General features: G+C 40.4%; 2 protein-coding genes across 2 annotated transcripts; one reads left to right on the top strand and one right to left on the bottom strand.

The window, feature by feature from the left end:
• The first annotated feature begins 806 nt into the window (after nt 1-806).
• Nucleotides 807-1,415, top strand: LOC138903909 (uncharacterized). Its single transcript, XM_070192482.1, has one exon. It carries the CDS (start codon nt 807-809, stop codon nt 1,413-1,415), a length of 609 nt encoding a protein of 202 aa, XP_070048583.1.
• Nucleotides 1,416-36,496: 35,081 nt separating this feature from the next.
• Nucleotides 36,497-49,639, bottom strand: LOC138903908 (uncharacterized). The gene is made up of 5 exons (XM_070192481.1): nt 49,377-49,639; nt 48,892-49,040; nt 40,141-40,334; nt 39,295-39,368; nt 36,497-36,911 (listed from the first exon to the last, which is right to left on the bottom strand). Exons 1-5 carry the CDS (start codon nt 49,637-49,639, stop codon nt 36,497-36,499), a joined length of 1,095 nt encoding a protein of 364 aa, XP_070048582.1.
• Nucleotides 49,640-72,089: the final 22,450 nt, after the last annotated feature.

Below are 72,089 nucleotides of genomic sequence, written 5' to 3'. Positions count from 1 at the left end.
AACTCACACGAGGCCCCCGATACCTTAACCAATTATACCAATATTTTCTAAAATACAATACGAACTTAGTCGAGGTTTCAAACCACGTCAAACAATGCTGAAATTGCGATTCATGCATCGAATCTAATTATGTGTTTTCAAATCTTCCAACTTCTATATTTTGCGCTGAAACGTATCAAATCAATCCGGAATGACTTTAAATTTTTCACACAAGTCATAATTTACGTAATGGAGCTATTCTCATTTCCGGAATCAAAATCTGACCTCGTTGTCAAAAATTCAACCTTCGGTCGAACTTTGCAAAAATCTTCTATTTTCCAACTTTCGCCAAAATATGTCGAATTGTCCTACAGATTTCCAAATCGAAATCCGAACATACACCTAAGTTCGAAATCATCATACGAAGCTATTGCCATCATCGAAATTCCATTCCGGGGTCGTTTTCTCAAAAGTCAACTCTCCAGTCAACTCTTTCCAATTAAGTTTCTAATTAAGAATTGTTCTTTTCATTTAATCCTGAATCTTCCGAAAATTAGACTCGACCACACCCGTGGGTCATAATACATATTACGAAGCTGCTTGAGACTTTTTGTCACTGAACGGGGCGTAAATTCTTAAAACGACAAGTCAGGTCGTTATAGTTATCATGGTATCAGAGCTTGTGACGCTAATCAGTGGCACTCAATAACTCAGTTGTCTTCGTTGGTTTCTCTAATTCACTCAATTAAGTGAGTGAATTATCATGAGGGAACTCTAATTGAAGCTAGGGCTTGTTTTTTGTTGTTCAATCATTAATTCAGCTAGAGATGGCAATTGAAGATGTAATTCATGGCACTACTTCTACAAATGCTACTGGAACTTCAAATCCAGTGTATGCTACAACTGGAGGAAGTGTCTTCCCTACAATCGGTCATAATCACCCCTTGTACTTACAACCAACCGACACACCAGGTAGTTCTTTGATCTCTCTTGAACTTGTTGGAGCTGAAAACTATGCATTGTGGAGTCGTGCTATGCGAATTGGTCTGCTAGGTAAAAGCAAGCTAGGGTTTGTAGATGGTCGATATCTTAAATCTAGATTTGCACCTGAACTACATGATCTATTGGAAAAGGTGAATATTGTTGTCCTTTCATGGATTATGAATGTTGTTAGACCTGTTTTACTAAGTATTGTGTTGTATGCATCGAGTGCGTACAAGGTCTTGGAGGATTTGAGAGAGATGTTTGATAAGGTGAATGGCTCGAGGGTGCAATTGCTTCATAAGGAAATTCACTCATTTAGCCAAGGCACTATGACAGTGCAACAAAACATCTCACCTAGAAGCTACTCTCAGAGTGGTGAAATAGGTCAAGGCAGAACTTGGTCGACTCTTAATGCCTGCAGAGAATACAAGCAAGCTAACAGCCTACTGTGACTCATATTGGGGAGCCTGTGTGGAGACATGAAGGTCGGTTACAGGCTATCTAGTAAAGTTTGGTGGTGCTCTTATCTCTTAGAAATCAAAGAAGCAAGATATTGTCTCTAGAAGCTCAGCTGAAGGTGAATTTAGAACTATGGCCTCATGTACTACAGAGGTTATCTTCTTCTCCTTCGTCGTCTCTGTAGCTGCAAACTCCATTTCCATGGAAGTTATCAGTTTGTTAATGGTTATTTCCTCTATATAAAAAATGGGAACCTGATTTCATAGCAAGTGAAGCAACACAAGATAGATCAACAATTTGGACACGCCTCCAACAATTACCCACTAAGTTCTACGATGCCTTAATACTAAGGAAAATAGGTAACACCATTGGGTGCCTGTTAAAAGTAGACGCATGCACCAGTGCAACTATGCATGGAAGATATGCACGACTGTGTATTAAGCTGCCTCTTGATGAACCGGTCCAATCCTACATCTTCATAGGCAAATATAAGTAGAAAATCATCTACAAAGGGGGAACAGATCCTCTGCAAGTTATGTGGGAGGCTAGGCCACACCTTCCGTCATTTCACCCATCAAACTCCATCCTCACCAACCAACAAACCAGAGCCCATAGCAGCGCCTAACAATAACCAGTAGAGGGAAAAATGGCAAACAGTTTCATTCACCAAGAGAAAGAGAGCTCCAACAAGAGCTATGATACAAAACCAAGGCAAACAAATGGTACAACAACACAGTACCACAAAATTGCAAAGTGTAGAGCCAGGTATAAATGTTAAAATCTTTGACGCCCCCATAGGTAAATATCTTGGTACCCAAAAACTTGATTTCAAATCTAAAGAGTCTGAATATTCCAACAATCCTAATACTAACTTACTCAAAAAAGACAACTACATGCCAATCCCATAGACAACATGTTGGTGAAGAATCCAATAATTAATATCCAGTACCCCACCACTTCTAATAAATTTTCTCTCTCCAAGAAGAGCATAAAGAAGGCGTTAATTCTTCAAACGCTCCAAATGACCTGCAAAATGCTTCCCTTACCGCACGCTCTATCCCTTCGAAACAACAAAAGAAATCAACCAGTAATGAAGAGGCACATATCCCAGATGTGGCTCAAAATGATCATAACCCTATACCCTTGCATTTTGATTTGCTGCCAAATCCTAATGATAGCTCAAGTTTAACTAAGCCTCCCCTATTACATGCAGACAAAATACACTCCACAAATGACAAGTCACCAAAAATACAAAACAATGCTCAACACTTGTCAACAGACATCATCCAAATTGACATAGCTATGGAGTTAGCTGGTCAAGCTGCCTCTATTTATCCGCACACCCCAAACTCACCCAATAACATGCAAATGGAATCTTCCAAATCAAATTTCCTCTAATACTTTAAAACACACCACATGAGAGAATAATGCCAAACTGGCTACTTCCTTTGAACAGGACAAATCAGCTAATACTGCTAACTCACAAAATTCCCATACCGTCTTTCCAACTTCCCACCATGAACAATCAGAATAACCATATGCAAATCACACACCTGGTGTACGCAACACACCCGCTACACCCAGACCACTAATCAACCTTGTGGATCAAGCAAGACCTCCATGGCCAAGCTCTGTTCTTCACAATGATGCTCGAGGGACAGGAGATTATGGTGACCATTCAAAATCCAAACTTTCTAGCCCAAGTAGTGACAAAAGGGATAAAATTGGCAATGGACAACTACATGAACCACATATGGATGACCAATATCCTCAATCTACTAGCACATGCAGTAGCTCCAGCATTGTACCATGGCATGCACAATCATTAGAACCTACCTCAACACTTTAATCCACTACTGAACATGAAGCAAATGTTCGATCTCCCTTTTTTCCAACCTCGTGAGATGATAGACATGAATCCACTACTATTTCCATGGCAATCACAGCCAACGCAACAACAACCACAAATGGCGGCCTCTATGCAACAACCACTAAGCCTAGATTAAGAAGGACAAGAAATGGAAGAGGTGGAAGACCTGGTGATACTTCCCCCTCTGGGAAGAAGGTCGTTCATAGAAATCTCAACAATAAGATATATAGCCCTTATGTTATTCCCGGAGAGGGATGACAAGAAAAACATATTCTGATGCCTGATAGGTCTTAAAAAATACTCGATTGAGATAACACCACCAATCACCAGAGGTTCAGCAAAACATATTATCATACTGACCCCAATTTGAGAGAGAGTTAATTCAGGACGAGGAGAACCAACCCTAATGGAAATACACACCTTAACTTCTCTTAAATCATGAACACACCCACTTGCATAATCATTTGGAATGTTAGAGGTGCAAACAACATAGGTTTAAGACTTAACTTTAGAGAATTGGTTAATAATTACAACCCCTGTATGGTAGTCCTATTGGAAACAAAAATGGAAAGTCATGCAACCCTTAAGAAGGAGTTCCACTTTTCCGACCTGATAGAAGTTCCAGCCCATGGGATAGCTGGTGGCTTGGTAATTATGTGGATGGACACTATGGTAGTTGTTGAACGAATTAGGAAAACTGGACAAGAGCTGCATGCCCTAGTTCAGGTACTCCCTAACCACACTCTTTGGCAATTTAGTCCCATTTATGCAAGCACATATCTAGTTAATAGAAATACTCTTTGGGAAAACCTTAAGTCAATATTTAATAATTATAAAGGGCCTTGGTTCATAGGCGAACAGTTTAACGATGTTCAAATGCCTGATGAAAAGTGGGGAGGCAGACAAATTAGCAACAATAGGACATCTAGATTCTTGTCATGCATTAACTACCATAAATTAATAGATTTAGGGTTCAAGGGATGTCATTACACTTGGTCAAACCATATAAATAAGAGGCATGGGCTTATCCTAGAAAGACCTGATCGATGTCTTGCTAACGAAGCTTGGTTAGATTCATACCCATCAGTAAGCATAACACACCTGCCCAAAACATACTCTTACCACAACCCTCTTTTAATTAGTCTAACCAATCCTAGTGCTGCTAATACCACCAAACCTTTTAGGCTGGAAAAGTATTGGTGTAATCACCCCGAGTTCACAAACATAGTCAAAGATAGCTGGCATAATAGAAAATTCAGTGACGCCATCATTAACTTTCAAACCAATAGTAAAAGTTGGAGTACAAAAATATTTGGTGAGATTTTCGCTAATAAAAAAAATGACTTTCTAGGCTAAAAGGGATCCAAAATTCACCGGACTATGCCCAAACTTCATTATTTTCAAAACATTGATCACACACTTCGTTATTTCAAAACATGTTCGCTATAAACCATACCCAAACAGATTGGAGAACCATTAAAAATACCACCACTAATTTTAACGTTGATCTTTCTCCACTAGATAGGCCCCTAGATACTCAAGAAATCATTTCTGTTGTCTATTCCTTCAAGCCTTATAAGGCCCCATGCCCCGATGGTATTCACCCCTTTTTTACCAAAGACATTGGGATATAGTAGGTGCCTAAATTATCCAACTATGCCATGAAATCTTTGAGAGCACAAAAATTCCTGATAAAATGAATCATACATTACTGTGCCTCATGCCTAAATTCAAACATGCGAACAACCTCAAAAATTACCGACCCATAGGTCTTTGTAATATTATCTACAAAACTATTACAAAAATCATTGTTAATCGCATTAAACATGTAGCAACCCGATCGATCGTTTTGAGCCCTAGCGCGTCGTTCGGCGGTTTAAGGCCCTGAGCAGCTTCACTTCAGGTATTATGACTTGTACGCGTGGTCAAAATTTCATTTCGGGAAGTTCGGAGTTGATTTGGAAAGAAAATTCTTATTTTGAAAGCTTTAAGTTGGAAGAATTGACTAAGGTTGAATTTTTGAGTAAACGACCTCAGAATCGGGATTTGAAGTTTCCAGCAGGTTCGTATGTTAATAATTGTATGAGTCATATTATAAGTGATGTGGGGTATAAAGAGAGCCCTAAGTCTAAGTCGGGTTGGAAATTACATGATAGACTAAAGTTTCAAATGAGTACACACAAAACCTAACATTGGATGAGCATGCCTGTATTTATATATATATATATATATATATAAGGAGTTATATGGTGGACAACCTATCAACTGAAAGATCTTCGAGTCTAGTTTCTAATGCTTTAAACCATTTGTCATTTGAATATTTCTACAAGGAGTTATAGACGTATTAGTAAAAGGTGTCCATAGCAGGGGAAAACTTGCAATACGAGGTACAACTTGCACAGCTCAAGGTTGACTCGCTGAAGCACCTATGCCTATATAAGGCAGTCACGGACATCAGCCATTTTTGGGATTTTCTTGAGCTAGGGATTGGTTCTTTCATGGTGGATTCGATCTTGGGGACTACTAAAGAATACAAGGTGAGAGTTTTTGGATATTTTAAGTTAATAACATCCTATTAACACTAACATTAACATCCTTTAATCTTTAAAATCCCTAGAAATTTTTCAAGTTGTTCAAGAACACCAAATTTCCCAAACATTGGAATTTTAAGGAAAACCTTCAAGAAGGTAATACTAATTCTTCAAGCTCATTTCTTATGAGTCGGTGAGAGTAATTCTAATATTTGTTTCAAATTGTTATGGTTGGATAATTGATTTAATAAACCCTAGTTCATGGCATGAATAGTGTTCTTGAAAAATGAGGGAAAGATAAATAGTGTTCTAAAAAATAAAATTAAAGGATGCAATGAACCTATCGAATCATTTTCTAGCTTAGTTAGAAGTGTTCAACTAAGTAATCACCAAATTGAATGTTTTGGAAATGTTGGTTACGAAAGTTGATGAATAGTAATTTGGCGGTGTTGGAGAATTAATGTAGTATCATTGATGACTTCAAATGGGTATTAGATGATAAGATTGAATGTGCTAGTAAGTGAACCTATTAGACGATTTGAGCTGGAGGCTTGTAGCCAACTTGTGAGTCATAAATGGATATTGATAAATATTTTTGAGTAATATTTTGATTGTAATTGGGATTGTAATTGTAGATGTCAATTTGTTGGTGGCGTACGAGCATTTTAATCAATGTTCCGATGTTGGAGGAGGATTAAAACCTTGTGAATGTTAATTAAGGGACTTTTGAAGAGTTGGGCATCAGTCGAGTTGTTTGAAAGGCTTGGGAGCCAGCTATGGAACTTCGGAGCGAGATAAGTCTCTTGTATAACCTTGTAAGAGGGTATTTACCCCTGTGTGATTTAAATTAATAATTGTTACTAATTGTGGGGGCTATGTATGCACGAGGTGACGAGAGTCCGTGCGTAGCTACTAATATTGCTAAGTCCGGGTAGTTTAGGACTCAAATCATGAATTACTTCTGATAATTGCATCTTTCAGTTAATTGAAATATTGGAATTTTTGTTGTAAATAGTTAGAGGAAATAATAAGAGACTGAAATTTCACATATTTGAATTTTTTCTCAAATTATTTAACTGTTGCTATAAACTGTACATCTTGTTGTGTAAATATTAATAAATATAAATATATTCTCATTCTGGATGTACATAAGAATATGTCCTCCTTTCTCTTGGAGCAGGCCGAACGCCTCGGCAGTATAGATGCATCTATGGATCGCGCCGCACAACCTTCAGCAGTGTACACGACACTCTGGATCGGACCGAACGACCTCGACAGACATCGTGCCTAATAATAATAATTACACGATACTTTGCTATTTATTGCAGCTTGTGAAATTAATTAATAAATTGGAAATGGTCGCATTTGAAGGAATTTAATTATTTTTACCAGTTAAAGAAAATTATTGTTAATCCTATAAATCATGTTGATTTAATATTTCTATTTTTAATATTATTGACCCTTAGTGATTGTCAAAGTCGACCTCTCGTCACCACTTCTTCGAGATTAGGCTTGATACTTACAAGGTACACGTTTTTTACGTACTCATGCTACATTTGCTGCATATTTTTGTGCATGTACGTATATGTCTAGCGGCCTTGTGGGCGCAGAGGTGTGGTTAATGCGGAGACTTAGGTGACTTGCATTCTATATTACGATCCGCAGCCAGTAGAGTCTCCTTCAGAGTTATTTATATTTTACCTGTCTAATTTGTATTCCAGACAGTTGCTATATTTTATTTTATATTCCTAGTAAAAGCTCATGCACTTGTGACACAAGGTTTTGGGAGGATTATGGGTTGATCTGTATTGAATTTGTTAAAAATATTATTATTTTCTCTGTAAATTCCCATTCTTTTCTATGTATATTAAAGGAAAATATGATTTTAAAAGTAATAAAAATGAGAACCCAATTCGGTATTTATTGTTGGCTTGCCTAACAGTGGTGTCCGGCGCCATCACGACCTTAATGGATTTTGGGTCGTGACAATATGGTATCAGAGCACCAGGTTCACTTAAGTCTCACGAGTCATGAGGAAGTCTAGTAGAGTCTTGCGGATTGGTACAGAGTCATCTGCATCTATCTTCGAGAGGTCACAAGACTGTTAGGAGCACTTCCCTTCTTGATTCCTCATCATGCGATTTAATCCCTTTGAGGATTATGCCTTTGTTTCTTTCCTATTGAACCTTATGTGACGTGAAACGCTTGTAATAAATCAGGAATTGAGGAATTGTAATGGTACTACAGATGTGGTGCAGGATGTTTCTCCCTGCATAATTGATTGGGCTATTGTCGTCGCCTTACAGAACAATATTTTGTCATTTTAGCTCAGTAGCTATATTTCAGATGGTTTTGAGGTTATGCACAGGTTTCTATGATGTTCATGACTTATTATCTTGCGGAATTGATGTAATAGCGGGGGTGCTCATTTATGTGCCGACGCAGTGAACGACTTGAAAGAAGGCTTTTCTCAGTACATGATGTAGAGGTTCAGCGTTTAATCCCAACAAAGGAAAGGTAATCCTACTATGAATGTTCAGGTTTGGGGTTGATGAATAATGAGGCTTGATAATTTAGAGCGTGGTAGAGTTCTCGATTGTGACGTGGTTTCAACGCCTTGTTAAATGCGTTAAGGTTCGCCGGTGTTATAGTTTTCTTTAACTCGCCTTTACGGCGGGGTGTTAGAAATTGGTGTCGGGGAATCAGTTTTCAGATATCGCGGTGTGCAGTGGTTCAGGATCGAATCGGTGTTCCTAGTGTTGATCGCTCAAGAAATATGATCTTCGGAGAGGTTTAAAGTTGGTAGCGATCTATTGGTTCGAGTGCTACAAAGATGGATTTTGACTTAAGGCAACAACTAGGCAGCGGGGGATGAGGAAGGACATGTGGGAGGTGTCTTGTGGTGGTTAAGTTCGTAGAAGACCAAGTATGAGAAACAGAAGTCGAGTAGTTACTTAAAGGAGAGGGTTTGACCAAAATGGAAGAGTGACAAGGTAGCATATGGGTTAAAGGGTAGGATAACTACACGTCTTGAGGAATGTTTGGAGTGATTTGGAATGTTGGCTGTTATACTGGGGGAAGATTGGATGCGATAGAAATGAGTTTGCCTGATATGAAGAGGAATGCAACATGACTTCGAATTGGGATGTACTCATCGCACCTATAGTTGATGTCAACGGGGAGTGAACGGACTTGTATAGCCGGTTAACGAGCACGAGCTCAGGATGGCTTAGTGGTTTTGTGGTAATAGTACTCGGTGCAGCATTGTTGGAGGATGTTGGCATGGAATTTCCACAGGTGGGATATCTCCGTAAGCAGATTAGCGGTTGCGGGGTGTTGATGGAGCTTCTACAAAGAAGTTTACTAACTATCCAGTAATAGGTCAAGTATGTGAATGTGGCTAGTGATTTAGAATGTTCATGAAATGTTTAACATAAGGATATTGAGGAATTTGGTGGGTCGATTATGCAAGATTGTGTCAATGGGGGTTAAGAGAGTCTTGGTAGGTTCCAGAGTTATGTAATTGTAGTTTAAAGCTAAGTAGGAGAGCCCCACCATCTACAATTGGATTGCATGGTTGTCTATTTGTGATGTTTCTGGTTATCGGTGTATTGGTGTGTCATTACAACTAAGGAAAGAAACATCAATAATAATTTGAGCAAAGGATTTGGGGAATGTGTGCCATATTTGGCCTTATCGATTCATGTTAAGGCTTTGGGAACACTCAGAGTCTATGCTTTGTGTTGATGTGATGTACAAGGAAGGTGATTCGACTGAGTGCTTCTTTAAGAGAGTGTTCAATTGCTAGCAGAGCCATGGAGTTGATTATATTCGGGACCAGGTCGGAATGGGTGACTCTCAACAATGGTCCTAGTGGATTCAAAATGTTAAAGTGCGGTGCCTAAGTATTTCGAGCCTGTAGTATGGTTAAGTATCGAGCTTTTGCAGAAGATTATTAAAAGGGTTTGGGGTGCTCTATGTTATCTTCGGTCTGCGTTATGGCATTGGAGTAATGGGATAAAATGACTTTAGATTCATGAAGATGCGAATGTGCGCACAAGGAGGGTATGAGATGGATTGTGGATTTTAAGATAATGTGGTCTCGTGACATGGGGTCACTCAGGACGAGTGCAAATTTGGTTCGTTACATTGGAATGGAGCTATTGTTACTATTTCTAAGGCAAATAGAGAATAAATTGGAAGAAGCGGGGTCGTTTAGTAATGATTGAATCAGCATGGTTATGGCAGTGATCAGTTTCTTTAGCGCGAAGTTATACGTGTAGTTTGTGTTTATACACTTAGGCTTGAGCGCCACCACCACTTGGTTGATTTGGGAGGTATCTGATTCGAATGGCTTTATTGTATAAATGGATCCTAGAAGAGTAGGTTTGTATTTTCTGCAGTTTGAGAATTCAGTTACGTGTTGCAATAGTTCTCCTGAAACGAGGAAAGTGAAAGGTTTCTATATGATGAAGTTATGTATCCTATTAGTGGTTCAAGAGTTATGATGAAATTCTTGGGTTTTCGCGTGTTGGTAAGGTGGGTGAGGTGAGCGGCACAAAATTTGAAAATTGAGGATCAATGTTGTAGGTCGGTGTTGACAGGGATGTCACGAGCTTGGACGATCAAGGAAGGATTCAAATGTTTATAGTAAGCTGGTATTTTTTTTAGCGTCCCTTGAGATCTGTGTCCTGTGTTAGAGGATTTGTGTATTGATTTGCAGATTTTCAATTTTTCTCTACAACATTTGTGTGGCCGGCGGTATGGATGTGCAGACTTGTTGCCTGGTACAGAAGGTCGTGGGCGCATATCTCACGGGAAGATTGTATAAGTGTGACATGTAGTCACCTGATTGAATAAAGATTTTAAAACAAGTATGGAGATTGTGGTACTATCGTTCATGTGAGAATTTATGCCTGACGGGCACTCGATTCATTTGGTTGTGAGTTGTAGAAGTTTGTTCCGGATTCGACGGTTGTTATTATGTGTCATGGAAAAGGGGTCATTGTGGATCCTTGAGAGATTATTTAACCAAGCATGGTATGATCATTTAACGACCCGACCGGTCATTTTGAGTATTACAACTTCCTTTCCTCATTTACTGCTCAACTTATGCTTTACAGTTATTTTTAGACTTACTGGGCTAATTGGTTCGGGTCCGGAGAGATTTCAGAATAAATTCAGATGCTTAGTCTCTTAATGGAAAGCTTGAGTTGGAAAAGTCGACTGGACGTCAACTTATGTGTAAACGACCTCAAATTCAAATTTTGATGATTCTAGTAGCTCCGTATGGTAATTTTGGACTTAGGAACGTGTCCGAAAAATTGCTTAGAGGTCCGTAGTGGAATTAGGTTTGACATGGCGAAAGTTGAATTTTGGGAAAGTTTGACCGAGGGGTTGACTTTTTGGTTTCGGGGTCAGAATCCGATTCTAGAAATTGGAATAGGCATGTAATGTGAAATGTGACTTGTGTGCAAAGTTTGAAGTCATTCCGGATTGATTTGATGTGGTTCGGCACAAGATATAGAATTTGAAAGTTCAAAGTTCATAGATTTTGATTTGAGGTGTGACTCATCGATTTGATTTTGTTTGATGTGATTTGAGGCGTCGAGTAGGTCCGTCTTATGTTATGGGACTTATCGGTATATTTGGGCGGGGTCCCGAGTGGCTTGGGTAAGATTAAGATAGTTAACGGATCAAATTCAACTTGAAACATTGCTGGAAGTGCTTCCTACTGGTTTGATCGCACCAGCGAAGCTTTTGATCGCAGGTGCGAAGCTGCATGTGCGCAAAATCAGTCGCAAAAGCACCCAAGAATGAAACTCGGCAGTGGTCGTGGGTGCGAGAAATTTGCCCGCATCTACGAGGCCGCAAATGCGAAGGGTTGGGCGCAGAAGCGGAAAATGGTGGGAAGCCGGGCAGGGCAAGTGCGACATTTTTCACAGAAGCGAGGGTCGCAGGTGCGACCTCTTGTCCGCAAATGCAGAAGTCGCTAGGGCAAAACCCTTTCAGTTCGAGGTTTCGCTATTTTTTACCATTTTCGGATTTTGGAGCTCGGTTTGGATTATTTTGGAGAGGAAATTTTCCACGCAACTTGAGGTAAATGTTCTTGACTCTCTTGTGATTATATTTCATTAATTAATCTTCATTTTTGGTGTAAGATTATCGAATCTTCAAGAGAAATCGAAGGAAATTCCTATAATTTCATAAATGAATTTTTGAGTGTTGAACATCGATTTGGAGTCGGTATTGAGTGAAATTAGTATGGTTCAACTTGCAATTGGATGGGTTGTCATATTTTGTGATTTTCGTCGGATTCCAAGACGCGGTCCCCATGGGCAATTTTTGAAGTATAATTTCGGATTTTGCGGAAAAATATTAGTATTTTGATATGGAATTAATTACTATAATTTTGTGGACTTAATCAAATTAATTGTGGCTAGATTCGAGCCGTTCGAAAGTTGTTACGCGCATAATGGAATTTATGGAGCATTGTTTAGCTTGTTCAACATTGGATTCGGCTTTTTCGAGGTAAGTAACTCTTCTAATCTTGGAGCTGAGGGTATGAACCCTGAATATATGTATTATGTGAATTATTGGGAGGTGACGCACATGCTAGGTGATGGGTGTGTGGGCGTGCACCATAGAAATTGTGACGTAATTTTTTTGTTTAATTTTGTAGTCAAATAAGCTTGGCGTTTTCCGTGCAGTTTTATGTGTTAGAGAAATTGAGCTGAGAATCATAATAAAAATCATGTTGAGGCTATGTGTTAGTATTATTTGGACCCACAGAGGTCATATTGGTATAAATTATTTGTTTTAAATTGAAGATTCATACTCAGTCATATTCATTTCATAGCATATCATATCTCAGTCTCTATTGTTATTTATTGATACATCATATCGTTATTTTTGAGCTATTTTCATGGCATTGTGAGCCTGAGAGACTGGAGAGATTGATGACTGAGTGAGGCCGAGGGCCTGATTGTGAGGATAAATATGGGATTGGGATGCACGCCCCAGCAGGACAGATTGACTTATTATCGCACGCGACTTATCCATGCGGATACAGATATTGATACTATAGCACGTGAGTTGTCTGTGCAGATTATAGCGCTTGGGCTGAAGGAGCCACTCCAGAGTCTGAACAACCCCAGTGAGCACATGTAGCTACTGAGTGCGAGTGCCGAGTGTCGAGCGATTAGGAGGACTGAGTGACTGTGAGGACTGAGTGATTGGGAGGACTGAGTGAAATGATACTCTAAGAGTATCTATATGATGTTATCACTAAGTTGCATCGCATTTACATGCACACTTGACATATATGTATAGAGATGTATTTTCCTCATGTTATACAGTATCACATCATTCATGATTTCTCACACATCTTGACATACGGGCATAGTGATGCATTTGTTTTACACGGGTTATCCGGAAAGAAAATGAAACATCTCATTTATTATTGAAAGGATTTGTGGGAAAATTATTATTTTCAAACTTATTCATATTTTTGGCAACTTCAGTAAACGATTTGTGTTTTTACTGATGTACTTGAAAGGGAGAACTATTTTTAGAAATCATGATTTAGCTGAGCATTTTATTTTTGAGTTACTTCTTGTATTATTTGCTTTACGTTGTTATCGACTTACTCAGTACATGAGGTCGGTTGTATTGATACTACGCTTCTGCACATTGCGTGCAGATGTTGGTTGTTGTTGTTCGTATTGTAGCTTCCTCTTGTTCATGGTATCCTTAGATTTATAAAACTCTGTTTATGTACTTTTCAAACTGATGATGTATTTATTTCATACAAACTTTTTAAACTCTATTCTTAGAAGCTCATGATTTTTACTTTCAGTTCTTGGAGAATGTACAAGATTTAAATATTTTATGTTACTTAATTGTCTTGATAAATTACATTGAAATTGGATAGTGAATAGTTGGCTTACCTAACGGGTTGGGTTAGGTGCCATCATGACTAGTTGGATTTTGAGTCGTGACAAGGTGGTATCAGAGCTCTAGGTTCATAGGTTCTACAAGTCATTAGCAAATGTCTAGTGGAGTCTTGCGGATCGGTATGATGGCGTTCATAATTATCTTCGAGAGGCTATAGGTCACTTAGGATAATTTTTCATCTTTATTTCCTTATCGTGCGAAATTGGTTCGGCTTGAGACATAACTCTTTAAATTCCTTCCACGTATCTGTATGCGCACATAAGTGCTCGGTATCAGTTGTGCATTGTCGGCTTATGATTCTATGAACGAGGTATGAGATGTGTATTCTGTGTTTTGGTGATAGGCCAGTCTGGAGGACTTGAGGCCATGTTTGGACCGTAGCTTAGGCTCGGTAGCTTTAATTGTAACTTGTACAATTGGACTCATATGTCCGGTAATGCCCTTATGAGTGGAATTTATGGCTCGATGAGCGATGGAATGACTTTGTGATGAGTATAATATGACTGTGGGATGTGTTAAAATGACGTGAATGTGGCTAAAAGTGTGTTCTTGAAGTGTAAAGGAAGGCCATTGGGTGCTTGAATTTTGTTTTGATGTGACGTACAATCTCGAGTGTGAATTAAATTGGGATAAATTAAATTCTCATGTCTGGTTAATGAGTTTGGACTCAGAAAGATTAAGTGATTTCATAGTAATTGTGGCTGCGAAATGGTATAACAAGATGCAAATTTGAGGCTAAGCATGTGGGTTATCTCCTGCTGAGTAATCTACGTAGGTGTGTTTTTTATAATGTTGATTGGAGAGTTTCTTTTCTACCAGCAGGTTATATGTGTTGTGATTTGAATTTAAATCTGGTTGAGGAAGTTGACGTGACTGTCAAGAGAATAAATGCGAGCTTAGAGAATGATCGAGGTATTTTATGGTTGGTAATACATGAGCTTGAGAAGAAATTTCATTGAACTGGCTGCAGCATTATGGGAGTAAAAGAGTATGGGTATTGTGAGCTATCGAATGTTTTGATTTATTGATTTGAGCTAAGTGGGGGGGTCTACTATTAATAATTTAATTCATGGCTATGTGTCAAATTTTTATTTTGGTTTGAGGTTTACTTGGGAATCAGTGATGACTTTTAGAGGTGGAGTTTGAGAATGACTCAAGTAAGGAAATTTCTAGATACGGGTTATATTGCGTTTTATGAATATATGAAAATGGTGGGATGAGTAAGTTGTTATTTGTGAATGATATAGTGCCCACGGCGTATTAAATTGATTGGTGGTATTAAAGTAGAGTTAATTCTTTGAGTGTTGTTGTGCTAATGTGGCACGTGTCTCTTGGCCCATTTGGGCGGTGTAATTTGGGTTTGAACAGGAGGGGGAGACTCTCGAGAAAGTTCCAGTAGGTTCGAGGTTTATATATAGCAATTGAGAATTTCTCCGGACTTATGTATGGATAAAATTTGAAATTTGCATTTAATGGCGACTGGACTTGCATAAATTATGTATGACTAGGGACTCTATATTTTAGTATAATAAAGAAAAGGGGGACAATTTTAAATTTATATAAGGTCTTTCAGAGTGGATGTCTCGTTTGTTGTGCTTTTGGGGTACTTAAGAAGAATACATTAACTTAGGGGCCTTAGGGTGGTGTAGTTTTATGTTTGGATGTATTATAGTGAGTTGTGGTTAAAGATCGCGGTGTTTTAGCAAGGAGAAGTATCAATCTGAATACAAATTCGGAAGGGACTCGGAGAAATAGGACAACTAGTAGTAGACTGGACTAGTATGGTAATAGTGGAAGTCCTTTGGGTAATTACGATGTGGTAAGACTTTACAGATGTTTTGGTGGAAATATTCTTGGGTTTGGTGACCTGCGTGGCTTGGTTGAGTTAGAGAGATTCAATTCTGATGGCTTGATTATGTGCAAATGGATTCCAAAGTATTCTTGATGGTTTCTACCATGGTTTGAGCCGGATACTTTTCTACCGATGTGGGGAACGTGTTGGGTATTGTGATTTCCTCCTGGAAAGAAGCAAGATAAATGTTTCTAACTAATAGGGTATGTAAATTGTTGGTGACTCAAAGTTGATAATAAGATTCTTGTGCTTTTCTCATGATGGCAAGATAGGTGTTATGTGTTGTGCGAAAGTTAGATTTACATGTACAAGGTGGCAGTACAGTCTTGAAGAGGAGGTAACGAAGGTCGGACAACATGGATGGTTCCAAATAACTAGATGAATACTATTACTACTTGGTGTTGTATAAGAAGGGGGAGGATTTCAGAAGGCGCATTGTATTTTGACTTCCGGATGTATAATTAGTATTGCGGTACTCACATGGTTGATAGACTGTTTGATATTCAATTTATTGCTATGTGGCACGAAAGAATTATGGGAGTATTTATTGTGTAATGCTCGTGCATGAAAGATGTGTTAGTCATTCGAAGACTAGAATTGGGATCAGTTATGATGATTCACGTGTCCTATAATTTGGAATTGGGGAGTTTTAGGAGCAGATTATTTCATGGTTGCGGACTGTGAAGTCGTGGCCGAAGCTAGTCAGATGATAGGATGTATTATGATTCAGTCATGGTGAATTTTCGGAGTCTTATTTATCTATTTTTGGGTAACCAGAGTTGATTTTGGAGTCCATTGGTAGGCTCAATTAGGATGTGTATTCTACACCGTGTCAGATTGGTTGGCTCCATACTGCTATTTTTTAGGGAGATGCCATTCGGTTGATGTTGAGCTTATTCGTGTTCTGGAATAATCGATGAGTTACCCTTTTATGCTATAATGAGTTGTGATTCATTGGTTATATGCACACATGGTGCGGTTCTATTGGGGGCCTTATGGTGGAATTTGAACGAGATGAGAATTTGGGTATTGCATGATTGATTACATATTGGTTATGATCTTTCAGGTTTTGTGTGGCATTTTATCATTTGCCTCTCCGTGGTTATTGATTTTGAGCAGGGTGGCTCGGGGTATATAATATGGACAAACGTTTGGATGGGGTAACGCATTGCAGCAGAGTTATGTTAAGGTATGAACCTTTTGTTAGAATCGGGTGATGGTTCTATGGTGTGTGATCAATTTTCAACATTTTGTTGTGGCGGTACTTGTTAATCTTGCGGTGTAGTTCTCTCATTTGATTCATTTTACATGACTGAGTACATTTGAATTGTTGCGTATTCGCGCACGGATGGAACGAGTTGTGGCTCTAAGTTATATTGATGTGGAATGTTTGTGGGATAGTTGGGTTTAATAATGTAAGGTCATTGGACCTAGAATGTGTACTATCAGGTTCGATTACGGTATATTCAGGAGGATAATATTGAAAGTCGACTTAGAAAGTGATTATGGTTCTGGTTGGGGCGAGAGAGCTCCATGACTTGTGGATCTGATAAGGTTACGAGATTCTACGTGTTTCTTTTATTATAAACAGTGTACGAAGGTTTTGGGATGAGGTTTGCTTGCTATGGAGTTTAAAATACTAGTACTTGTTTGGTTTGAAGTAGTTACCGCGATCAGGAATGGTGCTACGGGAATTTCAAGTTGTGTAATATGTTAGGTGATTATATATATGGTTATAGTTATAGCTCGATGTAGCTTGTTTAGACTTATACAGTGTGTAACTGTGAGATTCGGATCTTGTAAGAAATTCTGAAGGTTGGGAATTGAATATTAAGGTTTTTGGGCTAAGGTTAAATTAAGGATTTTCAGTTGTATTGTTTGTCAGGCCTATATGGAATAGGGTGGCATGGGATAACCCCCAGGTACGTGCGTGGTAGGATGTAATAGTGATTTGATGGCTCCAAAACAACTCTTGGCACGTTCGAGGGCAAAGGTATATTTAAGTGGGGGAGAATGTAACGACCCGACCGGTCATTTTGAGTATTACAACCTTGTTTCCTCATTTACTGCTCAACTTATGCTTTATAATTGTTTTAAGACTTACCGGGTTAATTGGTTCGGGTCTGGAGAGATTTCGGAATGAATTGAGACGCTTAGTCTCTTAATGGAAAGCTTAAGTTGGATAAGTCGACCGGATGTCAACTTATGTGTAAACGACCTCAAATTCAAATTTTGATGATTCTAGTAGCTCCGTATGGTAATTTTGGACTTAGGAACGTGTCCGAAAAATTGCTTGGAGGTCCGTAGTGGAATTAGGCTTGAAATGGCGAAAGTTGAATTTTGGGAAGTATGGCCAAGGGGTTGACTTTCTGATATCTGGGTCAGAATCCAATTCTGGAAATTAGAATAGGTCTGTAATGTGAAATGTGACTTGTGTGAAAACATTGAAGTCATTCCGAATCGATTTAATGTGTTTCGGCACAAGATATAGAATTTGAAAGTTCATAGTTCATAGATTTTGATTTGAGGCGTGATTCGTCAATTTTGATATTGTTTGATGTGATTCAAGTAGGTCCGTGTTATATTATGGGACTTGTTGGAATATTTGGACGGGGTCCTGAGTGGCTCGGGTGAGTTTCAGATGTTTAACGGATCAAATTCAACTTGAAACATTTCTTGAACTGCTGCCTACTAGTGTGATCGCACCTGCGAAGCTTTGGATCGCAGGTGCGAAGACGCATGTGCACGAAATCAGTCACAGAAGGGGCCAAGAGTGGAACTGGGCAGTGCTCGCAGGCGCAAGAAATTTGCCTGCATCTGCGAGGACGCAAGTGCGAAGGGGTGGGCGCAGAAGCGAAAAATGGTGAGGAATCTGGGTTGTGCAGGTGCAACATTTTCTGCAGAAGTGAGGGTCGCAGGTGCGACCTTTCGTCTGCAGATGCGGAAGTCGCTAGGGCAAAACCCTTTAAGCTAGGGGTTTCTTTATTTTTCACCAATTTCGGATTTTGGAGCTAGGTTAGGGTGATTTTGGAGAGGAATTTTCCATGCACGTTGGGGTAAGTGTTCTTGACTCCCTAGTGATTATATTTTATTAATTAATCTTCATATTTGGTGTAAGATTATTGAATCTTCAAGAGAAATCGAAGGAAATTCCTATAATTTCATAAACACATTTTTGAGTGTTGAACATCGATTTGGAGTCGAAATTGAGTGAAATTAGTATGGTTGAACTTGCAATTGGATGGGTTGTCAAATTTTGTAAGTTTCGTTGGATTCTGAGATGCGAGCCCCATATGTGATTTTTGAAGTATAATTTCGGATATTTGCGGGAAAATAGTAGTATTTTGATATGGAATGAATTCCTATAATTTTGTGGACTGAATCAAATTAATTGTGGCTAGATTCGAGCCGTTCGGAAGATGTTACGCGCAGAATGGACTTTATGGAGCATTGTTTAGCTTGTTCGACATTAGATTCGGCTTGTTCTAGGTAAGTAACTATTCTAATCTTAGAGTGGAGGGTATGAACCCTTAATATATGTATTATGTGAATTGATGGAGGTGACGCACATGCTAGGTGACGGGCGTATGGGCGTGCACCATAGAAATTGTGACGTAATTTTTTCGTGGAATTTTGTAGTCAAATAATCTTGGCTTTTACCATGCAGTTTTATGTGTTAGAGAAATTGAGCTCAGAATCATATTAAAAATCGTGTTGAGGTTATGTGCTAGTATTATTGGGACCCGTAGAGGTTATATTGCTGTGAATTATTTATTTTAAATTGAAAATTCATACTGAGTCATATTTATTTCATTGCATATCATATCTCAGTCTCTGTTATTATTTATTGATACATCATATCATCATTTTCGGGCTATTTTCATGGCATTGTGATCCCGAGAGACTAGAGAGATTGATGACTGAGTGAGGCCGAGGGCCAGATTGTGAAGATAAGTATGGGATCGGGTTGCACGCCGCAGTAGGCCAGATTGGCTAATTATAGCACGTGAGTTGTCCATGCGGATACAAATATTGATACTATAGCACGTGAGTTGTCCGTGCAGCACCTGAGTTGTATGTGCAGATTATAGCGCTTGGGCTGAAGGAGCCCCTACTGAGTCTAAACTCCCCAGTGAGCGCAGGTACTTACTGAGTGCGAGTGCCGAATGTCGAGCGATTGAGAGGACTGAGTGACTGTGAGGACTGAGTGAAATGATACTTTAAGAGTATGCATATGATTTTATCACTAAGTTGCATCGCAATGACATGCACACATGACATACATGTATAGAGATGTATTTTCCTCATGTTGTACAGTATCACATCATTCATGATTTCTCACACATGTTGCTAGATGGGCATAAGGATGCATTTTTTTACACGGGTTATCTGGGAAGAAAATGAAACATCTCATTTATTATTGAAAGGATTTTTGGGAAAATTATTATTTTCAAACTTATTCATATTTTTGGCAACTTCGGTAAACGATTTTGGTTTTTGCTGATGTAATTGAAAGGGAGAACTATTTTTAGAAATAATGATTTAGATGAGCATTTTATTTCTGAGTTACTTCTTGTATTTTTTGCTTTACGTTGTTATGGACTATTGTGGACTTTTGGTTTTGGACCCGACCTTGGCAAAGGCTCGTCACAACTTTCAACCTAAGGTTAGGTTTTTTATTTACAGAGTACATGGGGTTTGTTGTACTGATACTACAATTCGTGATGGCGCCCACCACTACAGCTAGGCAAGCCAACTAATAAATCAAACGTATATTGGTTAAACTTTTATTCCAAGAAAAAATAAACCCAAACTCTACCAATGTGTGTGCTAAGACCTGGTGTCATAAGTGAATGAGCATCTAGTAGATTATACAAAACTCCAAATACTGTCTGAAATAAAATAGACAGAATATAAATATCAGAAGAGACACTAGTAGCTGCAGAACGGCTCAGAAAGGCAGCTCACCACTATGCCTCTGGATGACGTGGGTTTGTGATGATAGGTCCTCCACTAGTACCTGTCTCGGATCCTACACAAAAAGTGCAGCAAGTGTAGTATGATTACGTAAACAACGTGTACCCAGTAAGTATCTAGCCTAATCTCAAAGTGGTAGAGACGAGATGGCCGAATTTGACACTCACTATAGGTCAATAACAATTGAAATAAAACTAGGATATTTAAATCAAGGTGATTTACATAATTTATTTAATCAGCGAAAATAATCAAATTCCTTCAATATGTATCAATTTTCAATATATTAATTAAATTCCTTTAATTCAAATAAATTCCAATTTATCAATTAAATCTCATTTACAGGAGTAAAAATTAATTCCTTAACAAGCAACAATGATAATTCATTAAATTCCAAATATTTTCCAATTTACTAATTAGCTTTACAAGCTAAAATAAATTATTAAAGCATCGTGTAATTATTATTATTATTAAACATGATTTCTACCGAGGACGTACGGTCCGATCCAGAGTGTCGTGTACACTATCGAGGGACGTGCGGCGCGACCCATAGATGCATCTATGCTGCCGAGGTGTTTGGCCTGCTCCACAAGAAAGGAGAACATTTTTATGTACCTCCGGAAGAAGAGTATATTTATTATGAGATAAGTTTGGGAGGAAGACTAATTTATTTAACAATTAATAATTTAAACAAAGAATCAAGTATATGAGGTTTTCATCCTTTAATATCTTTATCTAACAATCCACAATATATATTCATATATATCAATTAATATTAATTAATCAAAGAATACAATTTACACAAGTAATGCATGCTTTGAGTCTTAAACTACCCAGACTTTAGCATTTATAGTAGCTACGCACGGACTCTCGTCACCTCGTGCGTACGTAGCCCCCACAATTAGCAACAATTATTTATTTTTTTAAATCACCTATGAAGTAATTTCCCCCTCACAAGATTAGACAAGAGACTTACCTCGTCTTGCTCCAATTTAATCCAAGATTTTGCCTTTTCCACGATTATCCAACTCTATCTGGCTCAAATCTAGCCAAAATAATTCAATACAATCACTAAAAATTGTAGGAAATAAATTCTATAAGGAAATACTACATTTTTAATAAAAATCCCAAAATTAATTAAAACTTCGCCCGCGGGGCCCATATCTCGGAATCCGACGAAAGTTAAGAAATCTGATAACCCATTCAATTACGAGTCCAACCATACTAGTTTCACTCAAATCTGACTCCGAATCAATACCGAAATCTCAAAATTTCGTTTCTATGAGATTTCTAAACTTCTCCAAATTTCAATCTCAAAACACTAATTAAATTGTGAAAACAATGATATATTCTTGTATATTGATCAAATCCGAGTTAGAATCACTTATCCCAATGTTTTTCCCTTGAAAATCTGCCAAAAGTCGTCTATGCTCAAGCTCAAGTTCGTCAAAAATGGATAATGGGACGAATGTCCACTCTTTATAACACTGCCCAGCACTTCGGAACTGGGCCTCGATCGCGGCATCGAACATGTGCCTTCGATCAGGGCATCGAGGGTTGGGCCTCGATCCTAGCCCTCGAGCCATACCTTCGATCATGCCATCGAGCCTTACCTTTGATCGCGACTTCGATCACATGCTCGAGTCTGGACCTCGGTCATGGCCTAGATCAGGGTATCGAGGTTAGGCCTTCGATCATAGCCTCAATCATTGCATCAAGCTTGAGCCTTCGAGCCTTACCCTCGATCATGCCCTCGAGCCTTGCCTTTGATCGAGGCTTCGATACTGAGCCTCGTCCCTGACTTCGACTCAGGCCTCGATCGTGGGCTCGATATCTGGGGCTCGGTCTGAGGCTCGATCACATCCCAGAATATGCAGCGGAAGAGAAAATTGCAGCAGCTTTTTCAGTCAAACTTTTGATCCGTTAACCATCCGAAACTCACCCGAGGCCCTCGGTACCTCAACCAAATATACCAACAAGTCCTAAAACATCATATGAACTTATTCGAACCTCTAAATCACATCAAACAATGCTAAAACCATGAATCATACCCCAATTCAAGCTTAATGAAACTAAGAGTTTCCAACTTCTACATTTAATGTCGGAACCTATCAAATCAACTCCGATTGACCTCAAAATTTACACACAAGTCATAAATTACATAACGGAGCTATGAAAATTTTCGGAACTGAATTCTGACTCCGGTCAAACTTTCAAACTTTAAATTCCTATTTTAGCCATTTCAAGCCTAATTTCACTACGGACTTCCAAAAACAATTCCGATCACGGTCCTAAGTCCAAAATCACCACACGGAATTGTTGGCTTCCTCGGCCTCCCAAGTCGCTTCTTCGACTGGTTGGCCCCTCCACTGGACTTTTACTGCATAAATCCTCTTGGATCTCAACTGGCGAACCTGTTTATCAACAATGGCAATTGGCTCCTCTTCATACCCCAAGTTATTATCTAGCTGAACTGTGCTGAAGTCTAACATATGTGATAGGTCGGCATGATACTTCCGGAGCATATATACGTGAAAAAATGGATGAACTCCCGATAGGCTGGGAGGCAAGGCAAGCTCATAAGCAACCTCCCCAACTCGTTTCAACACCTCAAATGGGCCTATAAACCTTTGGCTCAACTTGCCCTTCTTCCCGAATCTCATAATTCCCTTCATCGGCAAAACCTTCAAGAGAACTTTTTCACCTACTATAAATGATATATCACGCGCTTTCTGATCCGCGTAACTCTTTTGTCTGGACTGTGCTGTACGAAGTCGCTCCTGAATCAACTTTTCCTTTTCTAAGGCATCCCTTACCAAATCAGTACCATATAACTTAGCCTCACTTGGCTCAAACCATCCGATAGGTGAACGACATCGCCGCCCATATAAAGACTCAAACGGAGCTATCTAGATGCTGGATTGGTAACTATTATTATAAGAAAACTCGGCCCAAGGCAGGAAACTATACCACTAACCACCAAAGTCAATCACACATGCTTTGAGCATATCCTCCAAAATCTGAATTATCCTCTATGACTGTCCATCGGTCTACAGATGAAAGGTTGTGCTGAGCTCTACATGGGTCCCTAACTTACTCTGTACTGCTCTCCGAAAATGTGAAGTAAACTGAGGGCGTCTATCTGATATGATGGAAATTGGCACACCGTGCAACTGAACTATCTCCTGAATATAAATCTAGGCCAACCTCTCTAAAGTATACGTAGTCACAACAGGAATAAAATGTGCCGACTTGGTCAACCTGTCAACAATCACCCAAACTGCATCAAACTTCCTAAAGGTCCGCGGCAACCCAACTACAAAATCCATAGTAATGCGTTCCCATTTCCACTCTGGTATGGTAATCTGTTGGAGTAGGGAACCTGGCCTCTGGTGCTCATATTTAACTTGCTGACAATTTAGACACCGAGCTACATACTCAACTATGTCCTTTTTCATTCGTCGCCACCAATAATGTTGCCTCAATTCACGATACATCTTAGTAGCACCTGGATGAATACAATATCGAGAACTGTGTGCCTCTTCTAGGACCTTTTTCCTCAGTTCTTCCACATTAGGAACACACAGACGATCCTGGAGTCGCAGAACACGATCCGCTCTAATAGTAACTTCCTTTGCACCACCTCGTAGTACCGTTTCATGAAGAACCACCAGGTGTGGGTCATCATACTAGCGAGCCTTGATCTGTTCAAATAGTGAAGACCGGGCCACAACACATGTAAGAACTCGGTTGGGCTCTTAAATATCCAGCCTCACAAGTCTGTTAGCCAAAGACTGAACTTTTTAGGCTAATGGTCTTTCCTCTGCTGCAATGAAAGCCAAACTACCCATACTCTCCGCCTTTCTGCTCAAGGCATCTGCAACCGCATTTGCTTTGCCCGGATGTCACAAGATAGTAATATCATAATCTTTTAGTAACTCCAGCCATCTGCGCTGCCTCAAATTTAGATCCCTTTGCTTGAACAAATGCTGCAAACTGCGATGATCAGTGTAAACTTCACAAAACACCCCATAAAGATAATGCCTCTAAATCTTAAGAGCGTGAACAATCGCAGCTAACTCCAAATCATGTACCGGATAATTCTTTTCGTGGGGATTCAGCTGACGTGAAGCATATGCAATAACTTGCCCTTCCTTCATCAATACACAACCCAGGCCAACGCGCGAAGCGTCACAATACACTCTATACATGACCGAACCAGAAGGCAACACTAATACTGGTGTTGTAGTCAATGATGTCTTGAGCTTCTGAAAGCTCACTTCACAATCATCGGACCATCGGAATGGAGCACCCTTCTGGGTTAATTTGGTCAAAGGTGCTGCAATAGATGAAAAACCTTCCACGAACCGATGATAATAACCTGCCAAACCCAGAAAACTCCTGATCTTCGTCGCCGAAGTGGAACGATGCCAATTTTGAATTGCCTAAATCTTTTTGGGATCAACTTTAATACCTTCGCCCGATACGATATGTCCCAAAAATGCTATAGACTCTAGCCAAAACTCACATTTAGAGAACTTAGCATATAGCTTTTGTTCCCGCAATGTCTGAAGCACTACTCTCATATGCTGCTCATGCTCCTCCTTACTACGAGAGTAGATCAAAATGTTATCAATGAAGACAATGACAAATGAGTCAATATATGGCCTAAATACCCTGTTCATCAGATCCATAAATGCTGCCGGTGCATTAGTTAAACCAAAAGACATTACCAGAAACTCATAATGACCATATCTAGTACGGAAAGCAGTCTTCGGAACATCCGAATCCCGAATCTTCAATTGATGGTACCCCGACCTCAAGTCGATCTTAGAGAATACCCTAGCACCCTGCAACTGGACAAATATATCATCAATACGCGGCAACGGGTACTTGTTCTTAATGGTGACTTTGTTCAATTGGCGATAATCAATACACATCCGCATTGTTCCACCCTTCTTTTTCACAAATAATACCGGTGCACCCCAAGGAGATACACTCGGTCTGACAAACCCTTTGGCTAGTAACTCTTCAAGCTATTCTTTCAATTATTTCAATTCTTTCGGAGCCATACGATACGGTGGGATAGATATAGGCTGGGTATCTGAAGCCAAGCCAATACAGAAAATCAATATCACGATCAGGTGGCATACCTGGAAGATCTGACGGGAATACATCGGAGAACTCCCGAAGTACATGCACTGAATCAATAGCCGGAGTCTCTACAGTAGTATCCCGAACATAGGCTAGATAAGCCAAACAACCCTTCTCAACCATGTGTTGAGCCTTTATAAAAGAAATAACTCGATTAAATGAACTAACAGGAAAACCTTTCCACTCCAGCTCAGGAAATGCTGGATTAGCCAAGCTAACAGTCTTGGCATGATAATCTAGAATAGCATGATATGGAGATAACCAGTGCATACCCAGAATAATTTCAAAATCGGTCATCTCAAGCAATAGGAGATCTACTCTAGTTTCATAACCACAGAATGTAATAATACAGGACCGGTAGATCCGGTTCACCACAACAGAATCGCCTACAGGAGTGGACACATAAACAGGAGTACTCAAGGTCTCACGAGAAATACCCAGGAATAGAGAAAATAGAGATGACACATATGAATACATAGATCCTGGATCAAATAATACTGAGGCATCTTTTCCACAAACAGAAATAATACCTATAATCACGGCATCTGAGGCCTCTGCATCTGGTCTAGCCGGAAAAGCATAGAACCGAGCTGGAGCGCCAACTGGCTGGCCTCCGCCTGGCTGATCTCCACCTCTACGACGGCCCCTACCCACATGTCCTCCACCTCTGGGTGGTTGGACTACTGGTGGAGCAACTGGTCTGGTAAGCATAGGCTGCTGACCCTGCTGTACTGGTCTACCTCGAAACCTGGGGCAAAACCTCTGCATGTGACTGGGATCCCCGCACTCATAACAACTCTTTGGTGCGATGCGCTATTGACTAAGTGTCTGGCCCTGTGGACCTGAATACCCACTGGGAGGACCCTGAATAGCTGGTGGGCGGTAAGAACTCTCTAGGATAACAGTAAGATAAGGTCGCACTGGAGCACCTCAAGGAGGTGGTGGTGCTGGATATGGGGGTCTGCTGGACTGTCCCCTCACGAACTGACCTCTACCCCCGGACGGAGCACCTCTAAACTCTCCAGAGTACCTGAACCGCTTATCTCTCATAATTTGCTCTCGGCTCTGCTGACGTACACCCTCAATCCTCCGGGCTAGCTCCATAACTCGCTCATAAGAAGTACCCATCTCAACCTCTCGAGCCATAGTAGCCTGAATACCAGTATGTAAACCAGCTACAAACCTTCGCACTCTCTCCGCCTCAGTAGGGAGTATCATTAGTGCATGGCGAGATAATTCATAAAACCTCGCTTCATAATCGGTCAATGACATCTGACCGTGCTGGACCTGCTCAAACTGAAACTGTAACTCTTCCCTCTGGGAGGGTGGAATATACTTGTCCAAGAAGATGCGGGTGAACCTGTCCCAAGTCATGGGAGGAGAATCTGCTGGTCTGCCAAGAGCATAAGACTGCCACCATCTACGGGCTCTACCCTATAGCTGAAAAGTAGCGAAATCAACCTCATGGGATTCTAATATCCTCATGTTGTACAGTCTATCCTTGCAATGATTAATGAAATCCTGTGGATCCTTATGTCGCTCACCCCCAAAGATAGGAGGATGTAGTCTAGTCCATCTGTCCAATAGTTTTTGAGGATCGGCGGCTACAGCCGGCCTGGGATCAGGTGTAGCTGCTGCCATTGGCTGGACTCCACATACGGGTAATGCACCCTGGGTATGATATACAGCAGCTGCATGTCCATGAGCCTGCGCAGTAGGGGTCTGTGCTCCCCCGCCCGCCTGAAAATTGCAGCAGCTTTTTCAGTCCAACTTTTGATCTGTTAACCATCCGAAACTCACCCGAGGCCCTCGGGACCTCAACCAAATATACCAACAAGTCCTAAAACATCGTACGAACTTAGTCGAACCTCTAAATCACATCAAATAATGCTAAAACCATGAATCATACCCCAATTCAAGCTTAATGAAACTAAAAGTTTTCAACTTCTACATTGAATGTCGGAACCTATCAAATCAACTCCGATTGACCTCAAATTTTACACACAAGTTATAAATTACATAATGGATCTATGAAAATTTTCGGAACTGAATTCCGACTCCGGTATCAAAAAGTCAACTCCCCGGTCAAACTTTCAAACTTTAAATTCCTATTTTAGCCATTTCAAGCCTAATTTCACTACGGACTTACAAAAACAATTCCGATCACGCTCCTAAGTCCAAAATCACCATACGGACAAAAACTTGCCGGGTCCAAACACACTCACGCAAGTATACGTGATCGTCAAGTAATAAAGTAGTGAATAAAGTATCGTTCCCACGAAGACTTATGATTAACTTTTGACTAATTCAAACTCGAATAGCTTATTGATTCAAGATATTTCTAACAAAAGATATAATTTTCTAAATTACTACCTAAAGAATATCAAATAATGAATTGCTAAGAAATAAACACAACACTTAAATAGTTTTGAAAACCAATCAATAGGATATAATATTCCAGGGTCACGGGTCATCTAACATTCATGTTGCATTCTTGGTTTAAAATAACTAAATGATTTATCTGAATTGTTGATTCACAGAGTTAATTTCACTTGTAAGAATATGTCGAGTTCTTACAAACCTATTCAAGTTAACTTAATACCTATATGTCTATGGAATTAAGTTTAACAAGAATGCATTTACAATTCATGTATTGAAACCGAGTAAGGCAATTAGGTATATGTCTATCCTAATCGCGAATCCGTTCCCCGATGCCCGGGTATGAGAACTTACTCTATTTACTTCTATATGCAATCTAGGGTTCCCACTTTCAAGTTCAACTCTAGATTCGTAGATAGTATTTCACTGTTAGCCACTCAGCAAAATAATTAAAAGCAGAATTAAATAAACAACCCAATATGATAAACCCAACGTCGTCAAATTAAACTTCAAACATCAACATTCATGTATACCCATGACCCTAGAACAATAGTGTTCTTAGCCACTCATATTCAGGCAATCATCCAAAATTTCATAAGAGTGCATAAGAATCAATAAAAGAAAGAGAGAATAAGAACTCAAGACGAATTTCATGGTTTTTGAACTTGGTTGTAGCTTCTTTCTTCTCCAATCTGTCGCCTCCAAAAAAAGCGTTTTTAAGCTTTATATATAGCGTCTAAAAGTCGTGGGCTAGAGTTCTCCTAACCCTAGTCCAAATCGGCTTCAGGGGTTGATGCTAAGGTGGATGCGACGCATCCACCTCGTCCTCCATTTCTTAACTTTGCATGTGAGGGTGGACGCGACGCATCCACCTTCTCTTCTACTTCCCAATTTTGCATGCGAGGGTGGATGCAACGCATCCACCCTTCTCTTCTACTTCCTAGTATCGGATGCTATGGCGGACGCTATGGGCTGACTTCACTGCTAAGGGTGCACGAAAGATGATGTTTTTCTAGGTTGGATGCGACGCATCCAACCCTTCTTCCTCTGGCTAGACCACCTTTTCTTCATATTTTGCACTCCAAACACCTTAAATCTTCACACATAACTTAATTAGTCATAAAACCAATAATTAAACCATGTTGGGAATTTTAAAGATCAAATAACATCAAGAAGTGGTTAAAACATGGGTAAAGTAACATCAACACATATCGAAATATGCCAAACATCACTACCCAACACTTAAACCTTTGTTCTTTCTCGAACAAACCATCCTATAGTAGACGAAACAAAATTAAGCTCTTATCATTCAAAGCACACTGCACCTATGACCGTGGTGATTTGCAACAATTAGGCTCTAGGCTATGCATCACATACCCTTCCCTTTACTTATGCCTTTCTTCAAAAATATTCAAACAAGTCAACATGCTCATAACAATCCTAGCCTCAAAAACTGACTCAATGTCACAATGCACTCATGGCTTGAACACCCAACATCATAGAGAAGTCTAATAACGTTACCTATCCCTTGTGAAACCATGTGCCCTCACAACAAGAACAAGAGAGCGAGTTCAATCCACACATTCAAATCTCATGATCAAATATATTTTAATGACTCACATATATCAAAGAAAATCGCTCACTCTCACAAAGAAGTCACATGCATGCAATTGGTACCATAGGCTTGCCCTTAATGAAAATCTTTACTAATGTAAGCTTGCTCGATCTAAAATCAATTAGGACTTTTTCATGGTTGTAATGTGTGCTAAGGGACGGGTAGGATATATGTTTGGAATAGTGACTCAACCTCCTAGGCACTTTAACACATCACTAAATAACTTAAGCGCAAATTCTTCAACACCACTTCAATCTCACAAATAATATCACCTCCAATAATATTTCCTCTTTCTTTAAGCACTACTTTAATTCATACCCACTAGCAAGAACAAAACAACAATTTATTCATCTATATTTATTCCTTTTTTTTTTAACTATTATTTTTTTTTCAATTTCCGCTAGTGATGTATTATTTTACAAAACAAGTGCACCTTTCTTCCTTTCATTGGTTCCACTCAAAAGCCACCTCACACTTAGTTCCTTCTTACTTCTTTTAGCGCTCATCTATAAATTAAAGTGCTTTAAGAGGGAAAAGGATCAAAACAATGTCTATTAAGAATAAAAAGGGTATAGGCTTGTAATGTGGGTACCAAATAATAGGTCTACAGGCTCAAAAGGGTTAACTAGGGATAGATTTTATTTGTGATAAGCAATAAGCTCAAAAAGATCAAAGAAAGCCTAAAATCATTTTTCAAACCGAGCATCACCTAAAATTTCGCTTCAACTCACATACCGGGCAAGTTCTAGACACAAGTACAATACATGGACTACACAAAAAATCTCACCACACATGGCACATGACTCATTAAGGACAGTCACATTCCGACTTTCAAACAATGCAAGTATTCACGAAGCCACGAGATATTAAACATTAAGCGCAAAGTGAACATAAGTCATGTAAACGAGACATAAGTATCACAAACATACTATCCAATACATGAAGGCTTCATGATAAATTTCAAAACATAGGAGAGGCCCTACATATGCCAAAGCCTGACTATGCTACTATCAAACAAGTCAGTAGCCCCCTCGGAATCTCATATTTCTTCCTCCATTTATTTTCTAACTCTAATCTATTCTAAAAGAAAAGGTTTCTACCCGGTTCAAAATACATCCCATGGAAAAGAACCGATGCACAAAGAAAAACCACAGGGGATTATTACTACCTACAAAGATACTATATATATAATTTTTTTTTTATTTCGAGAATAAACAGAGAGTTACTCCATATAGATGAATTTACTGCTATTATATGCCATTAATCCAGTGAATGTTTTAGTACATTCATCCATACAACAAAATATGAATAGCCCCCACCCCACACTTAGGACTGTGCGTTGTCCCCAATGCACACAAACAAGGTAAAGTAGGGTGAGAAGAACTCCCTCAAGTCAAGGTGGAGGGCTCATCCGCAGTCTGTGGAAGAGCATTTGCATCCATAGCATTCATCAGGACCCCCTCCGGCCTTTCAACATCATCCTCGCGCATAGGGAGAGCTGTCATTGTCCTATCATCAACAACTGGAGTTGATTCTGTAGCAGGTGTTACAACGACCTCAGTAGGCCTGTTGTGTGGAGCCTCAGTGACTATAGGAGGAACAAGAGTGGATTTGGGCCGCCTGCTGCCCTTCCGGTAGGCTTTTTGGGCGGTTGCTTGTTACCATCTTTGTCTTGTTGCTTGGACGGTTTACTTGTTGCTGTCATTTTACGAATCTAATTACCTGCAATGCAAAGAAATCAACAATTAGCATATGAAACAGTGAAGTTCAACTTTAAAGCCGTTGCAACAGCTTGCACCTCCAATTATTCGTAACGTCATGCCATTCAATACTTCATGGAATTATAGCTCATGGCTTTCAGCAAGTATGTGATAACTCTCTTCAATTTTACACATAAGCATTGCGCTATATAGATATCGTTATGCTCAACATGAGGTCTATCCTAGCGACGCTCACTAACCACGGTCAATTTCACATTGCACCTCACTCGACCCCACACCTATTCTCAAGCATATACCAATGTTGCTCGGTTACTCAGACTTCACCGACGCCTAAATTCTCCTCATGGACAATTCGTCGAACATGTGACATGCAACAAGTGTGCCTAGTTCATTCTATCAGTTGGGTAATGTGACTACCCTCCCAAAATTTGACGAGATGAAGGGAATTATAGTTTATCATCTCGCAACCAGTACAACTACCAAGAACGACAGCCCTAAACCCCAGGCTTTTACATGTGTGACATTTGAAATTGCAAAACCTACTTGTTGATACCATTGAGAGAGGGAAGAGAGAAGAATTAGGAGAGAAGCCAAAGAAAGAACGAAGAAGATGATGCGTACCTGTTGCGTTTGTATGCTTGCAAGTTGAATTAAAGAGATGTGTATGCGTTTGTATGCGTCGCAAGTTCGATTAACGAATTTGTATGCGTTTGTATGCCTCGGTTTATTCTTAAAATGTGTTAAAATATATAGTACTTACCTGTGCGTGCGAGCTTAGACGCGACGCATCCCCTCTTTTTCCTTCAAATTTTTTGGACGCGACACGGACGCGATAGGCAGACTTCACTGCCTTGAGCAATTGGCCCGTCAATTTTTTTCATGCTGAGGGGATGCGATGCATCCGCCTCGTTTTCCCATATCTGGAATTTACAAGATCTAATTCCTACAAAACAATGAACTAACTAACTTGGGTGGCCTCCCAACAAGCGCCTGATTTAACATCGCGGCACGACGTGAACCGCTTTTTTCCTCCACCTCGAACTTATGAATTGAGCACCTAACATGGCATCTAGTCTGCGGCTATGCTCCAGTGGTGGGGCTACAACGATAACCAGGCTAAGTAATAAATTTTTCACTCTACACTTCTTGGCCTTTAGATGAGGAATGTAATTTTTTCTTTTTGGCACAATAAATTCAAGAATATAGGCACTCTCATCCTCACCCGTTGACCCCCTCATTGTCACAGATGGCTCAATTACTATCTTACTATCTAAATACAATGTGGAAAAATGATTGGAATGAGGTCTAATGCGCCTTAACTCATGAATTGTACTACTATTTACATCCCCAAATATACACACACTCAAGTTTTCCAAAGTTATGTTATCTATTCCCTCATATGACTCTAGAGCATTCTTCTCAACATTGGCATCCTCAAGAAAAATATGGTCTAATGATTGGTATTCTCGTTTTAGCTCCTCAATTTGGTCTAGAAGATTTTTTTCAGTTTCACACAACTCATCATTAAATTGTTGGCCATTACATGCATCAACATTTTCATTCAAATTTGCATCGAAGTTATGCACAACCAAGCCAAAATTATAAATTTTATGTGCAGGATCATCTCTCTCCTTAGACCAATGATTCACCAACGTTGTTAGAAGACAACGTCGTTCCGCATATTCCCTTAATTGAGAATATTCGTTCCAATACCAACCCTTACTCCCATATTCAAATTCAGCTTTCCAAGAGTTCAGGTCATGACAAGCCCAAAATGATGGGCCATATAAGTCTTCCGTCAACCAAGAGTCTTCATCAATAACCTTACCTCCATATATTTCATCCCCAGATGTCATGGTGAAAGAACTAGAAACACACTAAGAGAAAAATCAAATAGTTATAAAAATAAAATATTTACAAAAAGAGCAGGAAAAAAAAAACTTGTAAAGATAAAAGTAAAAGCCTAATGTAGAAAAATAGTTAATTTCTAAGTTCCCGGCAACGGCGCCAAAAACTTGTCGGGTCCAAACACACTCACGCAAGTATACGTGATCGTCAAGTAATAAAGTAGTGAATAAAGTATCGTTCCCACGAAGACTTATGATTAACTTTTGACTAATTCAAACTCGAATAGCTTATTGATTCAAGATATTTCTAACAAAATATATAATTTTCTAAATTACTACCTAAAGAATATCAAATAATGAATTGCTAAGAAATAAACACAACACTTAAATAGTTTTGAATAACAATCAATAGGATATAATATTCCAGGGTCACGGGTCATCTAACATTCATGTTGCATTCTTGGTTTAAAATAACTAAATAATTTATCTGAATTGTTGATTCACAGAGTTAATTTCACTTGTAAGAATATGTCGAGTTCTTACAAACCTATTCAAGTTAACTTAATACCTATATGTCTATGGAATTAAGTTTAACAAGAATGCATTTACAATTCATGTATTGAAACCGAGTAAGGCAATTAGGTATATGTCTATCCTAATCGCGAATCCGTTCCCCGATGCCCGGGTATGAGAACTTACTCTATTTACTTCTATATGCAATCTAGGGTTCCCACTTTCAAGTTCAACTCTAGATTCGTAGATAGTATTTCACTGTTAGCCACTCAGCAAAATAATTAAAAGCAGAATTAAATAAACAACCCAATATGATAAACCCAACGTCGTCAAATTAAACTTCAAACATCAACATTCATGTATACCCATGACCCTAGAACAATAGTGTTCTTAGCCACTCATATTCAGGCAATCATCCAAAATTTCATAAGAGTGCATAAGAATCAATAAAAGAAAGAGAGAATAAGAACTCAAGACGAATTTCATGGTTTTTGAACTTGGTTGTAGCTTCTTTCTTCTCCAATCTGTCGCCTCCAAAAAAAGCGTTTTTAAGCTTTATATATAGCGTCTAAAAGTCGTGGGCTAGAGTTCTCCTAACCCTAGTCCAAATCGGCTTCAGGGGTTGATGCTAAGGTGGATGCGACGCATCCACCTCGTCCTCCATTTCTTAACTTTGCATGTGAGGGTGGACGCGATGCATCCACCTTCTCTTCTACTTCCCAGTTTTGCATGCGAGGGTGGATGCGACGCATCCACCCTTATCTTCTACTTCCTAGTATCGGATGCTATGGCGGACGCTATGGGCCGACTTCACTGCTAAGGGTGCACGAAAGATGATGTTTTTCTAGGTTGGATGCGACGCATCCAACCCTTCTTCCTCTGGCTAGACCACCTTTTCTTCATATTTTGCACTCCAAACACCTTAAATCGTCACACATAACTTAATTAGTCATAAAACCAATAATTAAACCATGTTGGGAATTTTAAAGATCAAATAACATCAAGAAGTGGTTAAAACATGGGTAAAGTAACATCAACACATATCGAAATATGCCAAACATCACTGTTGGAATCATCAAAATTCTCATCCCGGGTCGTTTTCTCAAAATGTTGACCGAAGTCAAACTTAGAACTTTAAGGCCAACTTAAGGAATCAAGTGTTCCGGCTTCAACTCAAACACTTCCAAATCTCGAACCAACCATCCCCGCAAGTCATAAATCATTACAAGCACCTACGAAAAGTTTTATTTTAGGGAACGGGGTTCTAAAACTTAAAATGACCGGTTGGGTCATTAGATTCTCCACCTCTTAAACAAACGTTCATCCTCGAACGGGTTTAGAATTGTACCTGGAGTGATGAATAAGTGTGGATATCTGCTCCGCATGTCTTCCTCAGTCTCCCAAGTCGCTTCTTCGACTGGTTGGCCCATCCACTGAACCTTTACTGTAGAAATTCTCTTGGATCTCAACTGGCGAACCTGTTTATCAACAATGGCAATTGGCTCCTCTTCATAACCCAAGCTATTATCTAGCTGAACTGTGCTGAAGTCTAACACATGTGATAGGTCGGCATGATACTTCCGGAGCATAGATACGTGAAAAATCGGATGAACTCCCGATAGGCTGGGAGGCAAGGCAAGCTCATAAGCAACCTCCCCAACTTGTTTCAACACCTCAAATGGGCCTATAAACCTTTGGCTCAACTTTCCCTTCTTCCCGAATCTCATAATTCCCTTCATCGGCGAAACCTTCAAGAGAACATTTTCACCTACCATAAATGATATATCACGCTCTTTCTGATCCGCGTAACTCTTTTGTCTGGACTGTGCTGTACGAAGTCGCTCCAGAATCAACTTTACCTTTTCCAAGGCATCTCTTACCAAATCAGTACCATATAACTTAGCCTCACTTGGCTCAAACCAACCGATAGGTGAACGACAACGCTGACCATATAAAGCCTCAAACGGAGCCATCTCGATGCTAGATTGGTAACTGTTATTATAAGCAAACTCGGCCAAAGGCAGGAAACGATCTCACTGACCTCCAAAGTCAATCACACATGCTCTGAGCATATCCTCCAAAATCTGAATTGTCCTCTCTGACTGTCCATCGGTTTGCGGATGAAAGGCTGTGCTGAGCTATATAAGGGTCCCTAACTCACTCTGTACTGCTCTCCAAAAATATGAAGTAAACTGAGGGCCTCTATCTAATATGATGGAAATTGGGACACAGTGCAACCGAACTATCTCCTGAATATAAACCTGGGCCAACCTCTCTAAAGTATACTTAGTCACAACAAGAATAAAATGTGCCAACTTGGTCAACCTGTCAACAATCACCCAAACTGCATCAAACGTCCTCAAGGTCCGCGGCAAACCAACTACAAAATCCATAGTAATTCATTCCCATTTCCACTCTGGTATGGTCATCTGTTGGAGTAGGCCACCTTGCCTATGTGCTCATATTTAACTTGCTGACAATTTAGACACCGATCTACATACTCAACTATGTCCTTTTTCATTCGTCGCCACCAATAATGTTGCCTCAAGTCACGATACATCTTAGTAGCACCTGGATGAATAGAATATCGAGAATTGTGTGCCTCTTCTAGGATCTTTTTCCTCAGTTCTTATACATTAGGAACACACAGACAATCCTGGAGTCACAGAACACCATCCGCTCTAATAGTAACTTCCTTGGCACCACCTCGTAGTACCGTTTCACAAAGAACCAACAGGTGTGGGTCATCATACTGGCAAGCCTTTATCTGTTCAAATAGTGAAGACCGGGCCACAACACATGCAAGAAATCGGCTGGGCTTTGAAATATCCATCCTCACAAGTCTGTTAGCCAAAGACTGAACATCTGAGGCTAATGGTCTTTCTTCTACTGAAATGCAAGCCAAACTATCCATACTCTCCGCCTTTCTGCTCAAGGCATCTGCAACCATATTTGCTTTGCCCGGATGATACAAGATAGTAATATCATAATCGTTTAGTAACTCCAGCAAATTTAGATCCCTTTGCCTGAACAAATGCTGCAAACTACGATGATCAGTGTAAACTTCATAAGACACCCTATAAAGATGATGCCTCCAAATCTTAAGAGCGTGAACAATCGCAGCTAACTCCAAAATCATGTACCGGATAATTCTTTTCGTGGGGCTTCAGCTGACGTGAAGCATATGCAATAAATTGCCCTTCCTTCATCAATACACAACCCATGCCAACGCGCGAAGCGTCACAATACACTGTATACATGCCCGAACCAGAATGATGTCTTGAGCTTCTGAAAACTCACCTTACAATCATCGGACCATCGGAATGGAGCACCATTCTGGGTTAATTTGGTCAAAGGTGCTGCAATAGATGAAAAACCTTCCACGAACCGACGATAAAAACCTGCCAAATCCAGAAAACTCCTGATCTCCGTCACCGAAGTGGGATGATGCCAATTTTGAATTGCCTAAATATTTTTGGGATCAACTTTAATACCTTCGCCCGATACGATATGTCCCAAAAATGCTACAGACTCTAGCCAAAACTCACATTTAGAGAACTTAGCATATAGCTTTTGTTCCCCCAATGTCTGAAGCACTACACTCATATGCTTCTCATGCTCCTCCTTACTACGAGAGTAGATCAAAATGTCATCAATGAAGACAATGACAAATGAGTCAATATATGGCCTGAATACACTGTTCATCAGATGCATAAATGTTGCCGGTGCATTAGTTAAACCAAAAGACATTACCAGAAACTCATAATGACCATATCTAGTACGGAAAGCAGTCTTCAGAACATCCGAATCCCGAATCTTCAACTGATGGTACCCCGACCTCAAGTCGATCTTAGAGAATAACCTAGCACCCTGCAACTGGACAAATAGATCACCAATACGCGGCAACGGGTAGTTGTTCTTAATGGTGACTTTGTTCAATTGGCGATAATCAATACACATCCGCATTGTTCCATCCTTCTTTTTCACAAATAATACCGGTGCACCCCAAGGCGATACACACGGTCTGAAAAACCCTTTGGCTAGTAACTCTTCAAGTTGTTCTTTCAATTCTTTCGGAGCCATACGATACGATGAGATAGATATAGGCTGGGTATTTGAAGCCAAGTCAATACAGAAATCAATATCACTGAATCAATTGCCGGAGTCTCTGCAGTAGTATCCCGAACATAGGGTAGATAAGCCAAACAACCCTTCTCAACCATGTGTTCAGCTTTTATAAAAGAAATAACTCGATTAAATGAACTAAAAGGAAAACCCTTCCACTCCAGCTCAGGAAATGCTGGAATAGCCAAGGTAACAGTCTTGGCATGATAATATAGAATAGCATGATATGGAGATAACCAGTCCATACCCAGAATAATTTCAAAATCGGTCATCTCAAGCAATAGGAGATCTGCTCTAGTTTCATAACCACAGAATGTAATAATACAGGACCGGTACATCCGATTCACCACAACAGAATCGCCTACAGGAGTGGACACATAAATAGGAGTACTCAAGTTCTCACGAGAAACACCCAGGAATAGAGCAAATAGAGATGACACATATGAATACGTAGATCCTGGATCAAATAATACTGAGGCATCTTTTCCACAAACAGAAATAATACCTGTAATCACGGCATCTGAGGCCTCTGCATCTGGTCTAGCCGGAAAAGCATAGAACCGAGCTGGAGCGCCAACTGGCTGGCCTCCGCCTGGATGACCTCCACCTCTAGGACGGCCCTTACCCACCTGTCCTCCACCTCTGGGTGGTCGGACTACTGGTGGAGCAACTGGTCCGGTAAGCATAGGCTGCTGTCCCTGCTATACTGGTCTACCTCGAAGCCTGGGGCAAAACCTCTGCATGTGACTGGGATCCCCGCACTCGTAACAACTCTTCGGTGCGATGGGCTGTTGACTAAGTGTCTTGCCCTGGGGACCTGAATACCCACTGGGAGGACCCTGAATAGCTGGTGGGCGGTAAGAAATCTCTAGGATAACACTGAGATAAGGTCGCACTGGAGCACCTCACGGAGGTGGTGGTGCTGGATATGGGGGTCTGCTGGACTGTCCCCTCACGAACTGACCTCTGCCCTCGGACGGAGCACCTCTGAACTCTCCAGAGTACCTGAACCGCTTATCTCTCATTATTTGCTCTCGGCTCTGTTGACGTACACCCTCAATCCTCCGGGCTAGCTCCACAACTCGCTCATAAGAAGTACCCATCTCAACCTCTCGAGCCATAGTAGCCTGAATACCAGTATGTAAACCGGCTACAAACCTCCGCACTCTCTCCGCCTCAGTAGGGAGTATCATTAGTACATGGTGAGATAATTCATAAAACCTCGCCTCATAATCGGTCACTGACATCTGACCCTGCTGGAGCTGCTCAAACTGAAACCGCAACTCTTCCCTCCGGGAGGGTGGAATATACCTGTCCAAGAAGATGCGGGTGAACCTGTCCCAAGTCATGGGAGGAGAATCTGCTGGTCTGCCAAGAGCATAAGACTGCCACCATCTACGGGTTCTACCCTTTAGCAGAAAAGTAGCGAAATAAACCTCATGGGATTCTAATATCCTCATGTTGTATAGTCTATCCTTGCAACGATTAATGAAATCCTGTGGATCCTTATGTCGCTCACCCCCGAAGATAGGAGGATGTAGTCTAGTCCATCTATCCAATAGTTTTTGAGGATCGGCGGCTACAGCCGGCCTGGGCTCAGGTGTAGCTGCTTCCATTGGCTGGCCTCCACCCACGGGTAATGCACATTGGGTCTGATATACAGCAGCTGCCTGTCCATGAGCCTGCGCAGTAGGGGTCTGTGCTCCCCCGTCCGCCTGAACATTGCAGTAGCTTTTTCAGTCCAACTTTTGATCCGTTAACCATCCGAAACTCACCCGAGGCCCTCGGGACCTCAACCTAATATACCAACAAGTCCTAAAACATCGTACGAACGTAGTCGAACCTCTAAATCACATCAAACAATGCTAAAACCATGAATCATACCCCAATTCAAGCTTAATGAAACTAAGAGTTTTCAACTTCTACATTCAATGTCGGAACCTATCAAATAAACTCCGATTGACCTCAAATTTTACACACAAGTCATAAATTACATAACGGATCGATGAAAATTTTGGGAACTGAATTCCGACTCCGGTATCAAAAAGTCAACTCCCCGGTCAAACTTTCAAACTTTAAATTCCTATTTTAGCCATTTGAAGCCTAATTTCACTACGGACTTCCAAAAACAATTCCGATCACGCTCCTAAGTCATGAATCATCGGGGAACTCCCGAAGTACAGGCACTGAATCAATAGCCGGAGTCTCTGCAGTAGTATCCCGAACATATTGTAGATATGCCAAACAACCCTTCTCAACCATGTGTTGAGCCTTTATAAAAGAAATAACTCGATTAAATGAACTAACAGGAAAACCCTTCCACTCCAGCTCAGGAAATGCTGGAATAACCAAGGTAACAGTCTTGGCATGATAATCTAGAATAATTTGGAGATAACCAGTCCATACCCAGAATAATTTCAAAATCGGTCATCTCAAGCAATAGGAGATCTGCTCTAGTTTCATAACCACATAATGTAATAATACATGACCGGTAGATCAGGTTCACCACAACAGAATCGCCTACAGGAGTGGACACATAAATAGGAGTACTTAAGGTCTCACGAGAAACACCCAGGAATAGAGCCAATAGAGATGACACATATGAATACGTAGATCCTGGATCAAATAATACTGAGGCATCTTTTCCACAAACAGAAATAATACCTGTAATAACGACATCTGAGGCCTCTGCATCTGGTCTAGCCGGAAAAGCATAGAACCGAACTGGAGAGCCAACTGGCTGGCCACCGCCTGGCTGACCTCCACCTCTAGGACGGCCCCTACCCACCTATCCTCCACCTCTGGGTGGTCGGACTACTGGTTGAGCAAGATTTTCAATCCAACTTTTGATCCGTTAACCATCCGAAACTCACCCGAGGCCCTCGGGACCTCAACCAAATATACCAACAAGTCCTAAAACATCATACGAACTTAGTCGAACCTCTAAATCACATCAATCAATGCTAAAACCATGAATCATAACCCAATTCAAGCTTAATGAAACTAAGAGATTTCAACTTCTACATTCAATGTCGGAACCTATCAAATCAACTCCGATTGACCTCAAATTTTACACACAAATCATAAATTACATAACGGATCTATGAACATTTTCGGAACTGAATTTCGACTCCGGTATCAAAAAGTCAACGCCCAGGTCAAACTTTCAAACTTTAAATTCCTATTTTAGACATTTCAAGCCTAATTTCACTACGGACTTCCAAAAACAATTCCGATCACGCTCCTAAGTCCAAAATCACCATACGGAGCTGTTGGATCCATCGAAATTCTATTCTCGGGTCGTTTTCTTAAAATGTTGACCGAAGTCAAACTTAGAACTTTAAGGCCAACTTAAGGAATCAAGTGTTCCAGTTTCACCTCAAACACTTTCAAATCTCGAACCAACCATTCCCGCAAGTCATAAATCATTACAAGCACCTACGGAGAGTTTTATTTTAGGGAACGGGGTTCTAAAAGTTAGAATGACTGGTTGGGTCATTACATTCTCCACCTCTTAAACAAACGTTCGTCCTCGAACGGGTTTAGAATTGTATTCGGAGTGCTGAATAAGTGTGGATATCTGCTCCGCATGTCTTCCTCGGTCTCCCAAGTCGCTTCTTCGACTGGTTGGCCCATCCACTGGACTTTTACTGCAGAAATTCTCTTGGATCTCAACTGGCGAACCTGTTTATCAACAATGGCAATTGGCTCCTCTTCATAACCCAAGCTATTCTCTAGCTGAACTGTGCTGAAGGCTAACACATGTGATAGGTCGGCATGATACTTCCGAGCATAGACACGTGAAAAATCGGATGAACTCCCGATAGGATGGGAGGCAAGGCAAGCTCATAAGAAACCTCCCCAACTCATTTCAACACCTCAAATGGGCCTATAAACCTTTGGCTCAATTTGCCCTTCTTCCCGAATCTCATAATTCCCTTCATCGGCGAAACCTTCAAGAGAAATTTTTCACCTAACATAAATGATATATCACGCGCTTTCTGATCCGCGTAACTCTTTTGTCTGGACTGTGCTGTACGAAGTCGCTCCAGAATCAACTTTACCTTTTCCAAGGCATCTCTTACCAAATTAGTACCATATAACTTATCCTCACTTGGCTCAAATCATCCGACAGGTGAACGACATCGCCGACGATATAAAGCCTCAAACGGAGCCATCTCAATGCTGGATTGGTAACTGTTATTATAAGCAAACTCGGCCAAAGGCAGGAAACGATCTCACTGACCTCCAAAGTCAATCACACATGCTCTGAGCATATCCTCCAAAATCTGAATTGTCCTCTCTGACTGTCCATCGGTTTGCGGATGAAAGGCTGTACTGCTCTCCAGAAATATAAAGTTAACTGAGGGCCTCTATCTGATATGATGGAAATTGGCACACCGTGCAACCGAACTATCTCCTGAATGTAAATCTGGGCCAACCTCTCTAAAGTATACTTAGTCACAACAAGAATAAAATGTGCCAACTTGGTCAACCTGTCAACAATCACCCAAACTGCATCAAACTTCCTCAAGGTCCGCGGCAAACCAACTACAAAATCCATAATAATTCGTTCCCATTTCCACTCTGGTATGGTCATCTGTTGGAGTAGGCCACCTGGCCTTTGTGCTCATATTTAACTTGCTGACAATTTAGACACCGACCTACATACTCAACTATGTCCTTTTTCATTCGTCGCCACCAATAATGTTGCCTCAAGTCATGATACATCTTAGTAGCACCTGGATGAATAAAATATCGAGAACTATGTGCCTCTTCTAGGATATTTTTCCTCAGTTCTTCCACATTAGGAACACATAGACGACCCTCGAGTCGCAAAACACCATCCGCTCTAATAGTAACTTCCTTGGCACCACCTCGTAGTACCGTTTTATGAAGAACCACCAGGTGTGGGTCAACATACTGGCGAGCCTTGATCTGTTCAAATAGTGAAGACCGGGCCACAACACATGCAAGAACTCGGCTGGGCTCTGAAATATCCAGCCTCACAAGTCTGTTAGCCAAAGACCGAACATCTGAGGCTAATGGTCTTTCCTCTGCTGAAATGAATGGCAAACTACCCATACTCTCTGCCTTTCTGCTTAAGGCATCTGCAACCACATTTGCCTTGCCCGGATGATACAAGATAGTAACATCATAATCTTTTAGTAACTCCAGCCATCTGCGCTGCCTCAAATTTAGATCCCTCTGCTTGAACAAATGCTGCAAACTGCGATGATTAGTGTAAACTTCACAAGACACCCCATAAAGATAATGCCTCCAAATCTTTAGAGCGTGAACAATCGCAGCTAACTCTAAATCATGTACCGGATAATTCTTTTCGTGGGGCTTCAGTTGACGTGAAGCATATGCAATAACTTTCCCTTCCTGTATCAATACACAACCCAAACCAACGCGTGAAGCGTCACAATACACTGTATACATCCCCGAACCAGAAGGCAACACTAACACTGGTGTTGTAGTCAATGATGTCTTGAGCTTCTGAAAGCTCACCTCATAATCATCGAACCATCGGAATGGAGCACCCTTCTGCGCTAATGTGGTCAAAGGTGCTGCAATAGATGAAAAACCTTCCACGAACCGACGATAACAACCTGCAAAACCCAGAAAACTCCTGATCTCCGTCGCCGAAGTGGGACGATGCCAATTCTGAACTGCCTCAATCTTTTTGGGATCAACTTTAATACCTTCGCCCGATATGATATGTCCCAAAAATGATACAGACTCTAGCCAAAACTCACATTTAGAGAACTTAGCATATAGCTTTTGTTCCCGCAATGTCTGAAGCACTACTCTCATATGCTGCTCATGCTCCTCCTTACTATGAGAGTAGATCAAAATGTCATCAATGAAGACAATGACAAATGAGTCAATATATGGCTTGAATACCCTGTTCATCAGATCCATAAATGCTGCCGGTGTATTAGTTAAACCAAAAGGCATTACCAGAAACTCATAATGACCATATCTAGTACGGAAAGCAGTCTTCGGAACATCCAAATCCCCAATCTTCAACTGTTGGTACCCCGACCTCAAGTCGATCTTAGATAATACCCTAGCACCCTGAAACTGGTCAAATAGATCATCAATACGCGAAAACGGGTACTTGTTCTTAATGGTGACTTTGTTCAATTGGCGATAATCAATACACATCCGCATTGTTCCATCCTTCTTTTTCACAAATAATACCGGTGCACCCCAAGGCGATACACTCTCTCTGACAAACCCTTTGGATAGTATCTCTTCAAGTTTTTCTTTCAATTCTTTCGGAGCCATACGATACGGCGGGATAGATATAGGCTGGGTATCTGAAGCCAAGTTAATACAGAAATCAATATCACGATAAGGTGGCATACCTGGAAGATCTGACGGGAATACATCGGAGAACTCCCGAAGTACAGGCACTGAATCAATAGCCGGAGTCTCTACAGTAGTATCCCGAAGATAGGCTAGATAAGCCAAACAACCCTTCTCAACCATGTGTTGAGCCTTTATAAAAGAAATAACTCAATTAGATGAACTAACAAGCGAACCCTTCCACTCCAGCTTAGGAAATGCTGGAATAGGCAAGGTAACAGTCTTGGCATAATAATCTAGAATAGCATGATATGGAGATAACCAGTCCATACCCAGAATAATTTCAAAATCGATCATCTCAAGCAGTAGGAGATCTGCTCTAGTTTAATAACCACAGAATGTAATAATACAGGACCGGTAGATCCGGTTCACCATAACAGAATCGCCTACAGGAGTGGACACATAAATAGAAGTACTCAAGGACTCTCGAGAAACACCCAGGAATAGAGCAAATAGAGATGACACATATGAATACATAGATCTTGGATCAAATAATACTGAGGCATCTTTTTCCTCAAACAGAAATAATACCTGTAATCACGGCATCTGAGGCCTCTGCATCTGGTCTAGTCGCAAAAGCATAGAACCGAGCTGGAGCACCAACTGGCTGGCCTCCGCCTGGCTGACCTCCACCTCTAGGACGACCCCTACCCACCTGTCCTCCACCTCTGGGTGGTCGGACTACTAGTGGAGCAACTGGTCCGATAAGCATAGGCTGTTGACCCTGCTGTACTGGTCTACCTCGAAGCCTGGGGCAAAACTTCTGCATGTGACTGGGATCCCCGCACTCGTAACAACTCTTCGGTGCGATGGGCTGCTGACTAAGTGTCTAGCCCTGGGGACCTGAATACCGACTGGGAGGAACCTGAATAGCTGGTAGGCGGTAAGAACTCTCTGGGATAATACTGAGATAAGGTCGCACTGGAGCACCTCGAGGAGGTGGTGGTGCTGGATATGGGGGTCTGTTGGACTGTCCCCTAACGAACTAACCTCTGCCCCCGGACGGAGCACCTCTGAACTCTCCAGAGTACCTGAACCGCTTATCTCTCATAATTTGCTCTCGGCTCCGCTGACGTACACCCTCAATCCTCCGGGCTATCTCCACAACTCGCTCATAATAAGTACCCATCTCAACCTCTCGAGCCATAGTAGCCTGAATACCAGTATGTAAACCGGCTACAAACCTTCGCACTCTCTCCGCCTCAGTATGGAGTATCATTAGTGCATGGCGAGATAATTCAGAAAACCTCGCCTCATAATCAGTCACTGAAATCTGACCCTGCTGGAGCTGCTCAAATTGAAACCGCAACTCTTCCCTCTGGGAGGGTGTAATATACCTATCCAATAAAATGCGGGTGAACCTGTCCCAAGTCATGGGAGGAGAATCTGCTGGTCTGCCAAGAGCATAAGACTGCCACCATCTACGGGCTCTACCCTCTAGCTGAAAAGTAGCAAAATCAACCCCATGGGATTCCAATATCCTCATGTTGTACAGTCTATCCTTGCAACGATTAATGAAATCTTGTAGATCCTTATGTCGCTCACCCCCGAAGACAGGAGGATGTAGTCTAGTCCATCTGTCCGATAGTTTCTCAGGATCGGCGACTATAGCCGGCCTGGGCTCAGGTGTAGCTGCTGCCACATGCTGGACTCGACCCACGGGTAATGCACCCTGGGTCTGATATACAGTAGCTGCCTGTCCATGAGCCTGCGCAGTAGGAGTCTGTGCTCCCCCGCCCGCCTGAAAATTGCAGCAGCTTTTTCAGTCCAACTTTTGATCCCTTAACCATCCGAAACTCACCCGAGCCCCTAGGGACCTCAATCAAATATACCAACAAATCCTAAAACATCATACGAACTTAGTCGAACCTCGAAATCACATCAAACAACGCTAAAACCATGAATTATACCCCAATTCAAGCTTAATGAAACTAAGAGTTTTCAACTTCTACATTCAATGTCGGAAGCTATCAAATCAACTCCGATTGACCTCAAATTTTACACACAAGTCATAAATTAGATAACAGATCTATGAAAATTTTTGGAACTGAATTCCAACTCCGGTATCAAAAAGTCAACTCCCCGGTCAAACTTTCACACTTTAAATTCCTATTTTAGCCATTTCAAGCCTAATTTCACTACGGACTTCCAAAAACAATTCTGATTACGCTCCTAAGTCCAAAATCACCATACGGAGCTGTTGGAATCATCAACATTCTACTCCGGGGTCGTTTTCTCGAAATGTTGACCGAAGTCAAACTTAGAACTTTAAGGCCAACCGGTTGGGTCATTACATTCTCTACCTCTTAAACAAACATTCGTCCTCGAACGGGTTTAGAATTGTATATGGAGTGCTGAATAAGTATGGATATCTGCTCCGCATGTCTTCCTCAGTCTCCCAAGTCGATTCTTCGACTAGTTGGCCCCTCCACTGGACTTTTACTGCCGAAATCCTCTTGGATCTCAACGAGAAAACCTGTTTATCAACAATGGCAATTGGCTCCTCTTCATAACCCAAGCTATTATCTAGCTGAACTGTGCTAAAGTCTAACACATGTGATAGGTCGGCATGAACTCCCGATAGGCTGGGAGGCAAGGCAAGCTCATAAGCAACCTCCCCAACTCGTTTCAACACCTCAAATGGGCCTATAAACCTTTAGCTCAACTTGCCCTTCTTCCCGAATCTCATAATTCCCTTCATCGGAGAAACCTTCAAGCGATCTTTTTCACCTACCATAAATGATATATCACGCGCTTTTTGATCCGCGTAACTCTTTTGTCTGGACTATGCTGTACGAATTCGCTCCTGAATCAACTTTACCTTTTCCAAGGCATCCCTTACCAAATCAGTACCATATAACTTAGACTCACTTGGCTCAAACCATCCGATAGGTGAACGAAATTGCCGACAAGATAAAGCCTCAAACGGAGCCATCTCGATGCTGGATTGGTAATTGTTATTATAAGCAAACTCGGCCAAAGGCAGGAAACAATCCCACTGACCTCCAAAGTCAATCACACATGCTCTGAGCATATCCTCCAAAATATGAATTGTCCTCTCTGACTGTCCATCAGTCTGCGGATGAAAGGCTGTGCTGAGCTCTACACGAGTCCCTAACTCACTCAGTACTACTCTCCAGAAATGTGAAGTAAACTGAGGGCCTCTATCTGATATGATGGAAATTGGCACACCGTGCAACCGAACTATCTCCTGAATATAAATCTGGGCCAACCTCTCTAAAGTATACGTAGTCACAACAGGAATAAAATGTGACGACTTGGACAACCTGTCAACAATCACCCAAACTGCATCAAACTTCCTCAAGGTCCGCGACAACCCAACTACAAAATCCATAGTAATTCATTCCCATTTCCACTCTGGTATGGTCATCTGTTGGAGTAGGCCACCTGGCCTCTGGTGCTCATATTTAACTTGCTGACAATTTAGACACCGAGCTACATACTCAACTATGTCCTTTTTCATTCGTCGCCACCAATAATGTTGCCTCAAGTCACGATACATCTGAGTAGCACCTGGATGAATAGAATATCAAGAACTGTGTACCTCTTCTAGGATCTTTCTCCTCAGTTCTTCCATATTAGGAACACACTGACGATCCTGGAGTCGCAAAACACCATCCGCTCTAATAGTAACTTCCTTGGTACCACCTCGTAGTACCGTTTCACGAAGAACCAGCAGGTGTGGGTCATCATACTGGAGAGCCTTGATCTGTTCAAATAGTGAAGACCGGGCCACAACAGATGTAAGAACTTGGTTGGGCTCTGAAATATCCAGCCTCACAAGTCTGTTAGCCAAAGACTAAACATCTGGTGCTAATGGTCTTTCCTTTGCTGAAATGAAAGCCAAACTACCCATACTCTCCGCCTTTCTGCTCAAGGCATCTGCAACCACATTTGTTTTGCCCGGATGATACAAGATAGTAATATCATAATCTTTTAGTAACTCCAGCCATCTGCACTGCCTCAAATTTAGATCCCTCTGCTTGAACAAATGCTGCAAACTGCGATGATCAGTGGAAACTTCACAAGACACCCCATAAAGATAATGCCTCCAAATCTTAAGAGCGTGCACAATCGCAGCTAACTCCAAATCATGTACCGGATAATTCTTTTTGTGGGGCCTCAGCTGACGTGAAGCATATGCAATAACTTGCCCTTCCTGCATCAATACACAACCCAAGCCAATGCGCGAAGCGTCACAATACACTGTATACATCCCCGAACCAGAAGACAACATTAACACTGGTGTTATAGTCAATGATGTCTTGAGCTTCTGAAAGCTCACCTCACAATCATCGGACCATCGGAATGGAGCATCCTTCTGGGTTAATTTGGTCAAAGGTGTTGCTATAGATGAAAAACCTTCCATGAACCGACAATAATAACGTGCCAAACCCAGAAAACTCCTGATCTCCGTCGCCGAAGAAGGACGATGCCAATTCTGAACGACCTCAATCTTTTTGGGATCAACTTTAATACCTTCGCCCGAAACGATATGTCCCAAAAATGCTACAGCCTCTAGCCAAAACTCACATTTAGAGAACTTAGCATATAACTTTTGTTCCCGCAATGTCTGAAGCAATACTCTCATATGTTGCTCATGTTCCACCTTACTACGAGAGTAGATCAAAATGCCATCAATGAAGACAATGACAAATGAGTCAATATAAGGCCTGAATACCCTGTTCATCAGATCCATAAATGTTGTCGGTGCATTAGTTAAACCAAAAGACATTACCAGAAACTCATAATGACCATATCTAGTACGGAAAGCAGTCTTCAGAACATCCAAATCCCGCATCTTCAACTGATGGTACCCCGACCTCAAGTCGATCTTAGAGAATACCCTAGCACCCTGCAACTGGTCAAATAGATCATCAATACGCGACAACGGGTACTTGTTCTTAATGGTGACTTTGTTCAATTGAAGATAATCAATACACATCCGTATTGTTCCATCCTTCTTTTTCACAAATAATACCGGTGCACCCCAAGGCGATACACTCGGTCTGACAAACCCTTTGGCTAGTATCTCTTCAAGCGGTTCTTTTAATTCTTTCAATTCTTTCAGAGCCATACGATACGGCGGGATAGATATAGGCTGGGTATCTGAAGCCAAGTTAATACAGAATTCAATATCATGATCAGGTGGCATACCTGGAAGATCTGACGGGAATACATCGGGGAACTCCCGAAGAACAGGCACTAAATCAATAGTCGGATTCTCTGCAATAGTATCTCGAACATAGGCTAGATAAGCCAAACAACCCTTCTCAACCATGTGTTGAGCCTTTATAAAAGAAATAACTCGATTAAATGAACTAACAGGTGAACCCTTCCACTCCAGCTTAGAAAATGCTGGAATAGCCAAGGTAACAGTCTTGGCATGATAATCTAGAATAGCATGATATGGAGATAACCAGTCCATACCCAGAATAATTTCAAAATCGATCATCTCAAGCAATAGGAGATCTGCTCTAGTTTAATAACCACAGAATGTAATAATACAGGAACGGTAGATCCGGTTCACCATAACAGAATCGCCTACAGGAGTGGACACATAAATAGGAGTACTCAAGGACTCACGAGAAACACCGAGGAATAGAGCAAATAGAGATGACACATATGAATACGTAGATCTTGGATCAAATAATACTGAGGCATCTTTTCCACAAACAGAAATAATACTTGTAATCACGGCATCTGAGGCCTCTACATCTGGTCTATCCGAAAAAGCATAGAACCGAGCTGGAGCGCCAACTGGCTGGCCTCCGTATGGCTGACCTCCACCTCTAGGACGGCCCCTACCCACCTGTCCTCCACCTCTGGGTGGTCGGACTACGGGTGGAGCAACTGGTCCGGTAAGCATAGGCTCCTGACCTGCTGTACTGGTCTACCTCGAAGCTTGGGGCAAAACTTCCGCATGTGACTGGGATCCCCGCACTCGTAACAACTCTTCGGTGCGATGGGCTGCTGACTAAGTGTCTGGCCTGGGACCTGAATACCCACTGGAAGGACCCTCAATAGCTGGTGGGCGGTAAGAACTCTCTGGGATAACACTGAGATAAGGTCGCATTGGAGCACCTCGAGGAGGTGGTGGTGCTGAATATGGGGGTCTGCTCGACTGTCCCCTCACGAACTGACCTCTTCCCCCGAATGGAGCACCTCTGAACTCTCCAGAGTACCTGAACCGCTTATCTCTCATAAGCTACTCTCGGCTCCGCTGACGTACACCCTCAATCTTCCGGGCTATCTCCATAACTCGATCATAAGAAGTACCCATCTCAACCTCTCGAGTCATAGTAGCCTGAATACCAGTATGTAAATCGGCTACAAACCTTCGCACTCTCTCCGCCTCAGTAGGGAGTATCATTAGTGCATGGCGAGATAATTCAGAAAACCTCCCCTCATAATCGGTCACTGATAACTGACGCTGCTGGAGCTGCTCAAACTGAAACCGCAACTCTTCCCTCTGGGAGGGTGGAATGTACATGTCCAAGAAGATGCGAGTGAACCTGTCCCAAGTCATGGGAGGAGAATCTGCAGGTCTGCCAAAAGCATAAGACTGCCACCATCTACGGGCTCTACCCTCTAGATGAAAAGTTGCGAAATCAACCTCATGGGATTTCAATATCCTCATGTTGTACAGTCCATCCTTGCAACGATTAATGAAATCCTGTGGATCCTTATGTCGCTCACCCCCGGAGACAGGAGGATGTAGTCTAGTCCATCTGTCCAATAGTTTCTAAGGATCGGCGGCTACAGCCGGCCTGGGCTCAGGTGTAGCTGCTGCCACTGGCTGGACTCCACCCACGGATAATGCACACTGGTTTGATATACAGCAGCTGCCTGTCCATGAGCCTGCGCAGTAGGGGTCTGTGCCCCCCCGCCCGCCTGAGATGTGGCTGGGTCTGCCGGAAATATACCGGCCTGAGTCATATTATCCATGAATCGCAGTATATGACCCATAACATCCTGAAATCCCGGTGCAGATGTGAAGTCCACCGGAGCTGGCTCTGCCACAGGCACCTCACCCTACTCCTCCATAATGGTATTCTCTACTAGATCCACTGGCGGCATAACCGGAATAGTCCTGGGATGTTCTCGCGCTCTACCATGGGCTGGAGCCCTCCCTTGGCCTCTAACAACTAGGGGAGTAGCTCTTCCCTGGTCTGGAATATCATTAGAGCGTGTTCTCACCATCAGTGAGAGAATAAGAGAAGTATATTTAGTACTACATCAATTGCACGATAGAATATGAAGAAAGGTAGCTTCCTAACACCATATAGCCTCTCGAAGATAAGTACAGACGTCTCCGTACTGATCCGCAAGACTCTATTAGGTCTGCTCATAACTTATGAGACCTACGTGAACCTAGTGCTCTGATACCATGTTGTCACGACCCAATTTCACCTGTAGGTCGTGATGGCGCCCAACACTACAGCTAGGCAAGCCAACTATTAAATCAAACGTACATTGGTTAAACTTTTATTCCAAGAAAATATAAACCCAAACTCTACCAATGTGTGTGCCTAGACCTGGTGTAACAAGTGAATGAGCATCTAGTAGATTATACAAAACTTCAAATACTGTCTGAAATAAAATAGACAGAATATAAATATCAGAAGAGACACTGGTAGCTGCAGAACGGCTCAGAAAGGCAGCTCACCACTATGCCTCTGGATGACGTGGGTATGTGATGATAGGTCCTCCACTAGTACCTGTCTCAGATCCTGCACAAAAAGTGCAGCAAGTGTAGTATGAGTACGTAAACAACGTGTTTCCAGTAAGTATCAAGCCTAATCTCAAAGTGGTAGAGACGAGATGGCCGACTTTGACACTCACTATAGGTCAATAACAATTGAAATAAAACTAGGATATTTAAATCAACGTGATTTATAGAATATATTTAATCAGCGAAAATAATCAAATTCCTTCAATATGTATCAATTTTCAATATATTAATTAAATTCCTTTAATTCAAATAAATTCCAATTTATCAATTAAATCTTATTTACAGGAGTAACAATTAATTCCTTAACAAGCAAGAATAATAATTCATTAAATTCCAAAGATTTTCCAATTTACTAATTAGTTTTACAAGCTGAAATAAATTATTAAAGCATCGTGTAATTATTACTATTATTAAGCACGATTTCTGCCGAGGACGTATGGCCCGATCTAGAGTGTTGTGTACACTGCCGAGGGACGTGCGACGCGATCCATAGATGCATCTATCATATCGAGGCGTTCGGCCCACTCCACAATAAAGGAGGACATTTTGATGTACCTCCGGAAGGAGAGTATATTTATTATGAGATAAGTTTGGGAGGAAGAATAATTTCTTTAACAATTAATAATTTAAACAGAGAATCAAGTATATGAGGTTTTCATCCTTTAATTTCTTTATCTAACAATCCACAATATATATTCATATATATCAATTAATATTAATTAATCAAAGAATACAATTTACACAAGTAATGCATGCTTTGAGTCCTAAACTACCCGGACTTTAGCATTTATAGTAGCTACACACGGACTCTCATCACCTCGTGCGTATGTAGCCCCCATAATTAGTAATAATTATTTAATTTTTTTAAATCACCTATGAGGTAATTTCCCCCTCACAAGATTAGACAAGAGACTTACCTCGTCTTGCTCCAATTTAATCCAAGATTTTGCCTTTTCCACGATTATCCAACTCTGTCTAGCTCTAATCTATCCAAAATAATTCAATACAATCACTAAAAATTGTAGGAAATAAATTCTATAAGGAAATACTACATTTTTAATAAAAATCCCGAAATTAATTAAAAATTCGCTCGCGGGGCCCACATCTCGGAATCCGACGAAAGTTATGAAATCTGGTAACCCATTCAATTACGAGTCCAACCATACCAGTTTCACTCAAATCCGACTCCGAATAGATATTGAACTCTCAAAATTTTGTTTCTATGAGATTTCTAAACTTTTCCAAATTTCAATCTCAAAACACTAATAAAATTGTGAAAACAATGATATATTCTTGTATAATGATCAAATCCGAGTTAGAATCGCTTACCCCAATGTTTTTTCCTTGAAAATCTGCCAAAAGTCGTCTCTGCTCAAGCTCAATTTTGTCAAAAATGGCAAATGGGACGAATGTCCTCTCTTTATAACACTGCCCAACACTTCGGAACTAGGCCTCGAACAGGGCCTCGATCGCAGCATCAAACATGTGCCTTCGATCAGGGCATCGAGGGTTGGGCCTCGATCCTAGCCCTCGAGCCATACCTTCGATCATTCCATCGATCCTTACCTTTGATCGCGACTTCGATCACATGCTCGAGTCTGGACCTCGGTCATGGCCTCGATCAGGGTATCGAGGTTAGGCCTTCGATCATAGCCTCAATCATTGCATCGAGCTTGAGCCTTCGAGCCTTACCCTCGATCATGCCCTCGAGCCTTGCCTTCGATCGAGGCTTCGATACTGAGCCTCGTCCCTGACTTAAACTCAGGCCTCGATCGTGGGCTCGATATCTGGGGCTCGGTCTGAGGCTCGATCACATCCCAAAATATGCAGCAGAAGAGAAAATTGCAGCAGCTTTTTCAGTCCAACTTTTGATCCGTTAACCATCCGAAACTCACCCGAGGCCCTCTGGACCTCAACCAAATATACCAACAAGTCCTAAAACATCATAAGAACTTAGTGGAACCTCTAAATCACATCAAACAACGCTAAAACCATGAATCATACCCCAATTCAAGCTTAATGAAACTAAGAGTTTCAACTTCTACATTCAATGTCGGAACCTATCAAATAAACTCCGATTGACCTAAAATTTTACACACAAGTCATAAATTACATAACGGAGCTATGAAAATTATCAGAACTGAATTTCGACTCCGGTATCAAAAAGTCAACTCCTCGGTCAAACTTTCAAACTTTAAATTCCTATTTTAGCCATATCAAGCCTAATTTCACTACGGACTTCCAAAAACAATTCTGATCACGCTCCGGGGTCGTTTTCTCAAAATGTTAACCGAAGTCAAACTTAGAACTTTTAGGCCAACTTAAGGAATCAAGTGTTCCGGTTTCACCTCAAACACTTTCAAATCCCGAACCAACCATCTCCGTAAGTCATAAATCATTACAAGCACATACGGAAAGTTTTATTTTAGAGAACGGGGTTCTAAAAGTTAAAATGACCGGTTGGGTCATTACAGGAAGAGAACGCCAATGGTAATTTTAGCAAAGGATTCAAGGAATGTGTTCTATAATTGGCATTATCGATTCATGTTCAGGCTTTGGGAGGACTCAGAAATTATGCTTCATGTGGAAGTGAGTACAAGGAAGGTGATTCGGTCGGGTGCTTCTTTGAGAGGGTGGTCACGTGCTAGCGGAGCCTTGCAGTTGATTATATTTGGGACCAAGATAGAGTGGGTGACTCTCAACAACGGACGTAGTGGACTCAGAGGTTAAAGTGTGGTGCCTAAGAATTTCGAGTCCATAGTATGGTTGAATATCGAGCTTCTACATTGGATTATAATAAAGGAGCTTGGAGTGTTCCATGTTATATTTGGTCTATGGGGTATCATGAGAGGAATGGGAGTATGTAACTTTGGATTTATAGAAGAAGTATCAGAAATGGTGTATCAGTTCAAGACGCGATTATTCGCACGAGGAGGGTATGAAATGGTTCGTGGGTTTTGAAACAATGTGGTCTTGTGAAATGGGATCACTCAGGACGAGTGCAGATTGAGTTCGATATGTTTTGAATGGAGCTATTATTATTCCTAAGGCAAGTCCAGGGTAAATTATAAGGAGACAAGTTAGTTAGCAATGGTTGAATCGGTATACTTATGTCAATGATCAACTCCTTTAGAGTGTTGGGTTATTCATGTAATTTGTGACGGTACGTGCGAGGTTTGACAGTCACCGTAACTGGTCTTATTTGGAGGCTTTCGAGTATTATGACCAGTTATGTGCAGATAGATCCCGGAAGGGTTATGGTGGTTTAGACCGCTACTCTGATGCGGAAGGTCACGGGAGCACGTCCCACGGGAAGATTGTATAAGTGTGACATGTAATCGCTTGTTTGATCGAAGATTGGAACCAAGTATGGAGATTGCGGTACTATTGTTCATGTGAGAATTTATGCCTAGAGGGCGTTCGATTCATTTGGTTGTGGACTGTGGAGGTTTGTTCCGGATATGATGGTTGTTCTTGTGTGTTATGGGAAAAAGGGTTATTACGAACCCTTGAAAGGTTATTAGACTAGTACGGTGCGATCCGAATTGGCTTGAGGTCCGTGGGTGGATCTAGATATGAATGTGGGCTCTATGTCGGGCCGGAGATGTTCATTACAGCATAGCGCTCCTTGTGGAGGGGTATTCGGACTTAGATGTTAATTCGTCGATGGCTACTTCATGTAATACTATATTGTGTCATGTGAGTTGTGAAATGGCTTGTTAATTTCATATGTGTTGAGGTTCCGGGCATCGATGGTGTTATGTGAGAAGTATGGCTCTCGAGATTTAGATCATATATCAGACCTTAGTTGTGCTTGAGTTTTATAGCATATGGCACTATTTGTCTCCCCAAGGATGGTATTATACATTTGGCGTGCTTGTGGCCAATATTCAGGTATTTCGTAGTTACGAGCATTCTAGCTCGGTAAGTGTCTCGTTATGTATATTTTGAGAGTGGATCGTGTGGCATGCCGCCACGGGTATATTGTTTGGATAAGGTTGCACGTCGCAATAGTGAGATGTTGATTACAGTCTCCTATATCTATTTTCGTGTGTTTTGTTTTCCATTTCCTGAGAAAGGTTCATAATATCCTTTTGGTTGTTTAAATTAGTTATGCGGGTTGAGTAATCCTTTCTAGAGTTCATTTCCTTATGTATCACGTTCGGGTTTGTAGCTTATTGGCACATTGTGGCATCATGTGAGACTTTTGGCAATGCCTGAGGTGGCTTATTGCCTGGGCAGCTTATACTGGGTGAGACGAGATTTTTGGATCTGGGATCAGTGCGATCGGATTATATGAAGCATACTTACGAGAAAATATCATTATTCGGTTCATAATGGGGTGATGATTCTAGTCAAGAAGAGAGATTCAATGATTTGTTGACTTGGTAATTGGTTATGAATTTCTACATGTCTCTTCCGTCATGGTGGTATTGCTAGAGTTGAAACAAGACTTATATATGTCATGAGGTGTATTGTGATCATCAGATTCGTGAAATTTTAGCTATTGTTATCAGAGGATGTTATTATGGCCATGTGGGCTATGCAGTGCATAGTGTCGATTCAGCCAAGGTATGCAATCATGTATCGGTGCATCACATAGGGATTGATACTATGTTCGTATGATGGAGACATGCCTGGTAGGGGAATCCGGATGTTGGAACAACGCTTTAAGGCCTATTTGGCTAAGAAAAAGTGGAAATATTCATATTAGCTCGAGCTAATGTGCTCAACTAAATTGTGATAGCACGGGTAGGTGCACGAGGTGTTAAACAGTGATTTCAGACAACTCCAGAGTAGTTCTTAGCACGTTCGAGGACAAACGTATATTTAAGTGGGAGAGAACGTAACGACCCGACCGGTCGTTTTAAGCTCTAGCGTGTCGTTCGGTAATTTGAGGCCATGAGCAGCTTCACTTCAGGTATTATGACTTGTGTGTATGGTCGGAATTGAATTTCGCCATTTATATTTATGTGTTTTACTTTTTTCATCTGTTTTAGAAAAAATACCTTTCACCACTCATTTTACCCTTAATGAATTCTCTTATAGAAATAACTTGGCATGTTTAATTAAGACCACTAGTTTCAAAGGCTAATTTGGTAAGTATGTTATAGATCATACACACATTTAGTTGAAGGTCGTGTGATTTAAAAGTCCATTTTTCATTCTTGAACTCGTACACAGTAAAAACAAAACATATAAAATAAAATAGGGCGACTACTACTTATACATGTATTTTCTTCTTCATGATTTTGCGAAACAATGTCAGATACCACCTTCTGCAGCAAGGCATCTAATTTTGGGGCTAATTTATTTTTGTAAATGTTTTGTAGCACCTCAAGCAGTGTTTAGTCTAGTACAAGAAATGAAGCCTCTAGTAAGTAGAGCAGTGCCAATTTTTCCAAAGGTACCAAAGGAGCCACCACCATCACCACTACCATCTATGCCAAAGGATTTGGTGTTCCCCTTACCACCAAATATGGATGATATTTCAGCTCTAAATTCAACCCGAGACAATAAAAATAACCTTTCGATTCAATCGCCAGCAATTCTGGGTGGGCGTCTGTCACGACCCAAATTAACCCTTCGTAAGGTGTCGTGATGACAACTAGTCTTTAAGACTAGGTAAGCCTAATATTGCGAAAAATATAAAGAAAATACAACATTTTAAAGATAAACAACATATTTTAAATAGCCAAGAGTAGAACCACTTGGCATATACAAAATAATTTTCCAAGACCCGGAATATCACTAAGTCACAAGCTGGTATAATCTCTGTAGCTCTATACAAAATTCTGAAGATAATAAAGAAAATCTCTAGACGAGGGAGTAGAAGGGGACTCCGAAGATCTGCGGACGCAAGCAGAAGTACCTTGAAGTCTCCTAGAATCAGCAACACGCGCTAACCCCAAGGCTGATAGCTCGTACCTGGATCTGCACATGAAAACATGTGCAGTAAAGGGCATGAGTATACCACAATGGCACCCAGTAAGTTCCAAACCTAACCTCGGTCGAGTAGTGACGAGGTCAGGTTAAGGCCCTACCAGAGTAAATATAATAAATTAAACAGTAAAAGATATAAGTAAAATTTACGATAACGCAGTTAAAGGGAGCCCTCGGCTCAGAACAAGGTAAACACAATGGGAAAATCTCTCGGGATACCGTCCCGTAGTTTCAAATGAATATACAGTATAGGGGAATCTCCCGGAATACGTCCGTAGTCCCAAAGTAAATATGCAGTGTTGGGGGATCTCCCGGAATACGTCTGTAGTCCCAAAGTAAATATGCAGTGCTGGGGGATCTCCCGGAATACATCCGTAGTCCCAAAGTAAATATGTAGTGCTGAGGGATCAACCGGAATACGTCCGTAGTCCCAAAGTAAATATGCAGTGCAGGGGGATCTCCCGAAATACGTCTGTAGTCCCAAAATAAATATGCAGTATAGGGGGATCTCCCAGAATACGTCTGTAGTCCCAAAGTAAATATGCAGTACAGGGGGGTCTCTCGGAATACGTCTGTAGTCCCAATTTAAATATGCAACGCAAGAGGAAATGACAGGTATGGTATCGAGTTATACATTTTATACTGGACACAAATAAGGCAATTAAGGACTTAAATAAACATGACGCACAGAATGTCAATTAGGCAGTTAAAACACGTAAACATGCTTCCCTAGTCTTCGTTTCACAATTTAACGTATTAGTGCAATTTAACGTATTAGTGCAATTTAATAAGGAAAACAATTTATGATGTAGAAAGTAAAACAGGATTTTGTAATAATAGCCCATGTACGTACTCGTCACCTCACATATACAGTGCCCACACACCAAATAATATCAAGATACCTAAGGGAAAGTCCCCAACACAGGGTTAGGCAAGTCACTTACCCCGAACAGCTCAAATCAACCTGATATCATGTTCTTGCCACGAGTATCCAACTCAAAATGGCCCGAATCGATTCAAAACAGTACAATACCATCAATACGTGCTAATGGAGTGAATACCACAAGAAAAACTACAAACATTAGGCCAAAATCTGAAATTGGCTCCAACTCGGCCCCCAGGCCCACGTCTCTAAACCCAACAAAATTCACGAAACTAGAAAGCTCATTCACTCACGAGTCTAACCATATCAAATTTACTAAAATCCCACACAAATGGTCCTCCAATCCACAATTCAAACTTCCAAATCCCTAGCCTCCAACTTCCAATTTCCACCTTAAATACACATTAACTAGGTGGAAAAATATATGGCAAGGCAAGATTATTGACCAAAAATAAGCACAAAGAACTTACCTTAAGAAATGCCTCGAAAATACTCTCAAAATTCGCCCTAACCCGAGTTTGGAAAGCCAAAAATGATAAAAATCGCGAAGCCCTTCGGTTTTAATCACTGCCCAGGTATTTCCGCACCTGCGGGTGCGCTTGTGCGGAAAACTTGTGCATCTGAGCAACTCACTTGCCCTCCTCTGCCTTCGCACATGTGACCAAAGGGTCGCATCTGTGCACTCGCGTCTGCAGAGTCCCTTCCGCTTCTGCGCATTTGCAAACATCCTTGTGCATTTGCGGGCATCGCAGATGCGGAAACTTCCTCGCACCTGCGGCCCCAGGACAACTCTCGATTTCTCGCATCTGCGCTTCCATCTCCGCATGTGCGCCTCGCGCACCTGCGGTCTCTTTTCCGCAGGTGCGAAAACACCAGAACCAGCAAAGATTAGAAATTCCTGTAAGTCTAAGCTTTCACCTGTTAAGCATCCGAAACACACCCGAGGCCCCCGGGACCTCAAGAAACACATACCAACCAATCCTAAAACACCATACGAATTTAGTCGAGCGTTTAAACCATGTCGAACAACACCAAAATCATGAATTAATCACAGATTCAAGCCTAAGAATTTAAAGTTTTTCAAATTCTACAAACATCGCCGAACCACATCAAATATAGTCTGAAGGACCCCAAATTTTACACACAGGTCACAAATTACATTACGAACCTACATCCACTTTCGGAATTCCATTCCGAGCTCGATATCAAAATTTTCACTATCGGCCGAAATCGTCGAAAAACAAATTTTCGCCAATTCAAGCCTAAGTCTACTACAGACCCCCAAAATACATTCTGGACGCGCTCCTCACCCCAAAATCACTCAACGGAGGTAACGGAGTCGACGAAATTCCATTACGGATCCGGCTTCACACAGTTTCGACTATAGTCCAAATTCTAAGGCTTAAACTCACAACTAGGGACTATGTGTCCCAAAACTCTCTGAGTTCCATAACCAATCACTCCGGCAAGTCCCAATAGCGGAAACAAACGTGGATAAAATGGTTATTAGGGGATCAAGGCTCTAATTCTCAAAACGACCGGCCGGATCATTACAGCGTCCTGTTCCACCATCGAAAATTCCTAATAAGGATGAAAATTTGACGCCGTTTGGTGGAGATATCAAGAAAATTTTGTTGTATGCTGGAGTACTACTCTTGCTGATCACAGGGTCAAGATTTTATTTAATGCTTATAGTATGAATAATATGTGCATGTATTTTAGTAAATTAATATAGTTTGTATCTTGTCCTGTCAATTGCTGGCAACTATATATTAAGAGTAGTTTTAGTACAATGTCACAATGTTAGAAATTTTGTCTATGTTAATATATTTATAGTACCCTAAATATGATGTTTCTAACTCCATCTAATCATTTGACTTAATCCGAATTACCTTATCTCTTCCTTTTTATTTCATTCATTCGATCGATATTTAGTCATCACTCATCACTTTCTATGTGCTTTCTTAGTTGGAACAATGAGCATTAGAGTAGACGTATAGAGGCTGTATTTAATAAATGGACTCTACGTCTTTCGCTTGTGCACCAAATAACATATTTAACCCTTCAACTCCTTCTTAGCTTGTGCGTCAAATAACATATTTGCCTCTTCGGCTTCATATAATTCTATATTATATATATAATTATATATAATCAATCTAAAATTTATGTATAAGGACTACAAAAATTAAATAGTGAATTCGGCCGGCTATTTGTGTAAAATCTCTTATATTTAAATGATAAAGTACCGCACTGAATGATAGTCCAAAACCCATAGCTATGCATTATGGCTCACATCTCCATCTTGAAGAATTAACCCAAATAGCCCGCCATCCAACCACTTAAACTAAAAAGAACTGGTGGAGTTATAATACATACATAATTTATGTATTATATGTGTATAATTATGTATAATTTATGCATATGGCTAGAAAAAATAAATAATGAATGTGAGCGGCTATTTGTATAAAGATCCCTTACACCTTCTCCTAATATTAGAATGAGCTTCTTGTTTTCGGTCCATCTTCATAGCAATCCACTTTTTCTGTCCAGTCTAGCCCATATACACGAAGATGAAGTAGAAATGACATCATGTAGCCTCTCTAAGGGTTGCTATTTAGGAATTAGCCAATATGCCGTGAATTCAGTTTTTCTTTTCTATTTTCGGAACATAAATACTGAGTTGTCCTAAAATTAAAAATTTTAATTTTAATTTTCAAGATAAAATAAGTATTGATTAATCCTTAAATAGAAGTACTAAGAACGGATGTTTGTATACTTCCCCGAAGATAAAGTCTAGAGACTCTTACATTATTGTAATCCAAGTTCATGCATTTTTGTTTTTCTACATATTATGTTACTTTTTAGATTCTGCTCCAACTTGTTTTAATTATCATTCTTCGTAATAATTTTGACAATTTAATTTTAAGGACGAGCATTTTTTTCAGACTAGCATGTTCCCGCCAAAAACTTTGTTGAACATGTTAAGTTCCTGATCGTATTTCTAGCCTTCGGAATATAGCGAATTCTCAGCAACGTTTGGTATAAACAAAAAATATTCTCAATGTAATTGTGTACAACTTATCTTAATGATCATTGTGAATTCAAAATAGATATACTCCACAATCTGATAGAGTGAGAAACTCTACCTTCTCTATAAGATCTACACAAACCTCACCAAACTACCACTGAATCCAACTATGGAGAAACTACAAAAAGAAGAACAAAAACAATACCATATATGTCACGACCCAAAATCCCACCACAGGCGTCGTGGTGGCACCTAGTCTCTAGGACTGGGTAAGCCGGTTTCAATTACCTTCTGAAGCCATTTTTTTTAAACTAACAGCGAAAATTAACAGTACATGGAATGATCACGAGTACCGAAAATGCAATATTGTTTGATTACAAATTAACAGTACAATGAAATGAAAAGACCCCAAGGGACTGCGACGACCAAGTAGCTCTACCTTGAATCCTTACGATATCACTGTAACTTTGCACAAGTCCGATATCTCCAATACCTGGCTCTGCATAAAAATGTGCAGAAGTGTAGTATGAGTACACTACGGTCGGTACCTAGTAAGTATCAAGACTAACCTCAATGGAGTAGAGACGAGGTACAGTCAAGACACTCACTAGTCTAATAACATGTGCAATATAATATACAAAATAGTAGGAAACAGATAGCAATAAGGGCAGTATAAAATAACCGGTGGTATGCGCAGCAAGACAAGAAGAATACTATAAAAATCACTCAACAATTAATAAATACATGTACGCCCAATTAATTCAAGTTTTTCAAATAAATTTCTTTCACATATAATTCTTCCAAATAACTCTCTTTCAATGTAGTTTTTCTCAAATAATTTTATTCAAATATACTTCTTTCAATAAAAAATTTCAAATATAATTTCCTCAAAATAAATATCATTCAAATACAATTCTCTCATATAATTCTTTTGAATAAAAATTCTTACAAATAAATATATTGAATATAATTCTTTCAAATAAAAAGTCACCATGTGACACCTCATTTCATAATCATAAAAATACGGGTCTCAGCCCATTTTGTAAACACGGGTCTAAGCCCATTTTCATATTTTAACGGTACCTCGTGCCCTCATTTCATATCACAACTGGATGAACAATTCACGTGCCAATTATCATTATTATTTCATCACAGCAACTCGTGCCCACATTTCATATCACAACTACACGGACAATTCACGTGCCAAATATCCTCATTATTTACTCACGGCATCTCGTGCCCACATTTCATTATATAATCCGCCTGGCACTGGCCATAGGCTCTCAGTTTCAACATAAATCAGAGTGTTATCAATTTACCAACAACAAGACAAATTGCACAAGGTATAAAAATAAACACAAGAAAATCACAACATCACATGAAAATTATCAACACCACAACCCCATATCATCACATATCGTCCCTGACAATTGCCACCCTTATCGCTCCTATTGCCACCCTTATCACTCCTATAACCACCCGTATCGTTCCGCCCAGACAATATCAATAGCCACCCTTATCACTCTTATTTTCACCCTTATTGCTCATATAGCCACCCTTATCGCTCCGCCCAGAAAATATTCCAACAAATACAACAACAGTAAAATTCCACCCTTATACCCACATAATATCAACGGTGAAATGCCACCCTTATCTTCCCAAATTAATAACTCATACAATACAACAATTTACACGAAAAATTAACATGGAAACAGAATAAAATAAATTTATATTATAATTTGCCCAATGGTCACAACCATATTCCAAAGATATAACAAAACCAATTAATTTCATAACAAATAGCCCAAGGCTCCACACAATGTATATAACACCCAAAAATAATCAATAGAGATAGGAATTACTCAGTATAAAGAAAAACCTTCATTAATTGTAACGACCCGACTTGTCGTTTTAAGAATTTATGCCTCGTTCAGTGGCTTAAGGTTTCGAGAAGTTTCGTAATATGTATTATGACCCATGGGTGTGGTCGAGTTTGATTTTCGGAAATTAATTAAAAGAACAATTCTTAATTAGAAGCTTAAATGGAAAGAGTTGACCGGAGAGTTAACTTTTGAGCAAACGACCCCAGAATAGAAATTTGATGATGGAAATAGTTTCGAATGATGATTTCGGACTTAGGCGTATGTTCGGATTTGGATTTGGATGTTCGTAGGACAATTCGACATATTTTGGCGAAAGTTGGAAAATATAAAAAAATTGGAATACTCCGACCGAAGGGTGAATTTTTAATAACGAGGTGGGATTTCGATTCCAGAAATGGGAATATCTCCCTTACGTCAATTATGACTTGTGTGCAAAATATAGAAGTTGAAAGATTTGAAAATTTATAATTCGATTCGATGCGCGATTCGTAATTCCGATATTGTTTGATGTGGTTTGAATCCTTGACTAAGTCCGTATTGTATTTTGGGACATGTTTGTGTAATTGGTTGATGTTCCGGGGGCCTCGGGTGAATTTCGGAAGGTTAACGGAGCAATTCGGACTTGGAAGAAGATGCTGGAAAATGGCAGCAGCTGTTGGATTCGCACCTGCAGAAATTTGGGCGCATGTGCGACCTTGCAGAAGAGAGGATTTCGTCGCAGATGTGGCCTGGGAAGGACTGGGAAAAGGTCACAGATGCGGACAGCCTTTCGCACATGCGCAATCGCACATGCGAGGTTTAGGTCGCAGTGAGCGAAAGGAGCAGGCATGGGCAGTGGTCGCAGGTGCGAACATTTTCCCGCACCTGCGAGGACGTAGAAGAGAAACTTTTCCGCAGGTGCGAGAGGGTAGTGGTTAGTGGACATTCTCAAGAGCGAGAATTTGCTCACAAAAGCGAGCTCGCAGGTGCGATAAAATGGTCCGTAGGTGCGAAATTCGGCAGAAACATAAGCATTGAATTTGGTCATTTTTGGCATTTCGTTTTGGAATATTTGGAGCTCGGATTTGGGCGATTCCGGAGGGAGTTTACACAAGCTTGGTTGGGGTAAGTGTTCTATGTCCTAAAGTGATTATATTTAATGAATCTATGATTATATTCATCATTTAGTTCGGATTTAAATGGATGAAATCAAGATTTTTATAAAATCTTCCAAAAACTAAAATTTAAGATTCGGAGGTCAATTTGTTATTGAAATTTAATAAAATTGGTATGGTTGAACTCGTATCTGAATGTGTGTTCGGATTTCATGAAAATTATGTCGGGTTCCGAGGGGCGGGTCCCACGTTGACTTTTGTTGAGTTTTTGGAATAAAAGTTTAAGTCGACGTATTATTACCTGGAATTATTGCCGATGAATTTTAATGAAGTTATACAATTAATTTGGATAGATTTGAGCGGTGCGGAGGTCAATTCAAGCAAGAAGGATATTTTATAATATCGGCATAACTTCAAAGAGGTAAGTGTCTTGTAATAGTTGAACACTTGAGGTGCAGTTTAAGAGATGTGATAGTGGCACATTATATTGTAGGAGTTATGTTCGGGTGTTTGCACGAGGTTTCTGCCATGCTATTATTACTATTGATTTATGCACATGCGGCGTGACAAGGCGGGCTATTTATATATGTATATGTATGTGGGTTTGCGCATGTGGCGAGACAAGGTGGGAATATTATAATGCACGTGTTGCGAGACAAGGCGGGCATTTACTTTACTATTGCACACATGGCGAGGCAAGGGGAGCTATGTCGGGGAATGATTTGTGATGGCATGGGGGCATTATTGTTGTTGCATATTTGTTTTGGGACTACGAGGCGGTACCTCGGGAGATCCCCTATTGAGCACTTACTTCGGGACTATATTTTCACTTGCCCTTGGTTATTTTGTTTTTCCGTAATTTGTAAATGCTTGTGTTTTTCGTGATGTATTATTTGACTTAATATTAAGTTCTTTGTATTTCTTGATGTATTGTGTTGACCTTGACCTTTTTGTACGAGACTTTGAGGATTTGTATTTTTGGCTTGTACTTGTCTTTGATGATAGAGTTGTTTTAAATAAAAGAAAGTTTCTAGTATGTTTAATTTAATAAATTTTATATCCAAATCAGTAATTTATGTGATGCTTTATTTTAAAGGAAATGTCATTCTTCCTCTTCCAAACTATTTCTAAAATAAACTTATGCTTTTGTTGATTTCTTACTTGATTTAAATATTTTAACCTTACTTTATTGAAAATAAATTGATCTTGCCGATCTTATATACATTGATATTTTGGTACATGAGTTGTCCGTACAGTTATGAAAATAATATGGGCATGAGATGTCGGGGGAAAATATGATGATTTTATTATTGACCCGTGAGTTGTTCGTGTGATGGTGATAGAGATATGGGCACGAGGTGCCGTGGAAAATATGAAAGTGGGTTGAGACCCGTAATTTTAATGATTTGAAATGAGGTGTCACATGGTGACTTTTACTTGAAAATATATTTATTTGAAAGAAGTATATTCGAAAGATATTTATCTTAAAGAATAATATGTGAAGGATTTATGTTTGAAGGACTTGACTTATTGACTGTAGTTGTGTTCCTTATTCGCCTGAGCAATAATTATGATGTTCTTGTTTCCTTGTTGTTATATCACTAGTTGAGTTGTTGTTATCATTGCTAGTTATTTTCCAGTATTATTGTATACTGCTATATTGCACAAGGTATTAGACTAGTGAATGTCTTGATTGCACCTTGTCTCTACTCCATTGAGGTTAGTCTTGATACTTACCGGGCACCACTGTGGTTTGCTCACTCTACACTTCTGCACATTTTTGTGCATAGCCAGGTATTGAAGATATCGGACTTGAGCAGAGTTAAATCGCGATCGTAAAGATTCAAGGTAGAGCTGCTTCGCCGTCGCAGTCCCTTGGAGTCTTTTCATTTCATTGTACAGTCAATTTGTAATAAAAAAGTATTGTATATTCGGTCTTCGTGATCATTCCATTTATTCAGTTAGAGTTCGTGACTCAGTACTACCAGTCCTGAGAGGTTGTATATCATATTTGTTCCGCTGTTAGTTTTGATTACTTATTCAATTCCAAAAAAAAAAGGCTTCAAAAGGTAATTGTAATCGTCTTACCTAATCTTAGAGACTAGGTGCCATCACGACACTTGTGGTGGGATTTTGGGTCGTGACAAGTTTGCAAATTTAGATAATTATATTAACACTGATTGTTAACCTTGCTTAATTAATTATTTTCATAGGAAAAATCCATAATGAAATTAAATTCCAAGAAATATTAACCATCAAATTCATAGAATTCACATAAATATACAAGAAATAATTTCACCAAATTGTCATATAAAAACAAATTCAACAACAAGAATTTAGGCATGGCAAACAAATGATTTAATAATTATCCACGATTACCCAATTTACTGCACAATAATGCCTAACTCTTTAATCCAATATAAATTTGTACATATAAGCCCGAGTACGTACTCGTCACATTGCGTACACGGCTTTTCACATTTCACAAATGGCACATAAGACTCGATGCCTAAGGGGTAATTCCCACACTCGAGGTTAAGCAAGACACTTACCTTTTTGAAGGTATGACAATATTCCAAAATTGCCTTCTTGCTTGAATTGACCTCCGCACAGCTCAAATCTATCCAAATTAATTGCATAACTTCATTAAAATTCATCGAAAATAATTTCGGATAATAATAAGTCGACATAAAATTCTATTCCAAAAAGTCAACAAAATTCAATGCGGGGCCCGCATCTCGGAACCCGAATAATATTTTACGAAATCCGAACACCCATTCCGATACGAGTTCAACCTTACCAATTTTATCGCATTCCAATAACAAATCGACCTCCAAATCTTAAATTTGTAGTTTATGAAGTTTCTACAATTTTTACCAAATTTCCATCTCAAAGTACTAATTAAATGATGAAATCAGTGATATATTCATGTATAATAACCAAATCCGATTTAGAATCACTTACCCCGATGAATTTCTTGAAAATCCACGAAATATCGGCCCAAATCGAGCTCCCAAAGTCCATAAATAAAATAATACCCTAAACCCCGTATATATAGTGCACCTATGATCTCCCACTTCGCGGTATGCGAAATTTTGAGCGTGGCTGCGCCCAGGGTCAAGCGGTCGCGAAAAACTAGTGCGTCCGCGAAGTTCTTGGGGCTGCACTGTCAGGCTTTAGTATGTTGGCCATAACCTTCTCTACAGATGCCAAAATGATCACTTCTTCATTTATCTGAAGACTAGACACGAAGGGCTACAACTTTCATTTTTGAATCATCTCCAAATTCCTTGTAGATCAAAAGATATAGGCTTCCGAAGTCGGACTAGCGGATCCCCAGAACTTCCAACCGCGGTCCGCGAAATTCTGATGCGGTCCTCGAATTTTTGCCGCGGTCCACGAAATTCCAAGCGCGGCCGCGAAATTCTGCGGCTGTCCGCGCCTTTCCTTCTCCTTAGCACTCCAAAATGCGCGGTCCGCACCCCCAAAAGTGTCAGAACAATATTAGAGTGCCGAAATGTCCGGACTCGCTCAAAACTCACCCCGGATCTCATCCGGAACCTCCCGGACACAAACCATATATGAATTTCAATCATAAAACACATTGTAGACCTGCTCGCGCACTTAAAACACTGAAAAGAGGTGGGCTTGACCCGATATTGACCATGGCCAAACTCCCAAATTTCTTAACTTTACAAATCTCTCAACTTCTATATTTTTCGCCGAAATGTATCAAATCAATCCGGAATGACTTCAAATTTTGCACACAAGTCATAAATGAGATAATGTAGGTATTTTAATTTTCAAAATTAGATTCTGGCCCCAATATAAAAAAGTCAACTCGCCGGTCAACTCTTTTCTTTTTAGCTTCTTAAATAAGAATTGCTCTTTTAATTAAAATCCAAATCTTTCGAAAATCAAACTCGACCACACCTGCGGGTCATAATACTTATTACAAAGTTGCTCGAGACTTTATGTCACTGAACGAGACGTTAATTATTTAATTGACAAGTCGGGTCGTTACATTCACCACCTCTTATACAATCGCTCGTCCTCGAACGTTCTAAGAATTATTCTGAGGTTACCAAAATGATGATTTTACTTTTACACATATAATCACGGTTGATTCCACGCTACCACATTTGAGATAAACCCGACAACACCTTCTCATTTTAGATTATTTCTTTTATTTATATTTGTAAACTTTGAGACTAATTTCTTACACTCTAAACCTTTTCAAAAGGCATGATTTTCACAACAACCCACAGTTTTAGTCTCAACCGGCTATAGCAACTCGTTCCTACACACGCATCAGCTTTCTTGATAGTGCGGAAGTAATTCAAAATATTTCTAGGGTGTTATATTTTTCCTCACTTAGGATCATTCGCCTTCAAACACATAACATAATTTATCTCTTATTTTGCACGTCTAAATCCCCCAAATTTTTCAGAATTTTTGGCAGAGTCTCCAATGTAATTGGGCCTATTCATCTACCAGAGTAACACCAAAACAACTCCTAACAACATATCCACAACCCAATAAAACATCACAATGGATATATCAATAATACTAATCTCAGCATTACAAGCACTGTATTATCGTAATGATATCAGGACATGAAGTACATCATATATATGCCCATCATCACATCTATGGTCTTAATAATTATTCATAATCGATTACAACATCACCAATTAATCTCATATTAACCACCACTTCATTTCAAAATTTTCACAACACTGACAACAGAATGTGAGGCATGAAGACCTCATGATTACTTACTCGGATTAATGAGTCACATTTAATGCCACCTAGACACTCACCTCGTAGGCTAAAATTCAATAATTACAGCACAATTATGGCACAGAAATACATAAAAGAATTATCACATAAGTCTATCGGGCATGGCTCCCTCTTAGTACTATAGTACAATTTAAACTTCACACAGGGAGAATTTTAAACTCATAAATATTTCACCACAAGTACCTCATCCTTATATAACTTCCACCGCGGCCTGTAGCCCGGTTTAAATATTTCACATCATATATAAAATGCAAGGATCTCATCCTCAACTCTGAATCACAAGTATTTTGCACATTGTGCCAACTGAAATTTCAATTTCCTTTCTTTCTTCTTTTCAATATATTTCTATAACGACCCAACCGGTCGTTTTGAAATTTTAAGTCTCGTTCGGCGGCATAAGGCCCTGAGTAGCTTCATATTATACGTATTGACTTGCGTGCGTGGTTGAATTCGGTTACCGGTTTTTTCGGAGTGATTTGGGACACTTAGTCCCTAAAACAGAAGCTTAAGTCTTAGGAGTTTGACCATACTTGGAAATATGTGAAGACAACTCCGGAATGGAGTTCTGTCAGTTCCATTAGCTCCGTTGGGTGATTTTGGACTTAGGAGCATGTCCAGACTATAAATTCGATGTCTGTAGCTGATTTTGGCTTGAAATGGCGAAAGTCGATTTTTTGGAGATTTGGATCGGAAGTGGACTTTTTAATATCAGCGTCGGAATACGATTTCGATAGTTGGAACAGCTCCGTTATGTTATTTGGGACTTGCCTGCAAAATTTAACGTCATTCCGTGTCGATTTGATAAGTTTCGACATGGATTTTAGAAGTTGAAAGTTTTAAAATTATAAGTTCAATTCATGGTGTGATGCATAGTTTTAATGTTAGTTGATGTGATTTGATGGCTCGACTAAGTTCGTATGGTGTTTTAGGATTGGTTGGTACGTTTGGTTGAGGTCCCGGGGGCCTTGGATGAGTTTTGGGTGCTTAACGAATTAAAAGTTTGATTTGTGTTACTGCTAAGTCTTCAAGTTTCTGGTATTTTCGCACCTACGGTGAAGAGACCATAGGTGCGAGAGCGCACGTGCAGGAACGGTGAAGGACCGCAGAAGCGGGCATGGGTTCACAGGTGCGCACACGCAGGTGCGACCCTTGGATCGTGGAAGAGGACGCTGATTTTTTAGTGGAATCCGCACCTTCGATGGGAATTCCGCAAGTGCGGTGACGCATGTGCGAAGGTAGGTCTGCAGATGCGGTTTAACTGGCAGAAAATGGGGCAAATTTAGGGTTTGCTTCATTTCTTCCTTTTTGGACTTGGGAGCTCGGGAATTGGCGATTTATCGAGGGATTTTCAGAGAGTACTTTGAGGTAACGATTTCCAACTCGCTCTTGGTTGTATTTCATTAATCAATAGTTGTTTTCTTCATTAAATTTCCGGTTTGGATTGAAAATTTAGGAAGAATGGGAAGAAGTTCTTCAATGTGATGACCCAAAATGTCATCTTTAAAGTTAATAAGTAATTCTGCATTCTAAGACATCAACGCACCATTTTTAGAGCTTGCGTGCGTAGTCCGTAAAAAACAAATTCGGAAAGTTTTCATGTGAAAAATGAATTAAAATGTGAAATAGAGCTTTAAAACTCAATTGAGTTGACTTTGGTCAACATTTTTAGACAATATACTCGGATCAGTATTTTGACAATTCCGGTAGCTCCGCATCGTGATTTGGGACTTGCGCGTATGCCCGAAATTTAATTTGGAGGTCCCTAGCTCAAATTATGACCATTTAACGGAACTAGCAATTTAAAGGCTAAAGATTCCAAGTTTGACCACAGGGTTGACTTTTTGATATCGGAGCCGAAATCCGATTTTGGAAATTAGAAGAGTTCTGTTATGTCATTTATGACTTGTGTGGCAAATTTAAAGTCATTCCCGATTCATTTAATATGTTTTGGCACGAGGTTTGCAAATTGAAAAGTTTAAAAACTCAAAGTCCGAATCGAGGTGTGAATTGCAATTTCGATGTTATTTGATGTGATTTGAGACCCCGAGTAAGTCCGTATGATGTTACGGGACATGTTGGGATATTTGGATAAGGTCCCGAGGGGCTCGGGTGAGTTTCGGATAGGCCACGGGAAGTTTTAAACATAGAAAATCAGGCATCGCAAATGCGAACCAAGCAGGTATGGCAATTGCAAGATTTTTATCGCAATTGCGAAGAAAGCCTAGGCCAGCAATTCTCGCAATTGCAGTTTATATTCGCAATTACGAATGGCCAACTGTCGCAAATGCGACATAACTTTCGCATTTGCGAAAGGGAGAAGGACTGTGAAGGCTTCGCAATTGCGATAGCCCCTTCGCAATTG

The sequence above is a fragment of the Nicotiana tomentosiformis genome, unplaced genomic scaffold (genome assembly GCF_000390325.3).
Source record: "Nicotiana tomentosiformis unplaced genomic scaffold, ASM39032v3 Un00134, whole genome shotgun sequence".
Lineage (NCBI taxonomy): Eukaryota > Viridiplantae > Streptophyta > Magnoliopsida > Solanales > Solanaceae > Nicotiana > Nicotiana tomentosiformis.
Note: the sequence above shows the minus strand (reverse complement) of the source record. Positions and strands in the feature narration are given on the sequence as shown.

Coding starts and splice junctions, on each gene's coding strand:
- LOC138903909 (XM_070192482.1), top strand. CDS start 807: ATGGCAATTGAAGATGTAATTCATGGCACTACTTCTACAAATGCTACT.
- LOC138903908 (XM_070192481.1), bottom strand. CDS start 49,639: ATGGTTGAGAAGGGTTGTTTGGCTTATCTAGCCTATGTTCGAGATACT. Junction 40,335..48,891: donor ATATGCTAAGTTCTCTAAAT/GTGAGTTTTGGC, acceptor AAATTATTCTAG/ATTATCATGCCAAGACTGTT. Junction 39,369..40,140: donor CGGCTATTGATTCAGTGCCT/GTACTTCGGGAG, acceptor TTTCTGCTAAAG/GGTAGAACCCGTAGATGGTG.